Source organism: Hippocampus guttulatus, chromosome 18, assembly GCF_054856545.1.
Source record: "Hippocampus guttulatus isolate MCC_2025c chromosome 18, RoL_Hgut_1.0, whole genome shotgun sequence".
Classification (NCBI taxonomy): domain Eukaryota; kingdom Metazoa; phylum Chordata; class Actinopteri; order Syngnathiformes; family Syngnathidae; genus Hippocampus; species Hippocampus guttulatus.
In genome coordinates, this window is record NC_141278.1 from 11,529,535 (window position 1) to 11,586,494 (window position 56,960).

A 56,960-nucleotide genomic window follows, 5' to 3' on the forward strand; every position below is an offset into this window, starting at 1 on the left:
TTGACATTGACACTTGTTACTGGGCATTGATGCACAATGCAGAGCAGAGACGTGACGTAATGGGGATGGGCCCCGGTGCATTGTTTTTTTGGGGGGGGGGGGTGCCTAAACCCCTGCCAAAACACAAGCGCATGTACGCAGTACGTAAGTCCATGTCCGCTTTTCCCACCAGACTTTTTATTTTTCAAAGACTCTTAATTTTAATTGGCTGAGTCTGCTTGAAAACAGTGTCCATCCCTGTGATTGGTCGAAAGACCTTCGGTGGAGTCTGCGCAGTGGGTCGGCGCTAAAATTCGAATTTGAACAGAAGTTGTTTTATACAGCGGTACGAGTCAGGAAGGGGAGAAGCTTCGTCGGTAGATTCGCTTCCTTTTGACTTATCTTTTTGGACAGTTTATTGTCCTTGAGCGTTTAGAAATCCATTAGCCGGCAGATTATTCGCCACAATGGATCCTTTTACGGAGGTGAGTAGAAACATATTTCCTTGATCCACGGGTTAGCAAATTTATAGTGGCGATGAAATGGCTGCGATTGTGACATACAACAAATATTTAAGTGTTTATATTATGAATTACTCGCGGACTGGTAGGAAAGTGTTTCTTTATATTAGTTACTTGGCCAATATGGCACACTAACATTGCAAGGTTGAAAAGTACTGGACGTATAATGAAACAAGCGAGAACGTCTCGTTTGTCTTTTCATTTACTGACAAATCAAAACATACAAAGCATGTGAGTTTCGATACAGTTATTTTGTGACTTAAAATTTGAATGTCATTTTTCTAAGGAGATTGTATGCCTAGTTTTTTTTTAATTGAACGTCATTTTAGAATTGATTACTATTTTAATCCACAATCTTCCATCGTTTACTAAAATATATCCAAACCGTCGTCTGTTTTTTGATCAAAGAAAGACACAAAACTGTAGAATGTCCATTCGTGTCTTTATTTTATAGTCAAGTCAAGTCAACAGTATTTATAGAGCACTTTCAAACAGCCATCGCTGCATACAAAGTGCTGTACATAGAGCAATTTAACATGCACAATAAACAGTAAGACAAATCGGTAATAAAGGCGGTAGAAAGCACCAAACAGTAAAACCAAGAACAAATCTAAATCATGCTGAGTCGAATGCCAAAGAATACAAGTGAGTTTTGAGGAGGGTTTTGAAGATGGGCAGCGATAATATAGGTTGATATAGGTGAAATCAGTGATGAAAGAGACAACATACCAGAAGGCAGTCGTTATTTTAACGTGACTGCCAACTCACTGCCTAACAGGAATTTTGCATCAGATGACTGTAGGGGAAAAGAATGCTGTTCAATTAAAATTACACAGCACACGACTCAAGATGATGGCATTTCTTAGCACAAGAAATCTAGATCCCATCTTTGAAAACAACTGAAGGCAATCATGGCCTACTCATCTCCTTACTCATACTTTTTTTTCTCTGCCATTTCAAATCCATCAGCGTCATGACTTAACCACAGTGGACTCATGCTAAATGTTTTTTCCATGGAGGAGTGGTGACGGCATTTTTGTGCTCCACAGAAATGTGTCATAGCTTGTACAATTAAGGTGCTGTGCTGTAAATCAATTCAGACCATGTCAATGGCTGTTTGAGGCCAAGTGCTTGCTACAGTATTCAAATTACAGTGAGTTCTCAAACATTGTTGATTCAATGGAGTGATGACTGGCTCATAAAGTACACGGGGGTACAGAGTTAAGTTAACTTGTTGATCCCGCAATTTCAAAAAAAAAAAATCAGCGCAGGACCCAGTTTTGTACTGAGCATCGGTACCCATCCCTAGTTATCGACGCATTATATTTACTTTTGTGAAGAATTATACGCAATGTATCATGTCAACTGTTTGGTACTGTCACATGTCATTTGTGTTGAATTTGTCTTTTTGGAAATGTAAAGAAATTGTTACATGGTGACCATTTTAAAATGTTTGAATCCAATCAGAAACTGCTGGAGCGGACACGGGCTCGGAGAGAGAACCTACAGAAAAAGATGGCAGGAAGACCTAATGCAGCAGAGCGAAAGATGGAGAAAAGACCTAGAGAGCCTCTGGCTGACAAAAATGATGAGATCAGGAATACAAATATTGCTGAAGGTATGATATTGTCACATTAAGCAAATTGACAACCGCATCATAGCTTATTTATGTTTTACTTTCTCCCAGTTCCTCAGAGATCCTCAAAACCTTCTCCGTCCAAGCGCAGGTGCTCATCAGAAAATGTTGAGCCTGCAGAGGAAAAAAATACAAACACACAAACACAACCTACAATCCCTGTTCTCCCAGATCCCCCAACAGACAAGAAGCCCCCAATTGTCCCTGCATGTGCCCGACCTACATCTTCCACAGGAGTTACAGAAGCCCAACTATTTGCCCAGGCTCAGCCTGTAGCATTGAAAACTGTCCAGCCTATGTCAGAAAATATTACTGTGGCTGCTCCTCCCAAAACGGAGACGTCCGGTATCGATGAAATCGTTCCTGTTCACCCTGTTGTACTGAAGAACACGGAAGACCCAATGGACGTTTCTGCTCCTCCTGCTACTCGTATGAAGTCACGTCTACAAAAGCTTGCCGAGCAGAGGAAATGCTGGGAAGGCCCTGGTGAGGATATATTTATTCATTTTTACCAGCACTCAACATTGATTAAAATTAGGGCTGCGCGATATTGGAAAAACATGTAAGATCCGATTAAAGGTGTTAAATACAATAAAATGCCTATCCACCTTTATTTAGATGGCGCTTTCACAACAGCTGCAGATGTAACGGAACAGTTAATACAAAATAACAAAAAAAAACGGTCGTATAACACAACACATAACATAAGACATGGACAATCATGCAATCGCAACCACTATTCCTGCTTATGCGTTGTTTGAAGCAGTTCTAGATGAAAGAGGCGAGAATCAAAGTGTCCTTTCACCATTGGATCAGAGACATCACGCTCAAAATGTGCACACATCTGCGACAAGCTACGTTTGAAAGTAAACAAGAAGCTATTGCGTCCGCTCCGCTCACAGTATCTTGCATGACTCCCTCACGTTGACTACATTCAATGTGGCTCCCCATCAGGTCGCAAGCCGCGACCTCCGCACACAGCGGAGGAGGCCCACTCTGACCCCTCCCTGTCCCTACTTTGCCTCACCAACTGCATACACACACATAAATCTAAATATATGTCTAATTCTTTCTGATTGTCATTGTCTAACGAGTGTTTCACTTTTCCAGACTTGATTGTTGAAGACTCGGCACCTCTGTCTCGGCTGAGAACAAATGTTGATGTCACACCAACTTCAGGCTCCATCACGCCCTCAGAAACTCCAGTAAGGCCGAGAGAAAAACTGGCTATGCTTGCTGCCACCATTGGAACTTGGGAAGATGACTTAAGCCATGTCAACATTTCAAAAGAGAAAGCCCCGACAAAGCCGGCTCCAGCTTTTGGTTCCAAGTCAGCCGACAGAGATGCATATTTGTCTGCCGTTGACCCTGTGGTGACCAGTTCAACGGAGAGGAAGTATTCAGCACTCTCAAATCAGGCAAGTTTGCTTTAACCGTCCATGATGTGAACCGCTTTATCCTCATAAGGGTCGCGGGGGTGCTGGAGCCTATCCCAGTTCTCCCCGTGTCTGCGTGGGTTTTCTCCGGGTACTCCGGTTTCCTCCCACATTCCAAAAACATGTACGGCAGTTTAATGGAAGACTCTAAATCAGGGGTCTCCAACCTTTTTTGCCCCATGGACCGGTTTATGTCAGACAATATTTTCAGGTACCGGCATTTAAGGTGTGGCGGAAATAATACAACAAAATAATATGGTATGAGCTGCATGAAAACTGTGGTGTTTTCGAAATATAATAATAAACACAAGGAGCGTCTAATCTGGCCGCAACACTCGGATCGCTATGGTAATGTTTAATGCCTTCAAAATACGATACAACGCAAATTCAAAGTTCATGAAAATGACGACTCACCACAGCTTGATTTTCTGCAACCAGACGGTCCCATCTCGCGGTAATAGGAGACAATGAAACCTCAAGTGTGTGGTTTATGTTCAGTCTACTTCGTAATTTTGTTTTCGTCGCCTTTGCTGCAGAAACCCCCCACTTCACACAGGTAGGATGTCGGAAATAGCAACAGTGCTATTGTGGCGATCTCAGCGTATTCAGCCATAACTTGAATCCAGTTGTCTCGAACGTACTTTTAAGGCCGCCGTCATTTGCGATCTCCAGCATTTTTTTTATACTCTTTTTGCGAGCTCCAGCGTTTTGTTTTTAGCGTAATCGGTCATGTGACGGAGAAGCATGGCTTGACGTGTGTCAAGTGTGACACACACAGACGGATGTAACGGAGAATCCGGAAATTTTTCAAAATAAAACATCTTTCGTATTTCAAAATAAATAAAACGGAATTAAGGCAAGTTCTTTCTGTGCTGCCCGGTACTAAATGCCCTGCGGACCGGTACTGGTCCGCGGACCGGCGGTTGGGGACCCCTGCTCTAAATTATGCCTCGGTGTGAGTGTGAGCGAGGATGGTTGTTCGTCAATGTATGCTCTGCGATTGGCTGGCAACAAGTTCAGGGTATATTAAATGTACGCTACACAGTGATAATTTTACAGTTTGAGCCATGCGAGTCCAAGGGACTCGCTGATCAGAAAAGAATGAGTCCCATTCTGCATTTAGAGAGTCCCAAATTTCGAATTATGAAATGGACTACTTATGCAATTGCATATGATAATAACACAAACAACAACAATATACATTGATAATAGGTTTATTTCTTATAAACAAATGCTGCAAAAATGTAAGTAATTCAGGCATACAAGATTTGCTGAGAAATAGGTTCTTATTTCATCCCATGGTTCAGTCTTTGAGTTTATAAATTCTCCTCTCTTTCCTCTGCTTCCAATGATGCAAGGCTTTCTCAAAATCAATTTATTGCAAAAAACTATCCAACTTTAGCTGCTTCCTCTGTGATATCTCCGCAATAAACCTTCGCAACACTTGTTTTAACGTTACACAACTTGGCAATCGTCTGCCGATCTCGACAATCTCATCTTGCGAGAACGGAAATCTCATCACGCGAGATCAAAACAACGATGGCGGCGATTGTCAAACTGCGATCGTTGCTGGAAAAAACGATGTACCGGTACCTTAGTTTTTTTGTTGTTGTTGTTGTTGTTTTGACTGAGAAATTTCCGTGCGTAACAAAAACGCACATTATTTGGAACTGTGCGTCCTGCGGAAAAATTATGCGTCTCGGACGCGGGACGCAGAGGTAACGAGATGGCTGGCTAAATGTGCTGAGGTTTTTTTTTCTCTGGCTCAAACCATCCTACCATTGAGAGAATAGTTGGAGTCTCTCGTTTTTTTCCCCCCTCCTCTTCGCGACTGATTTCCTTTCATATCTAAGATATCGGGGCACTTAACTTCCATCCCCCCCATGTTGATTATTGCTGTCTTGCCTATGTTCCTCTGAATGGGTTGTAACTGGGAAATACATTTCCTTGTGTTTTTTTTTTTTTTTGATACATGGCCAATAAATCCGATTCTGATTCTCATCAACAGGTAGCAGCCCTCTCAGCAAGATCAACCCCCCAGAAGACTTGCACCCCTGCAACCAAATCAACACCTAATTCAGAAAAAAGGCCCCAGAAGCCCATAATACAGGCAGCGGCTGTGCCACTTGAGTCCCAAAAGAAAACTGAAACTCCTGCAACCAACTCAACACCTAATTCAGTAACAAGACCCCAGAAACCCTCAAGACAGCCAGCGGCCGAGCCAACAGAGTCCTCATCTTCACAATCAGTGCTTCATCGCTCTCTGGAAACGGACGCTGTTGGCAATTTTGCCTCCAGTCATCAGAAACCACAGCTCTGTGCCAAGTCAACAACGTCCAGCCCTGCTGGCCCTCCCGCAAAGAAAACTGTTGGTGGTCCTGGTAAAGTATAATGCTGCTTATTAGGGCTGAATGATTTTTAGGAAAAACTGAAATTGCAATTTTTATTTTACTTTTGGACATATATCGCAATTTTGATTCAAATCGCGATTTGCTTAAATTGAAGCTGCAGTTTTCAATATTCACCATGTATAACATTTTGTCAGAATTGGGGTGGGGCTTGGAACGGATTAGGGCATTTACGGTACATGGAAAATGTGTCTCTACTTACAACATTTTCTTCCAGAACCAATTAATTTAATAGGTAGAGGCACCACTGCAATTGTGTACCGGTATATTAAAAACCCCCCAAAATGTTCTAAATTCATTCATTCATTCATTCATCTTCCGAACCGCTTGATCCTCACTAGGGTCGCAGGGGGTGCTGGAGCCTATCCCAGCTGTCTCCGGGCAGTAGGCGGGGGACACCCTGAATCGGTTGCCAGCCAATCGCAATGTTCTAAATTTTCTACTAATATCCATGAATGTGAGATTAGAGTAAAATATTTTTTTCAACATTTTTGCCAGAGATTTAACTGCCCCAAACACAGGCTGAGGACTTAGCAATATTGGCTGAAATTCATATCGGAATCAATTAAATCCCTTCACAGTAATATTGAGTGTGATGGTGTAAATATCATAATGGAATTATTTCTGAATGTTTTATGAATGCGAAATGTAATTATTTCTTAAGAGTAAGTACATTTTTTCTTTTCCGACTTTCATTCTTCAAATTTTGCATTTTCGTGGAAAGTGTTGTTTTTTTCACTTTTATGTACCGTATTGGTCCGAATATAAGACGGCCTTGATTATAAGACAACCCTTTCTTTTTCAAGACTCAAGTTTGAAAGAAGACTTTTTGAACACCAAATTAATTTTTGTACAGAAAATAATTACAGTACATCTGAAACAAATGATTATAACAATATATTTGAGAGAAAAAGCACGTTATTTTGCCTCATTCAAATCTTAATATCTGAACATTTAAATCTGTAAACTGAAGTGCAATCACATTCGTAAATGAATGGCTTCTGGTTTTTGAAATGTAAATTACATCATAACTTCTCCTCAGCTGCCGGTTCACCCGGCCGATCTTCGACCCACTTTTCCCAGATTGTCGCAACGTTTCTCCATTTTCTGTTATCTCTTCTGTTATTTTCTTCTCTTTTGTTTCTTATCACAATTTTTTATTTTTCTTCTTTGTGCTACCACCATTTTTAATGTTATTCTTTGTGACAGGGGTTCGCTTTGGCCTGGGGAGTCACGTTCAGCATTCGCTTCAATGGTATCTGGCGGCATCTAGCGTCGTGAATGGGTATAATGTCTAGACCCCAAATATAAGATGACCCCCACTTTTTCAGTCTTATTTCAATGCAAAAAACACCGTCTTATATTCGGGCCAATATGGTAATTCAATCAATTCAACAAATAAAAAGTACCGGTATATAGTTCCTAGAGATACTTTTAATAATTTCCTGGGAGTAGCGAGTTGCTCTTGGCCTGAATGCAGTTGCAGCCAGATTTCCGTGAAAAGTGTACTGTCCACCTAAGCACTTTTTCTGGGCTTTCCTGACTCTAGTTAAGATTAGCGATTCACATAAGTTTTTCCAGCTTCTCGTGTTCTCTTGTGTTGCATGCTTAGCGACTCCACATCTCCCTTTAGTCGTAAATGCTACTTTGCGACGATCTGCACTGAGTTGCTCGTAGCTGCTGTTATAGATATTGGTCAAAGCAAAATATTTTGAGTTTATCATTTGCGGGTTGCCGGGAAATCATTTCGATCTAAAAACAATGAATCATTCAGCCCTTTTGCTTATTGTATAGTTGTGAAACAAATCACACTGTAGTGAACATTTTTGCACTCGTCTTCACTTTGCCGTCAACCAAGCTTGAAATGTTTTTGTTACAAAGCTCTCGTAGTTGTGTTAAAGGTGCACATTGGCACGATTGTTCGGAAGTGTTTACTAGACGCAAACCTGGACCCTTGATGCTATAATTTCCTAAATATGTAACACTGTTTTTATGTTTTATGGCCAAAAGGTGTACAGGTAAAGTCTTTGCTGGACCGATTTGGAGACAGATGCCAGGAGCGCACAAACTCCCCAGCAGGGCGAAGCATTCAGCAACCCACAGTAAATCACTTGGCGACACCAAGCAATAGTCTTGTGCAAAACAGGCTCATGGCTGCCCAAGCAGCAAAAACAACGACAGCTGATCTCACCCAGAAACAAAAACTGGTAGGTAAACACGATGTGTTATCATAATTGTCCTCCCAGGCTGATAAATCATCACAGCAGAGTTCAAATTCACAACAATTTCCTCTTTTTCAGGAGCGTGAGACTGAGCTGGCTCAGATTCGGAATCGGCCTCAGGTGAACAATATGTGGAAAATCATCGATGCGGGATCAGAAACCAAGAAAACCACGGATCTCAAGGTTTTAACCACCGTTTTTAATTCAGTGTGTCTGTGTGTGTTTGTATGTTGAAATGCCTGAATATACGAGAGTAGGCCCAAAATAACATGTCGTATTTTCCGCATTCTAAGGCGCACCAAAAAGCATTCAATTTTCTCAAAATCTGACAGTGCGCCTTATAATCAGATGCGCCTTATTTATGGATCAATATTCTGATTTCTCAGACGTAGTATTTTAAATGTTCTGTAAAGCACTTTAATACAGCTTCAGCGGTTGTGGAAGCTCTACATAAATAAAGCTATATTGTAAAATATTCCCTATAGCGTAGTTCCATCTGGTGGATGCTTAACGCAACCCCAGCCACTCGGAAATGATTTATGAACAAATAATGGATCTTTGTGCATCTATCCATGCCAGCACCTTATAGTGACAGAACAAATAAATCATCTTCTATCAGATGGCAAAAAGTATGAAATTGACAAATGTATCCTCTATCTGTGGCGATTTTGTTTGGTGGTGTGCCATGCAATTTTTTAATTATTTATTTATTCCCCCCAAAAATGTGCCTTGGCTCAATAAAGTTGGGAATCACTCCATTCAGGTACTATTCATCCGTGCACATGGTAAGTGTGGAGTAAGTAAATTTTTCATACAACAAAGTCAGTTATGCTTGAGAACAAAGCTAATTATTGCCAATATTATTATTAAAGGCTGTGCGATAGGGCTAAAATGTAATATAATATTTAATACAGTAATGATATTATTATTGGCTCAAGGAAAAACTGCAAAACTAAATTATCAGTCCAAAAGGATGTGGAATGTGTAATTTCTTTTAAAAATTTTTTTTTAAAGAATTTACTGGCAGCCATCAACATAAACAAAGTGAGGAATAAATTAAAATAACCAAATATTGTGTCAATGTGCAGAAAAATCTGGTCACCAGGAATTAAAAAAAAGGATAATTTCATATGCATCCGACTTCAGGCGCTACGAACCAAAATAAGAAAACGTCAGTGACCTTTCGTGATGGGTGAAATTCACATAAACAACTGAGATTGTCCAATTTGAGAAATGCGTCATGTCTAATTATGTGTTCCTGCATTGGCAGTCAAAATATGCAGGTATCACAATTAAAATGATAACCTTGACCTTTGAAAATAGATCCCTCCAGACACAATTTGAAGCAAAGTAGAGCAAGCTTTCAGGCATTCCTCATGCTGAATGTATTGAATAATCAAGCTCCATCATCTTAAATGAAACACGATTGGAAATAACAACCGAGCAAATATTTTCCAATTCCGTAAACCGAACTAAGCCACGTCTTTGTGAGACGGACGCATGTTACAACACATATCTAAAAAAAAAACATTTAATGATGATTGAGGCGGTGATTTGGACACTGCCTCCTATGGACACGAAAAAGGACGAATAATGTGAAGAACTAAAAAGGCTGTCATCAACATTATCATTCATTAATGCACTGAAAGTTTCTTATTTGAATTGTCGATACAGGAAAAGATACAATGAGACAATCTCTCAAATTGGACAATGTTAACTATTTATGTGAATTTGACTTTCCACAAAAGGGTGTTGTAACTCTCAAAGAAATACTTTTTTTTATGGATACTTGGGCATGCATGACATACTTTGTGTTGGTCTGATAAAATTCTCTTTGTTTTTATTTAGGAAAAACTTGACAAATCTGTGGATAGCAACATTGCCTTGTTTGAGACAAAAAATGACTCAAAACCACCTTCTATTGAGGCTGCAAAATCACCTGGAAAGGGCAGTCCTCCAGGTATGCACACTATTTTCAGATTTTGTGTGTGTTCGTGTGTGCGCGTGTGCGTGTAAAAGATGCTGTCCTGAGTGCAATCCTGCTGGAATGTTCTTGACAAAATTTTGAAAACAAGGAAATTTAAATGTATTGTCCTGGAAGTACATTTCAACAAGATGGCATCTCTGACATCGGTAAAAATTTAAAATAAATTCTTTAATTTTCAGTGATTTATTTTCAGGAATCTTTTTTTTTTAAACTGGTGGTAGTTTTTTTTTTTAGTTTTTTTTATTGATTAGAATAATATTGCGCAGAGGAGTTCAGATTTTTTTTTCTGCACACTCAATTTCCTGTCACTGATGTCATGTTTTTCTTCAGACCGCAAACTACTCAACTCAAATGTATTTAAAGAACACTTTATATATTGTTATTATTATTATTTATTATTATAGAGCAAACTAGTTAACACTAATTCCATAACTTGTTATTGTATATATCAAATGGAGAACCACTCTTTTTCGATGCTCTCCTCATGCTCAGTCATGGCCCACTCTTTTGATTTTTCTTAATTGGTCATAATTCCAAATGAGTCTATCGGCATGTTTAACACGATTGTTTTCAAATTACAGGTTGCGGGATCCTTGTTTGTCCCCCAGCCTCCACATCAAGTCCAAGGAGAACTGCTGCCCACACAGACAAGGACAAAATTGCTGAAATTTCCAAACATAAAGATCACAATGAAGACAAGGAAATAGAAATGAATGTTGACCATTCCATTAACTCGACAGTTATTAATGATCTGTTTGATGGAGTTCTGGAACAGTCCGAGGACCAGGATGATGATGATGAGGAGGAAGAAGATGCCTTGAATATGTCTTCCATGTCCCTTCTCACACCACTGGCAGAGACTGTTTCTGCTGTGGTCAAGAGTCCGGAGCGGATGATGGTATTCACAATACATCATTTATGATCATAAACATTAGAAATGTGTATGTGGATTATTTTTTATTTTTGCTCAGATCACATCTCCCATAAGGACATCAAATTCAGTCATTCATCCGTGAGAGCCTGTAATCATAGTTGAAATGATTTGATTGAAAAAATATAATTTTATCGCAACAAATGTACTATTTTCAGTCGTGGTTGAGCTACGGTTTACATCTCTCTGGAACAAATCTTTTTAGAATCGATTATTCTTTTGATAATTACTCAAGTACCGCACCAGTTAACTTTTCCCCTCCGGGAACATTTCAGCTGGCGACAAGCACGGTGCTGCAATTAGCACTTAAGTTTACCAAAATGGACATATATTAACGCTATGCCAGACCTGTGAATTGTTTCTGATTTTCCATATTTTGTGATAGAAATCATTGAGTGCCAACTCGTCACGGTCGGAACGCTGATTTTTTTAGATATTTAAAAAAAAAATCAGCACCCACCATTAGCAGCTGTGCAGCATTGAGCCACAAAGTACACATTTCATAAACAGTGATAATTTTACAGTTTGAGCCCAGCGAGTCGCAGGGACTCGCTGATCAGAAAAATATGAGTCCCATTATGCATTTAGAGAGTCCCAATTTTGGAATTCTGAAATGGTCTACTTATTCAATTGCATATGATAATAACACAAACAAAAACACTATAAATTGATAATAGGTTTAGTTCTTATAAACAAATGCTGCAAAAATTTCAATCATTCAAGCATACAAGATTATCATCGCAAAAAAACTATCCAACTTTAGCTGCTTCCTCTGTGATAGCTCCGCAATAAACTTTCGCAACACTTCGTCACTTTCGTCTGCTTTCCACGGTGTGACGGCCGATCTCGCCAATCTCGTCTCGCGAGAATGGAAATCTCGTCACGCAAGATCAAAACAACAATGGCGGCGATTATCAAACGGCGATCGTTCTGGGAAAAAAAACTTTTACCGTTGGTTTTTTTTTTTTTTGTTTTGGTTTTTTTGACTGAGATATTTCCTTGCGTCCCAAAAACGCACATTATTTGGAACTGTGTGTCTGGCGGGAAAATTATGCGTCTAGGACGCGGGACGCAGAGGTAACGAGATGGCTGCATGAATGAATGTGATGAATTTAACACAACATTGCAAAACAAAAAAGAAAAACTGCATGTCCATATTGAACAGTCGCCCAATCCGTGAAACCACTATCATCAGACAAAAACAAAAAAAACATTTAAAAAACTGCAGTGTTATCCACACTATTTGATGAGCTGCTGGCGCTTGGTGTTGAAGAGCAGCCTCCAATTTTGAAAAACTGGAGACAGGATGGCACTCATACTGTAATTAAGCGGTTTCTTAATTTCAGTGGGGCAAAACCAGAGTGTAAAAAGGGTGCTGCTATCATTATTAATCCTTGTCTGAAAGCCACCTTCTCTTCTTTTTCTGCAGACGTCAACTCCAGCTAGTTCATTCATTGTGAAGAAAAACACTCCAGACAAAGTTTGCCAACCCTCTACCTTCCAGAGACCCGATATAAGGAGTACTGCATCTGACGTGATAGATGAGAATCTCAAGTTACCTTACAGGTACGTTCAGAGTGTCCTCAGGTGATGACATCAGTGAACGGCATGCAATGAACTAGTTTTCACCGCAGCCCGAGGAATATGCTGTCACGTGATACAAGAAAGCATGCCTGATTACCCGCTTTGCCATACCGAGATGGCCTTGCTTAGCCCCTGATGGTCGCCCTTCCATTAGACTTTTTCAAGACCGGTTACAAGACAGAACCACTTTTCAGAACATTCTTGGAGGTGGTTCTTAAGCAATTGTCTGGGACCGCGTCGACACTGTCCTCTCATTGGCCAACAGCCATCTAGCAAGGAACTCCACCGCACACGTTAGTTCCTGGTTTTATGTGAAAATGCTGCCCGTCAGTCATAAAACTACAATGAAAACAAGTGTTTTACAACAATGCAATATTTACAATTTCAGATATACTGTGGGATGATTACAGTCATACCTCGGTTTTCGACCATAATCCGTTCCAGAAGGCTGTTCAAAAACCGATATTTTTGAAAACCGAAACCATGCTCTTTAAAAAAAATATATATATTGAACACGTCTGCTCACAATGGAAAGCTACACGAGTACCGTAAGTAAGGAAGGTGAGAGGAGTCAAGTGGTTTGGTCGAGAACTGATTTTTGGTCGTAATCCGAGGCATAAAAAAAACTCAAACTTTTTGGTCGAAAACCGATTTGGTCGAGAACAGAGACGTTCAAAAACCGAAGTTTGACTGTATTATATATATATATATATATTTAAAATGCGTGGTGGTAAAAAACATTTTTCAAGTGCACGGATAGTTCACCACTCGGCCCCATTCCGTTGAATGAGAGGTATCAAGACACGACAGCAAAGTGCTGCCGCTTACCGGTCCCGTCTGTTATGATAATAAAGGGTTCGTTGATTGCCCCAAAAAATAAAGATGTGCCCTCCCTTTGGCAGCAATGATTTGAACACCAGCTCAGTGATGTGTGGCTTTCTATTCAGCCTGTATATTGCTGAGCGGGCATTAAATCCACCGTGAATCCCCTGCTGAATGGAGAAAAAGTCCTTAAAAAATTGCTAAATTAGCCATCAAAAGTCCTTAAAAAGGTCCAGAAATAAAAAGCAAGTGGAAGAGTTGAAACCCTGAATAACTGTACAGTTGGCTCCTGTGCCCCACATACCTACCGCCCAAGGGCCGAAATGTGTTTGATACTCGGTGACACAGCACGATCTAGGCTCAAAAAATAACCCCGCACACAAGGTATTAAATTGCTCCATGTACAGCACTTTGTATGCAGCGATGGCTGTTTGAAAGTGCCCTATAAATACTGTTGACTTGACTTGCATGGTGAAATTTTACAGAGCGCCTTAAAAGCACACTCAGGGCTGGCATAATCTCATACTATACATCACAGGTGTCAAACTCAAGGCCCGGGGCCAGATATGGCCGGTCACATCATTTGATGTGGCCCGCGAAAGCAGCTAAAACATGTCAACTTCCATAATCCTTTCTAAAATGTCTACCAAAATTTTAATTCTCATATGTAATAAATAAGAGATATATTCTATGCATTTTCTTGTTATCAAACCCCTCATGATAGCTTGACTTTATTTGGTTTCAGTCATAACGGCCCTCCAAGTGCAACGGTAACTAAAATGTGGCCCGCGCCATAAATGAGTTTGACACCCCTGCTTTACATGCTTGCTATACAAGCAACGTGGTGCGTTCAGGTTGATACCGGCACTGAAATATTACCAGAGCAAAAAAAAGCATGGAAATAATAGCCGACAACTAAAGAACTTCAATTTCTTTTTATTTGTGTTAATTCCCAAAACTACTATGTGGACTAAAATTTGAATACATTTTGTGAACCAATACATTTTTCGACACTTTTGAACAATTGAACACGATATTTATCTTTATTTTTTTATTTTTATTGTATTTATTTACACACCACTGATTTTTCCAAATAGTCAACGACTAAAATCAGTTGTGATATTAACTGAACCATAGATTTATTACTATTATTTTTTTGGGGAACCGTTTAATCCCTAATATGTACACATCTGTTTTAGTGTTGACGCCTACAGGTCTACTCGAGTGAAGGAACACGAGAAACCCAGTGCTCAGGACGTGGTATTGAAAAAAGAGGTTTCTGACAGAGCAGAGGAACTCCGAGGCTCCAGCTTGCTTAGCGTCAAACAAAAGTTGAAGGTTTGAAAAAAAAAAGTTGAATCGCCTCAAAATATTTGGGCGAATTGTTTTGCCACGACTTATTCCCATCATTCGTCTCTCTGTAGATTCTCACAAATGAGATGAACCTGCAGCAAACGGTCATCCACCAGGCCAGCCAGGCTCTCAACTGTTGCACAGATGAAGAACACGGGAAAGGTTCCCAGGTGGAGGCCGAGGCAGAGAGACTCTTGCTGGTAGCGAGTGAGTCAATGTTTTCATTTTCGTAAAAGCACCTTACGTTATGCCAAATTTGACTGACATTCATGTCTGATGAATGCAAACACGTTTTTATATGTATAGAAGTTTTCATATTCGTCAATTTAATGGTTGTATTCATTTTGGGCGTAGGTTTATTGATCAAATCTGGACCTAGCCATGCTTAATCCAACTCTTAGACAAGTACAGTGGTACCTCTACTTACAAAATGAATATGTTCTGGAAGAAATTTCTTAACTAGAAAATTTTCTAAGTAGGGACGCGTTTTCCATGTAAATGCCCTAATCCGTTCCAAGCCCCGCAAAATTCAGAGATAAATGTTTTATGAAGCATAAAAATGCTTCACAATATTTAACAAATACATGATACAATTAGATTATTGCACAATAAAGTTGTGCATAATATAAAAAAACAGGAGGGTGCTCGGTAATAGCCAATGGCAAAGCAGCTATAAGTATAGGTGTGTTCACACGGCAACTTTTACTCCAGTGTAGCACGGGGCTGCCCCCGTGGAGCGTTCACACGTTATACCGGTGTAGCCCTGAAAACAGCTTAAACCGGAGCAAATTTAACACCGCTCAGGAGGTGATTTAAAAAATTTACTCCGAAGTAAATGCTAGTTTGCGGGGCAGCTCCGATATAAATATGGGACGTGTGAATGCTACAGGGGTAGACTCGCTTCGCGTGAGAAGAGTTGATTACATGCAGGTATTGAATGCGTTGCTTTCGTGCTCTGTTGTATTTCCGTATTTCCTGTTGAGACGTTTCGTAACTTGAAAATTTCGGATGAAGAGACGTACCACTGTTGTGGGTTTTTTTTTTTGTCGTTTTTGTATACTTTCATTTGTTACAAATACTGTACTTTATACTACACTATTGTGAATAAGGCCAGGGGAAAGTTCAGTCAGTCATAATTGGTTCTTTTAAATGACACTAAAATTGATTCACAATAAAGGGTTTATATGGCTGCATTGAACTGTGAATAGCTGCTGGTGAATCCACAGCAGAGGTGCCCAACCGTTTTAGACCGAAGATCTACTTTTCGATCAACCAACCTCCCGCGATCGACCCGTTAACGCCCATCCGCGCATGATGAGCAACAGTCATAGCGGACCCGAAGATGAACAAAACGGAAAAATGAAGTAAAAACAAGAGTTTGTGGGTTTGTTAAAAAGAAATCACTGCCTACCTTTGTCGGGACCTGACGTGAAGGCATGGCGCACTTTTTGCAGGGTGTTAACTATCGTAGCTCATGTGTCCCGTTTTAAAATGCTTCTCTCGGCCCTCCAGATTGCCATTCTCTGTCAGTGCCATCGGTGAATTAAACATGAAACGAACTCTGAATGAGAATAATCATAATAATAAAAGCGATGGCACAACAGCTCTCAACAAACAACTTACTGCTAACAACTTCCTGTGATGCAGGTCACGCGTCACCCACCGGAGGTTAAAGGTGACCTGCTTTTTTAATTTTATTTTTTAAATCCTTTTTGTTAAAGTGAGACTGCTAAGGGTGCATGCAGTATGCACTAACAAAAAAAAACGGTCAATCGCGATCGTCGTATTGGGCACCCCTGATCCACAGCATCCAGTTCATAAAAGGAAGCTAAAATTATATCGAAAGCCTGGAAAGCCCACCCACTGTTTACTCTTTCCTTACCACAAATGCTTTCCACAAAAGTACTTTTCTAATGTCACGTCCACTCTTCGCTGATTGGTTCATTCCACTGTTTCTTTGCTCAGATTTGCGCCGCCTCAGAAATGCACTTGATGCGACTGTGACCAGACTCAATCGCTAGTAAAGCGCTAAGTCTCGATTTCCAGGCTAAGAAATATAAGAGCACTTTACTCATTGTATTTAGTAAAGTATTTGTTTCCCCGCCCTAGCTGAAAAGAGGGAGGCCCTCAAGACAGAGCTGCAGCGTCTGAAGGGTGAGGGTCCAGCGGGCCAGAAAAAACCCCCGTTGGTTTCTAAGCCCACCGGCATCTCCGCCTCCAGGGGCTCCATCTGTCTTCAAGAGATACGATTGCCTCTTAAGGCAGACTTTGTTTGCGCTATTGCCAACAAGCCAGGTAAAGTTGAAGTCGATTAACAAGTGATCATAACTGTATTTTTTTTTTTAACAGACATTTTCTTGACGTAATGCCAATTATTATATCTCAGAATCAATGAAACATTCCTTCTTCATAATGATTCGGGCTGGAGCTGAAAACACAGTGGCCACTCCCCTCTCAAGCACACACAGTGGGCTCAGTGGGGATACGCTAACCTTCCCGACAAAGTTCACCCTGTAAGACGCACAAACTCACGACTCTAAATGTGAAGCATGTGACTTTTTTCATTTAAGTCTATAATGAGTTTTTTTTTAAATTCTAAATTTATTTTCACAAACTAAATTGAATGGTTGCATTGGAAAATATAACAAGCAGAGGGCTGATTGTTCCTCTTTCTCTGTACTTTCAGATCTGATGTCTCCAGTGAGTTTGCTATTGATATTGAAGTATATTGTCTTGTGAGTATTTGAAATAATTGATTGAACAATATCAGCATCTTTCACCCTGCATGTCCCCTTTTAATGAAAAAAGTAATTAAGTAAACTAAGTCGTGCCACAAAGTTCACACATTGCAACTCGAGCCTAAACGAAATGGTCCTTCTTTCTAATTTCTCCAGCCATTTCAGAACCTTCTATTTCAATAAACTTTTAAAATATTGTATTTTCTGCATTAAAAGGTGCTTCTCCAGAGTATGAGGTTCACATTCAACGAATGGCCAATTTTAAAACTATTTTCATACATAGAACAGAAGTTAAAATAGTGGCTGCGGTTGCGCTATGCATCCACTAGATGGTGCTGAACTAAAGGGGATAAAATACAACACAGCTTTATATCAGGCCTTCACAACTGCTCTAACAGTGAAAACTGGTCACATAAACCGACATGGAACATAGAAATGCAAATGGAATTACAAAACAATAAATGAAAGACAAAAGTTATAAAGAAAATTGCTAAAACAGAAAGGCACACAAACCTCATGAGCTCACATCCACAAGGGGCTGACTATCCCAAGAAGTCTTGCTTGTCTCCTTCCTTCGTTTTGTAACTACCTTTTAGAAAGGCGCAAGACCATGTTTTTGCATGTACCAACCATTCTTTTTACATCCTCAGGTTCAAAAGCGTGAAATTAGTGGTGACAAGAAGAAGAAACCCAGCAAGTCAAAGGTATGTTAATTTTTGAGGGCAAGAATATTAGCAGCGCATCAGAATTTACATAATTCTTATTTACAAGTGATGTTTGTCCAGATAAGTTGGAAGCCCCTGATTTGTGGATGTCAATATGAACCACTTATTTATCAACCCATCCCAATTTTGGTGTGTGCGTCGAAGTTTACGCTGACATAGCAGAAACGCATCTGTTGGGGGTTTTTTGGGTCATTTTTCACAAATGGCTTTGAATGTGCTTTTGGAATTTTGTTGTAAAGTTTAATTTATCTGCCTTAATTTTCAGGCCATCACCCCAAAGAGATTTCTGGCTATCACGGTAAGCTTATGAAAGTCTTTTCTTCTTTCTTTTCTGTAGCTGAGCTGATATTTTATTTTGTAACAAACAAGTATGGACTCTTGACATACCGAATAGGGTTTACAATTGGTTGTGACAAGGAGAGGAGGTCTCTTAATGCCGTATGTTTAATCTCGCTTACCCAGGCACTTTAGCACTTATAGTATACAGTACAATACAATACATGCTGATTTATATAGCGCTTTTACAACAGCGGCAGCTGTAACAAAGCGCTTAACAAAACAGTTAACATAAAGTAAAATAATAAACACAACACATAACATAAAAGTATACTCGTTTTTCCACTGCGGGTTGCCAACCTGTGGCAAGTTCACATGACTGATATCGTCCTCATTTTGGTGTTAACTCATTCAGTACCAGCCAATTCTGGACCAAGTCTGAAAAGACGTTTAAAAACGTCTTTGGGAGTGAATGAGTTAATATCTTCTTCATGTTCATTTCTCTATTTCAATATGAGAAAAGATATAATGCCCAGCCCTAATATACGTGGATATAAAATTGTTGTTGCGAGTTGTTGCGACTTTCAATCAGGAGTGTTTTGTTTTCCAAAAATTACAGTATTTATTCCAACTTTTTCTATGCTAACCTTCCTGGTTGGCAAAAAGTATGATCGCTCGTCATAAAAAATTTAATTATCAGTGACAACACACAATCTTGTTTAGAAATGGAGTATTGAAAAAAGAAAATGTACTCACGATGAGTAAAACGACCCAGAGGAAGTTAAAAATGGTCTGTACGTGTTTATTCTTTTTTTTGGGGGGGGGGACTTCTTTTTCATGCCTTGCTCAGTGCCGCATGACTAACCTCAGAACAAACGCATACTAACCAGGTTTTGTTGGAATTCATTATTTGTGTTGTGGTCACTTCTATGTTTAATGATCTTTGTTGTTAGCTTGTACAATGCATTTTTCTTTTAATCAACCGGCTCATGTTTAAATTTGTTTTTCAGAAAAGCGGTCAGACACCAGGTATGTCCAAAATCATTCTCATGCAAATTTCAACACTCGGCGTTAAAATGTGTTGGAGAACTGTCGTCATGACAATGCAAATTTTTATTTTTTATTTTAACATGACCGGAGAGCTCAACCAATATTTGAATACCGTATTTTCCGCACTATAAGGCGCTTCGGAGTATAAGGCACACTCCCCCCCCCCCCCCCCCCCCACCCCCAATTTTGCTGCTGTGGACTGCAAATTTCCCAATGTGAGACAAATAAAGGGTTATCTTCAATGAATGGCCTATTTTAAAAAAATTCATATATATGGCACACCGCATTATAAGGTGCCGAGAATAGAAGCTACGATAGTGTCTGCGGTTGTGATATGCATCCACTAGATGGAGCTACGCTTAAGGAATACAATACAATACAAAACAACTTTTTTGATATCGAGCAGGGGTGCCGATTACGTCGATCACGATCGACTGGTAGATCGCGGACTGGTCCCAAGTTGATCACGAAGGGTGTAGAGGAGAAAAAAAACAAACAAACAACCATTTGTGTGTCTTTGTGCATGTTAGTAATATATTTTTTGTGTTAATCTACACTGCACCCTAATCATCCTATCGGTCTCATTTTCCCAAAAAGTATTTAAAAAAAATAAAATGAAATAAAACAGGTAAATCTTTAACCTACGGTGGTGCGTGACCTGCGTCACCGGAAGTTGTTAGCGCTGCTCAGCAGTCTACAATTGCAGATTGTGATTAGAGCTGTTGCGCTATATCTTTTATCGTTATCATTATTCTCATTCAGAGTTTGTTTCGTGTACAATTCACAGAGGGCACGGGCAAAGAATAGGAATCTAGAGGGCCGAGGGAAGCACTTTAAAATGGTATGTGTGAGCTACGATAGTTAACGGGCTGCAAAAGTGCGTCGCATGCCTCCGTGTCAGGCTGTTGCTCATCATGGCGTGCCTGTGTATGTGCGTGCGCGGTAATGGGTCGATCGCGGGAGGTTGGTTGATCGAACAGTCAATCTTCGTTCCAAAAAGTTTGGACATCCCTGATCTAGAGCTTTCACAGCCACTGCAGCTGTAAAAAAAGTGCTTCACAGAACAATTAAAATACTACGTCCAAGAAGTCAGAATATTGATCCATATTAAAGGCGCATCGGATGGTAAAGCACACTGTTGGCTTTTGAGAACATGCAGAACATGGAATGCTTTTTGGTGCCCTGTGTAGTGCGGAAAATACGGTACTTTGAATCACTTTGAATCAATATGAAGTTATTCGGATTTTGAACACATTCTACAATATTGGGTATTTCACAAATGTCTAAATACTTTAGTTCTGTGATTTTTGAACTGCTCCTAGAATGAAGCGCATCCTAATTAAAATTGTAAATCTTTCTTCAAAGTTCTTGCAAGTCCAGGTGGCCCAAATGCTGTTCGTACCAGTAATTTTGTCCTGCTTGGATATCACCATCTCACTCTTTCTTCGATTGGGGAAAACAAGTTTCCTTTGGAGAAGGTAAAATGTTTTGCCTAACATACACTTTAATTCAGATGCCATGTTTTTTCTTGATTTCAAGTAGGTTTGCAACTCGCAATTATTTCAGCTAGGGATGTTTGATCCCACTTTTTTTTTTTTTTTTTTTGCCAAACGGATACCAGTACAAGTACTGAACTCTTGAGTAGTCACCAACTTTAAATACTGATACCACGAGTACGTTTGAAACTGTTCATAAAGTAGAAACAAAATTCAAAACATTGACCGATACCTCCACCATTTGTTCATAAACTACATATTTTTTATAGAACACACAATAAAATGTTTTCAAATCAATTAACCCTTTTATGCACCCTGTAGAGGTAAGATCGGGCTGGCCGACCCGAACGACCCGAATTTCGGGTCGGGCCTTAAAATGTCACGCTTCTCTCTCGCTGATTTTTTTTTTCTCTTTTTTTCTGCCGTCAATAGTTTCGGCCACGAGAGACCGTGGTTCGCATAAAAACAGAATTCGCCTCTTCACAACACGTACTGTACTATAGTCTTGCAATGACAATTCAAAGAACTCCTTCCTGTCTCTGTCTATTATCCACCCATCATTATTCTTTTTTGTCTCTGCTTCTCTCTCATCTAGTGCCGCGCTAGAGTCTTAAGGACGTACTGCTGCGGTGGTTTATGGTCCAATTTTCAGCCCGTCAACATGACGGACGGCCTTAAATTTTCCCTGTCCACTCTAAAAGAAAAACCGTCAATGATAGAAAATTGTCGGTTAATGTAACCTCTTCAGAAACAGAAATATAAAATATGTCAATGTTTATACAGTCTTGTTTAACTTAGATTTCGTTCCAAAACACAGGCTTTGTTATCAGAAATCACCCCTCCTCCTCCCGAGTCCTACAAATAAAATATGAAATGTCGGGTTTGCTTCGGGCTCGGGCCTGCAAATCAAGCTAAGTGATCGGGCTCGGGCCGGGTCGGGCTTAAATACCCTCGGACCGGTTCGGGTCGGGCTCGATTTTTTAGGACCGATCTTGGCTCTAGCACCCTGTCACCCGATAACATGATAAGCTGTCCACTAAATACTAAATCCACTTAATAACATTAAACAAACATTGAAAAGAAAATGCATTTGTACAACTTTTTTTCAAAGAATACAGTGAAGTGCCAAGAATGAAATTGAATACAACATTGCTTTAAGAGACGTTTAGCAATACCTCCCTTTTCCCTTAGATTTGGCAATGCCAATTTGTCACCTTTAATTGAACTGTGTGCTTGGCTCCAAAAAGCGTATTTATGATAAATATTGAAACTTGGGGTAAAAATATTCATGTGTGCACACACCGCTGGCTAGGTTCTGATATTGCTGTCAGCATAAAAAAGAAAAGTGATGTCAAACGTCTGTATTATTATAAACAGTGATCCCTCGCTGCTTCATTTATCGCGGCTTCAGTACATCACGTTTTTTTTTTCACCTTCCAAAGTACTGTTTTCAGAAAAAAAATGCAGAATGACTCAGATGTTTTGTACATGCGCATACGCATGATCGGTTCCCGGCGTGAGGTCGAGCAATGACATGATGAGTGGCTTTTTATCCCGTGAGCTGATTGGCTGCACATCTTTGCAGCGCCTTCCCTTGTGTCTCGTCACGCTGTTAACTCCCGCTCACCTGCCTCTCTCTTACTTTCTTCTGTTGTGTTTGCTATGTGTGCGGCGGGGGGTTGATTGGGCTTATACGGAAAAAAGCAGCACGTGTCTCTTTGCCTCCTCCCTATCAAGCAAGCCAAAGGTATAATACACTTTCGGTTTCTACACGTCAAAATATAACAATTACAATCAGGTCTTGCATTTAGTTTCATATACACATCTAAATAAATCACAAAATACCTTCAACAGCTAGCGAACAGTCCTTATCCTCCTGACTACCAGGGAAAAAAAATGTTGTCCAATCACATTTATTTTGAAATTCCCCAATCTATGTGAAGTCATTGAACTACTCCAAAAGAAATTTTTGAAATTCCACTACATTTTTAAACACTTGAATACAAAAAACAACCCAAACAATACTTTAACGTGTTCATAGGAGTCTTATAAATAAAATGCCAACAGCATTTCAAGACAAAATGCGTTTGATAAAAAGTATTACTTTTCCTCTTCCCATAAAAAGTGCTTGCACTGAGGGAAGCCATTTTCTTACTTTTTCCAACCGCTACAAATTTGGTATCATTGGAAAGCACTGAATGTCCTCTTTAGAGTAACAAAAGGAGTTAATGCGATTGGACGCACTGAGTGGGAGATATTTAGGTTCACAAATGTCCTCTAAAGAGGACAAATTTGAACTACTGGTAGTCAGGAGGATATAGCTCAGGTGTGGGCAATTATTTTCCCGGGGGGCCCAAATGAGAAGCAGAAAATATTGTGGAGGGCCGGGCCAAAAGTAAGAAATAGAAATAGAAAATAAAGAAGATAGCACAATGTCTTTGTTTGCCAGTAATAATGTAACATTCTCTTCCACCATCACACTCAGCACCGGTTCTCCTCAAGGATGTGTACTGAGCCCCCTGTTGTTCACGCTCTACACATTTGACTGCTCTCCGACTCTTATTAGCGGTCCAGTTTGCGGAAAGTTTTTAACATGATAACAATCAAACCATTCTAGGAAATGTTCATTTACTCGAGCCACAAGCAATTCACTCTGAGCATGGAAATTGCCAGAATCGGACTGAGTAAGAATCGCTTCCTTGTTTTTCAAAGTCTCGTAGATTTGAGTCTTTCGGACTCCAGGCGTCTCCTGAATGTTTTGTACTTTGTTACCCGCTTCGTTTAATCAGATACATATCACTTTCCCTTCCACGGTCATTACTCTCTCCCTCTTTCTTCGTCTTCCCCTCCCTCCCTGTACTCTGCAACTTGAAGTAACTGCACCACCTGGTGTTGAAATACCTGTCATTACAAGTCCAAACGAAATGAATGCAATCAAACTTTAATTGTGCACCAATCTCTGGCGGGCCGGATTAAAAAGACCAATGGGCCGGATCCGGCCCGCGGGCCGTAGTTTGCCCACCCCTGATATAGCTGCTGCTCTTCGTATGTCTTGCGTTCAAGTGTGTGTACGTGTCTGTGCAAAACCACCTTACCACAGCGCAAGTCTCGCAATCGCGATAAAATCAAAATAACGGAACTTAATTTGACAAAATAAATATTTCACAACGTGAATAAATAATGTCCATAAAACAAATCAAAAATGTCCTCTTTGCCTTGAAGTTGAAACAAAATATTATTCATTTCCATTTAAACTATTCTGATGACACAGAAAAGGCAATGCTGATGAATGTTAATTACTGTATAAGGTTTTATAATTAAAGATTAAAGTAAATACATGCGCTACTGTAGTCTTTGTTTCAAATATGGAAAGCATAATCACTGTTTACATATTTTAAACATGCCGGTGCCCACATACACTTACACAAAAATTCCTAGGGGAGGAGCCAACCCTCCTATGCGGTTTTCCACTTCTCGCGGCAGTGTCCCGGTCCCCATTCACCGCGATAAGTGAGGGATCACTGCATTTCACTCAACATACGCTTTTTGGAACCTCCCTGTACAGTTTTAAAGTGAGCTCATTGCAACACTTTTCATTGGTTTTCACCCTGTTCGTTTGCTTTTTGCCAACAGGTCCCATTCATGTCTCCTCTGGAAGGTCACATCTACCTCAGGATGCAGTGCCAAGTTGGTTCACAGGTGGAAGAGCGAGGTTTTCTGGTGAGTATAATTGCCTTGTCGGCAGTATAATTGCCTTATACAGGCCAAAGTCGGCCGGGATAGCCTCCAGTTTACCCGTGAGCCTCATGAGGCTAAGCTGTATTGAGAAAATATTGCATCTATATTTTCTGCAAATTACGCTCATGTGTATGTAACTGTGAATGCTTCCCCCAGACCATGTTTGAAGACGTTAGTGGTTTTGGAGCCTGGCACCGAAGATGGTGTGTCTTATCGGGATATTGTATCGCCTACTGGACTTACCCAGATGATGAAAAGAGAAAGGTAAATAAAGCTCAATTCACCAAAAAGCATATTCCTTTGCAAAGCAGGACTCTGCAGATTTTTGTCATTATTAGGGCCTGAGCAGCAATCGCTTCAAGGTCACTTATTGTTTCTGTAAAAAATTTATATTCTCCATCATGCATCCTATTTTGCAGGGCCTTAACGTGAATGAAAACTCACCAAACTTTGCCCATACAGTATATCCGGTTTGATAAAGAAATGTGACATTTTAAAGTTGTCATACCAACAAAAAAAAAAAGTAGCGCCCCCTACAGATGTTTTAATGGAAGCCTGTCTTGGTGCGTTTGAATTTAGTCTATGAAAATTGGGAGGCACATATAGAACCTTGGCGTACAAAAAAGGTCAGTGGCCATATCTTAGACCAGGGGAGTCAAACTCATTTTTGGTGCGAGCCAATTTGGAGTTACGTCTTCGCTCGGATTTCCCGTTACGACAGCGATACCTCAAAAATGTTGAATCATCTCATGTCAATATTAATGTACACAAATTAATGGATTACTAATTTTGAAATCACTCAAGTCAACTATAATAGTTTGTTCCGTCATTGTTCAAGTGAGTGTAAAAAGGGTGACAAAATGATTACAGAATCTCAACATTATTTATTTCACACAAAAAGTTGACATTTCGGTCCAGATTTTCGCAAGGATCATGCAAGTTGACACACATGATTTGCGTTCGCAGGCCACATAATATGATGTGGCGGGCTGAATCTGGCCCCCGGGCCATGACTTTGACACCCATGCCCTACAATGCACAGGAAGTGGGCTATGAGTATTGGGATGTCCAATTTTGGCCCATATTTGCGCTTTCACAAGGGTACTTTTGCTTCCTTGTCCTAGAGCAGTGTTTAACAACCACGGGTATGCATACCCCAACGGGTACGTGAGAACAGTGCTGGGGGTACGTGGCGACATTTAACCCTTTCATGCACCCTGTAAGCCAGGGGTAGGGAACTCCGGTTCCTCGAGAGCCATTTCCTGCCTGTTTTAGAGCTCTCCCTAATCCAACACACCTGATTCAATTGATCATGATCATTTCAGGCATCGACAGCGCTTGCTGATGAGCTGATCGTTTGAATCAGGTGTGTTGGGGTAGAGAGAGATCCAAAACAGGCAGGATACGGCTCTCGAGGAACCGGAGTTCCCTACCCCTGCTGTAACATGATAACAGGATTTGCTGTCCACTGTAGTGACCGCTGTCCTGAAAGGGGTAACGATTCCCATTAAATGTTTCCCTGCGTGTCTCGTTAAAGTTCAGATGACTGATGAAAAGAAAGTAAAAGTGCTGCAGTGGTTCTGGTTCTGGGATTGTATTAAGAAAAATAAATCTGAAAAGAGTTGTAAAAGACCCGTATGAGGATAATCGGTTCCTAAAATGGATGGATAAACGTAATTGAAAATGTAGAAAAAGCAAAGTGCACCTTAGTTAAAACTCTGTGCCTTTCCGAGTTTCCCTGAGTCCAATTTTTTTTTCTCTCATTTTGCAATGCTATCAAAATCAGTTATCGAAGCAGGAGTCATTGTTCATATATTCCCCAAATACAAAAAAAGCAAGCTACATCCTCAAAGCTCCGCCAGAGGGGTCACACTTTGACAAAAGGGCAATACATCGAAACATGCTTGACCAATTGTTTGTCAGAATCGCTCTTTTTATTTGTTTGTTTTAATTAAAACTCTTGTGGTTTTTTTCACAGAACCCCATTGGCCGTATCAATCTCGCCAACTGCATCAGTAAGAGGGTGGAACCAGTCAAACGAGAGTTTTGTGCCAGACCAAACACATTCGAGCTTGTCACAGTCAGACCGCAGAGACAAGACGACAAAGAGACGCTAGTCAGTCAATGCCAGAATTCCATGTGTGTTACCAAGTAAGTACCGATTCTCAATCATGAGTAGCAATGAAGTTGCATTGTTTTATATTAAAACTCCTAGTGGTAGTGTCCTCTTAGTAATGTTTGGGCCACAAAGATGGGAGGGAGAAATATGGGAGTCAAAAACTGTAAAATGTAAAATAATTAACTCATTCAGTACCAGCCAATTCTGGACCAAGTCTGAAAAGACGTTTAAAAACGTCTTTGGCAGTGAATGAGTTAACAATAACCAATAAGGTTTTAAGATTTCGGCAATAATATTGACCTCCATTAAGATGACACCTATTGTCCACTCACAGCGGACCCAAAGGTGTCATGATTACCGTATTTTCCGCACAATAAGGCGCTTCGGAGTATAAGGCGCACCTTGAATGAAAGGCCGATTTTAAAACTGTTTTCATATATAGGGTGACGCACCACATTATAAGGTGCATAGAATAGAAGCCTCAATAGTGGGTGCAGTTGCGTTATGCATCCACTGGATAGAGTTACACTAAAGGGAATACAATACAATACAGCTTTTGTTACATAGTGCTTCCACAACTGCTTCGGCTGTAACAAAGCACTTTACAGAACATTTAAAATACTACGTCTAAGAAATCAGAATATTGAGCCATATAGAAGATGCATCGACTTTTGAGAAAATGTTATGCTTTTGGGTGCGCCTTTATAGTGTGGGAAATCTGGTAATTTGTTGGAAAAAGTCAAAAAAATTAATTGTACGAAAAATGGAGCAATCCATCCTCTCAGAAATCATGTAATTAATCTGTTCTCAGGCTGCCAAAATATTGAGCAAAAAAGAATTCCTTTAAGAATAACTACATTTTACATACAGAAAGCAAAGTGCAATGAATATACAGCAAATAACGCATAAAATTGCAAAATGAACATAAACGGGAACATCACTTCTACCGATGATGACAATGGGAAGAAGGGGATTTTTTTTTTCCTCCTTCCTTCGGCAGGATGGAACTGATGGTTGATAATAATAATAATAATAATACATCACATTTGCAAGCGCCTTTCATAACACTCAAGGACACTGTACAACCAAGAGCAATAGTAAAACACAGATGCAGACTTTCCGGCGAGATTGGCCGATTTGTACGCCGGTTTTGTACTTCAACACAAGTTTTCTTGGAATTCCATCGTGTTTTTGGCCTTCTTTATCAAAGGCACTCTTTGGTCCCATTGTGGCTTATTTAGAGTGACAGTCACAAACGCATGCCATGCTTTGTGTAGGTGATAGATTCCTCAAAGTCAACGCCCAAGTTTTGGTTCGTAAACTGAGTGGATCATTTAGGGGGAAAAAACAACAACAACAAACGGTGGCATACAAAAACTGGAAAAAAAAATATGCTCGTTATAGACAATGCCATCTTCAGTATGAGCAGTTTAATATGATTTTACAAAACATTTAAATGTGTTCCTTACACGGACTGACGGCCACTTGTGTTGTGATGCAGAAATTGGCTGAGCGCAGACACAAAGGACGAGCGGACTTTGTGGCTGTCGAAGCTGAACCAGATTTTGGTGGATTTGCGCATGTGGCAACCAGGAGCCTGTTCCAAGCCTCTGTAAAGAAAAATGTTGAACATGTTGAATGGTTCTTGTTTTATCTTATTACATAATATGCTGCCATAATTGTCTTGTAATGTTCCTGACTAAATGTCCCCCCCAAAAAATGGAAATTCAGAAACATTTGGTGAATTTCTGTAGTTTGGCATGTCTGTCTATTGCATCCTTTTTGTCAAGTTTTACTTTATCAGCTTTAAATGTTTCCTGAACTGTTCATGTTTTCTTCAATTCTATGCACGGATTTTAAGCATGTTCTTGTTTGCGGTGTTTGTTTAATTTTTTGTCTCCTTCGGGGTGAGGGAGTTCTGGTTCATGCGACGACACTACCGATTTGGCATTGATACATAAGAGTTTCATCAGATTATAAAGTGGGCGTTGTTACTATTTGACTCCTTTTGTGATTTCCAAATCGCTGTAAAGAAAATCTGATTACTGAAAAAAGTTATTTTCCTTATGTTAAATATTAATATTGTAAATCAGATATGGATTTTTAGCAGGTTTGAAAAGAATACAAGGCCATTCTTTGGAGAGTTTATAGTGTGCAACAGACTTTATATTTGCTTCTTTACTATATTCAAAATTTCTATTGTCATTAAGTGCTTTTTTTTTAAAATTAGTACAACAATTTTTATTTTTATTTTTTTTTTAACTTTGGTTAGAATTACAGGAACCACGTCCCACCCCCATAGTGGGATAGGGTCCAGATCCCCGTTGCAGTAAATGAAATCCCTGATATAGAATTGCCCCAAACAATACATTAATACATGCATGACAGCATTTATGCCGCTTTTTTTAAAGATTTTTAAACATACTTTAAAATGCAACAAACACATTGAACACAGTGGGATGCAAAAAGTGGCACGTCGTTTAAAAAAAGTTGCTAATTTCACCAATTTTACACCAATGTATACCTACTTTGTCACATAATATACAGGATTGGAGGTGCAACCATTAATCGATGACTAATTGATTGATCGCTAATTAGTTTTGATATGCGATTCATCGTTTGGATACCTTTTTTAAATTTCACCACATTCTCGGAATTTCAGCTTTCCACCAATAGTCACCGATTTCTGTAATCCTCCATTAAAAGCACACAGTTATATTTATGTATTTTTGCATTTTACCAGTTACTGAATCAGAATTCATTTGTTCAATTTCAAATAATGCCCTGTTTTTGAATAAAGAGATGGAAATAAAAACGTGTGTTTTTAAAAAAATCTGATTCTGGTGGAAATCAAGACCTGGATGACATTAAATTTTTTGAATTTCAATGAAAAAAAGACAAAAGTGGTGGTCTTTGGTCCCAGTGGCCCTTGTACATCCCATCCTGTGGACGAGAGCCCTTTGGCTCCTTCTCTTAAATCAACAGTCTCAAACTCTGGTCTTAAACTGGACAGTGATTTTAAATGAGACTGGCAAACTGGTGCCGTTGTTAAATTCATGTCTTGTCGGCTGGATTACTGTAATGCACTTTACTTTGGAGTCAAGACAGTCCTCCATGAAGCATCTCCAGTTGGTCCAGAATGCTGCTGCTCGCCTCTTGACTGGTACTCGTAAGAGGGAGCACATAACTCCCACTCAGGCCGTTCACCGGCTCCCGATACATTTCAGAGTTCTTTTTAAGATTCGATTATGTGTGTTCATATCTTTAAATGGTCTCGCCCCACCTTACCTCTCTGAGGTCCTACACTCCTACGCACCTGCCCTGATGCCTCAGGTCTGCGTACCAGACATTAGTAGAAGTACCAAGAACTAAGCGGACGCTCAGAGGGGATCGAGCATTTTCCGTTGTTGGTCCCTTTCTTTGGAATGACATCCCACTGAACGTTCGTCAAGCCCCCTCGCTCCCAATCTTTAAAACTCATCTCAAAACTAATTTTTATTCTCTGGCTTTTGACTCGGAGTGAGACCTGATTTTTAGTTTATCTGTGTTTGTGCTTTCTTGTGTCTTTGTTATTATTTGTTATATTTGTTGTGTGAATAATTTTTGCTCCATCGACAGCACTTTGGATGCAAATGTGCTCTATGTGCAACATACCACACAGATGAATTTTTTTTCCTCTGAACCACAGGAGAGAGAGGAGCCGCTGCGGGTACCCGCGCCGCCATCAACAGAACAGTTAACATAAAATCCAACACAACACATCAGACGCAGACAGTCATGCCATCTTAACCACTCTTCTGCATACACGTTGTTTGAAGCAGTTATAGATGGAGGAGCGAATGCTTTGCCAAAAAACATTTAAGTGCTAGTTGTGTGTGTGTGTGTCTCTCGTCGTTGTACTTGTGACATTGTGAAGAGCGGCATGACTTTTTACCCAACAGAGTGAGGACATTTTGGTTGGTCCTCACTTTGATACCCTCTAAATCAACTCCTAAGGATATAAAAAGGTACCGTGTGCTTTTCCCCACAGGTCCCCAGAATGGGTCTATGTTGAGAATTTTTCGCCAGAATTTCACACGTTTTGCTCTCTGCTGCAGCTACTGTTGAAATTCACTACTGCACCAATTTCACAAACTTTTTGCTCTCTACTGCAGCCACTGTCAAAATTTGGACCAAAATGATTCCCAAACGTGAAGCATAAATGACAAATCCCCTTGCTGCTCTATGAAGAGCAACTGTCAGAAATAGTTTTTGTTTTTCAAAGACCGTTACAAATTATGTGAATGTTATTAATTTTTTTATTGTGAGGAATGTTATTGAATGTGTTCAGAATTTGTTAGAATCCTATTATTTCCATGTGCTTTGGTGAAATGTATACAATCTGAAATGTGATTAATAAGAACAATAACCAAATTAAGTAAAGCCTCAGTCCTACCCGTAACCCACCATCATATTTGTGAAACTTTAATTGTATTCAATAGAATGCGATGAAGGGATTGCATTTTTCATCTACATACATTTTATATTGTCTAGATCGGTGGTGGGCAAACTACGGCCCACGGGCCGGATCCGGCCCGTTGGTCTTTTTAATGCGGCCCGCCGAAGGTTGGTACACAATTATGGTTCGATGTAAATGATTGCATTCATTTAATTTGGACTTGTAATGACGGGCATTTCAACGCCAGGTGGCATAGTTACTTGAAGTTGCAGAGCACAGGGAGGGAGGTGGAGACGACACGGAAGCCCGCAGTAGCGCCAACTCAAGCAACTCCCGCTCGATACGACGGAATAAGTGTGTCCGGCTGTCCGCGCCGCTATTTCTATCATTGGATCCAAAACAGCGACATGCAAGAGACTCTTTATTGCAGTGAGTTTTACTGGAATTGCGAATATTTTTACGTCCTGTAGATCATGGCATCCAAACGAAGAGGAACAGGAATGGCCGCGGAAGAGAAAGTGAAGTGTATCTGATTAAACGAAGCAGGTTACAAAGTACGAAACATTCAGGAGATGTTTGGAGTCTCAAATCTACGAGACTTTGAAAAACGAGGAAGCGATTCTTGCTCAGTCCGATTCTGGCTATTTCCATGCTCAGAGTGAATTGCTTGCGGCTCGACGGACAGTCGAGTAAATACATGTTTCCTGGTATGGCTTGACTGTTATCGTGCTAAAAACTATCCACAAACTGGACCGCTAATAAGAGAGAAAGTGAATTCCATAACACTAACTATGGGCATCGAAGACTTCGAAGCGTCCCGTGGCTGGCTTCAAAAGTTCGATGCACGACATCAGCTGAGCAACGCTGTCTTGTGTGGTGATCGAGAAGAGGTCAAGTTCGAGACTGTGAGTGAGTGGAAAGAAACCACCAGGTCTTTTACTCGTGTCATTTTGTAGTAAATAGTCCTAATTTTGTTATATTTTGTCACCTACCTGTACTGTATGCTGCAGTTTTGGGGCAATATATTGTTGCACTTTGTTGCTTGTGTTGTCACACATGTATTTTGTTAACATACTTGGACGTTCATACAGGACATGTACCACAGTTGTTTCACTGTTCTCATTAAAAAAAAAAAGAAAGGTAACACTTTAATGCTTTTGTTCTGTTGATGTTTGGTATGGACTGTCAACATATAGTTTTTTTATATGAACCGTATCTTGTGCTGACCCGGCCCACCTGTCAAATTTAGAAATCAATGTGGCCCCCGAGCCAAAAAGTTTGCCCACCCCTGGTCTAGATCCAAAAGTACTGTACTTGGACAAGTAGAAAAATGTATTAGATCACAAAAGAGAGGCTAGAGACTCGTAAAAGCCACTTTTCAGCAGTTGTTGAGGCACAAATAAACATTGCACTGAGCACAATTTTAGACCGTCTGATCCTTACAATTGGCCTAAGAACATAGCACTTTAAAAATGATGTGACATTTGTATCTGTTCAATGTGTACACATAGTTCGTCCATTAGTGTCACAAACAACCTGAAACTTGACAAACAACTGCTCGCTTTGTATTGGGGAATGCTGAACTAATTTTTAGCTGTGCAAAAAAATTAGACCCAGAAAATACATTTCTAAAACAACAGCCTGGTATAGTAATGCTTACAGATAGAATGGGAGTTTATGAATAAAATTCACCACTGCAGGCGACACTGAGACCGTTTCGTTCAGGAAGACCAAATATGTCCACACGAATGACTGAAACTTATATACTGTGGAATGTGTTTCAAGTATGCCTATTCTAATCGGAATTTTAAAATGCCAGCTTAAAGGTGTTTTAGTCAACATTTCTGTATTTAGATAATATTTTCATGACTGTTTTCATTTTAATAACTTTTACATGAGCTAATACAGCTATATGAGGTATTGATAGCTAGCACCAAGGCTAGAGTAGAGTATAAATGACCAATGTTGGGGACAGGGTCATACAAATATATTTTTTCTAAGACACAAGTGAGATCATAATTTGTACAGGAACTAATTTTTTTTTTTTTAATGGCCACCGATTCCCGAAATATACTCTTGAGCCCAAGCCTCTGTTTCTGTTATCGCAACAATGCCAAATTTGGTGTCCGTGTGTACATTTTTGGGGTCAAGAAAGCCAATAAAATAGGCATCACATTTTATAAACAAACTGTTTTTTTTCCTTAGCATAGCAATTGGGGCGTAAATCAGAATGTTTCACATTGAAAAAGGTGTGAAGGAAACATTCGAATTTTCCACTCGATTTGAAACAAATCAGTTGTTATTCATACAATGTAGCATGACGACCAGTAAAGAGTAGACTTCATACATCAGTACCCACAACAGTAAATTGCATCCGACCTTGGGCTAGGTTCTTGTTACCTTCAATCCTGGCTCCGGCCTTCCTGTGTGGAGTTTTCATATTCTCCCCGTGCCTGTGTGGGTTTTCTCCGGGTACTCCGGTTTCCTCCCACATTCCAAAAACATGCATAGCAGGCTGATTGAACACCCAAAATGGTCCCGAGGTGTGAGTTTGAGCGCGGATGGTTGTTCATCAGTGTGTGCCCTGAGATTGGCGTGCCGGAAATATAGGTTATTATTTCCGAATGATTGCATTACTACATTGACAAACCACACCTTTAGCCCCTGTGACAGTTTAAGGGTATATTCGTTTCAATGGCAGCAATGTTAAATGGTGAATGCAGAAAGGAGCCAGTCCACTTCTCAAAGCGAAGTTGTAGTCTTGGAAGTAGGAAAAATTGACCAACATAAATATGTAACAGCTTTGACAGTATACCAAACAGTAATAACTGAAGCAGAACATTGCATAAACAGTACGGGTGTTTTAATTTGTTTAAATTTCTTGAATAGATAAATTAAGAACTAAAGGGGTTTGAAGTGTTATTACAGTTTTTATACTTTAGATGGTTTTAGAATGTGTGTGAATTTCTGATGATATTTGATATGAAACGTTAAAGTGAGAAGACCATGAAAGGGTTAATCAAGTTTTAAGTTGGGTTTCACTCGACAGTTGCTCAGCTCCCCCCTCTCCCCTCACCCCCCCCCCCCCCCCTCGCATCAATTAGGAAAACAATTTGAAATCAAAGCCGGAGGAGCGGGGTTAAGGGTTCACGTGATAGATTTTGGCGCGCGTATCGGACTTACCCTTCTGCACATGGACAACCGACACCAGTTGGCTTTTTGAGATGGAGAGACGACTAACAAGATCCGCCCTTGCTCGGGAGCACCAAGAACAACGTGCTGAACATTCTGATAATGCTCAGGTAAGTCATCGTTTTTCTTTGTCGTGAGGCGGACAACCGCGAATTCGAACGTCCAGTTTGTTGTCGGAACAATATGCGAACGAAGCGCCGACGGAAAATAGTTTTCGTTCGTCTGCGAGTTCTCGACCGGTTCCGGACTTGTCATTAACTGATTCAGTAGTACACGCGGTCCTTCTCAGTCCGTGTATTCTTTCCGAGGTTTCCAGCGGCAGGCTAGGTGTAGCATAGGCCGTAAATCGATTTTAATTTCAAGTTGCTTTAGGAAGGCGAATAAAACCTAATGGTCTTGACCGTGTGGATTTTATTCATGAAAATAGCGATGGATTTTTTTTTCATCAAAAAGGTTTTTCTACACGAACAAAAGATGGCGAACTAAAAAGAGAAAGCAAGTAATTTAGCAACCTTGCGCACATGGCCTGAGCTCAGGCGGTTACGGCCTTGTCGTATTGTCTTGTTCATGTGGTTTAAAAAATAAGAATTGTCGTTTACCTAGCGAATTGAAATGAGCAGACGAATGAACTAAACAGAAGACAGTGCTGTTGCTAAACTAGGCTGGTTCAGTCTAGCCAGAAACCATTTTTTTTCTCTCGAGAAAGATGTTTAATTTTATTTTATTAAATCACGAACGAATGCGGTGGACTGTGGGCCAACGCGAGCTGTGTTACTGTGTTTTTAATGCCAGTTGGTTAGCTTCACGGACCATCCGAAGCGTGTATCCGACATGAGTTTTATCATCACACGTTCATATACTACTCTACCATTTTATTTATTACTATGTTTACAATTTCTAGTAGCCAGGCATGAGTTGGAAATAAGCCATTTTGTTCCACATTAAATACCTTCTAAATTAATTTCTATGCATTTGTAAATACATGAAATATGTTGGAAGTAGTGTTCATTTTAATCAGCCATTTGGTGTCAGTTTTTAGCCCAATTTCCATCACGCTTACATTTTTAAGTCATATGTAGTTAGCCTCATTCCGTTTTATTGGGTCAAGTTTTAGTTGACTCTGAGTCAAGCATTTTCGTCTTTATTTGTATCCAACAGAACACTTTCATTCATCTACTTTTAGTGAGCAAAAACTCCATATTTTAGTCTTGTTTTAGTCAGGACAATCATTTTACCCGTGAACATTTTTTGTCAGTTAATAATATTGAACATTTCCATATTCACAGACATATTTCATGAAAGAAAAGTGAGGTTAAAGTTGTGATGAATTGTGCGTATCATATCATTTTAGTTAGAGAGGCAACGTGGGACAGAGTTGCAAACATTGGACTCTGTTATCACTGGTATGTAAATTTATATATTTTTAATAAATTTACTTCCATTTATTCCTTTCTCACTCTTGTCTTTTTGTCCGCGACAGTGTGCATGTTTTTATGTATAAGCATATTTTCTTTTTCTTTCATTTCAGTGTAAAAATATGTTTTCTAATTTCTGACTGTGAATAACTCAATAGGAAGAGGACGTGCAGCCACCGCAACCGAAGGTCCGAAAGGTGTCAAAAAGAGAAGATCAGATCCAGGGAGACGACAGGAAGCTCATGATGGTGGGTAATAAAAATCACATTAGTCGTTATAGCAGGAAGAGGGATGCCTCTATATGCTATAGCAGTGTTATTCAAACCCTGTGCCTGAGCACACCAGTGTCAATGTGCCTCGGTAAAACATCTAATTTGCATGCCTGTGAATCGCCCAGAAAGTAATCATGTAGTACCCTCCCATACCGCTCGGGAGCAGCAACAGCTAGCCAATTGCCTTGTGTTCCGACCACGAGAGACAAGCGACCTTGTGATACATGAATGCAGGATGACAGTGAAACAATAAACATGAAAGATGGAAAAATGCTTTTTTCTTTTTGTTCATTTGATTCCAATTCAAGCTGTTATAACGTCATTCTTCAATGTTAAAAACGATTATAGTAACAATATAACATGTTAATTGTTAAAATAAGCGATTTTTCCCCACATTTTCAACTCGTGGTGTGCTTGTGGATTTTTTCAATGAAAGAAGTGTGCCTTGGCTCAAAAACGTTTGAAAAACACTGCGCTATAGTGTAAATGCTTGGAATTAATTTGGAAATCTTGAATCAAATGAATCCTATTCAAATGTCAGACCTAATGTTGACCAAATGACCCACTTTTAGTCTCGCAATGGAGAAATTCCCGATTCACAGCAGCAAAGTTATGAAAGGAAGAAGTAGAACAACAAATTTTAGGAGCTGCTGGAAAGGCAGCCACTCTCGCGGCGCCATTTTGAAGTCAAAATAACAAACACAACACAACACATAGGACACAGACAGTCGTGCAATCTTCACCACTTTTCTGCATACACTTTGTTGTCTGAAGCAGCTATAGATGAAAGAGGAGAGGATCAAAGTGTCCTTTCACCAGTGGATCAGAGACGTCATGCTGAAAATGTGCACACGTCTGCTACAAGTTAAGTTTTGAAAGCAAACACGAAGCTGTAGCGTCCATTGACGAAAAGAGATTGACTCACATCTCCTGTCCCATGTAAATCCACTTCAATTCCAAGCCGCGACTCCCAGTTCCAAATCCGCATCGGCGCTCCGCGCTAACGCTCCTTTCTTCTCATCGTCGGCTCCTCAAGACTTACATCCATCCAGCCGCAGACCGTTCAACAGCACCGATCTCTCCGCTGAACAAAGCGGGGCTGTGAAAAATGCTGCCCATTACAGGCGCAAAACACAAGCGCCCCGGGACTGTCCAGCAACGACAGTCAAATGGCGCCGACATTCTTCCCAGTCAAAAACAGTGCTGGTATACCCATGCTGCCGAGAAGGCGCAACCACCGAGCACAGAGTCTCCTCCTTGATGAATGTCGTGGCCAAAAAATGCTGAAAAAAGTCCACATCAGGTCCACACGACGTAACAACAAACACAAAGTGACAAAACAAACACAAAAACAACAAAAAAAAGCAAGGCTCATGAGAGCACTTGCTGACGGCTGCCTACTCGGGCGCCATCTTGACTTCAAAGAAGAAAAAAAAAGTTTTTTTTAAGTTGCCACCATTATCAGTTACACACCATTTGGCCCCAGTTTTGCCATCCAGCCTCTGGCACCTTTAACCAGAACTCTTTTTTTCTATGGTAACAGCACAGAAAAGCACACACATACGCGCTGAATGTCAAGTTATTTGGGGGGGATGTTGCAGCAGCTTGACAAGACAGCTGCCTGTCACCATCCTCACATGTGTTCCGTTCTGATACACATCTGTCTTGTGGATTAAAAGTAGAGCTATAAAAAATCGAGCCCGACCCGAACCAGCTCGAGCCTGATCACTTAGCTTGATTTGCAGGTCCGAGCCCGAAGCAAACCCGACATTTCATATTTTATTTGTGAGGAGGAGGGGTGATTTCTGATAACAAAGCCTGTGTTTTGGAACGAAATCTAAGTTAAACAAGACTGTATAAACATTGACATCTTTTATATTTCTGTTTCTGAAGAGGTTACATTAACCGACAATTTTCTATCATTGACGGATTTTTTTTAAGAGTGGACAGGGAAAATTTAAGGCCGTCCGTCATGTTGACGGGTTGAAAATTGGGCCGTAAACCACAGCAGCAGTACATCCTTAAGAATTGAGCGCGGCACTATATGAGAGAGAAGCAGAGACACAAAAAAAGAATAATGATGGGTGGATCATAGACAGAGACAGGAAGGAGTTATTTGAATTGTCATTGCAAGAGTTTAGTACAGTACGTGTTGTGAAGAGGCGACTTCTGTGTTGTTTTTTTTTGCGAACCACGGTCTCTCGTGGCCAAAACTATTGACGGCTTCGAAAAAAATAAAAAAAAGTCAACGAGAGAGAAGCCCGACCCGAACCCGAACCAGTGATTGACGTTTTAAGGCCTGACCCGACCCGAATTTCGGGTCGGGTTGGGCTCGGCGGCCCGATCTTACCTCTAATTAAAAGTAACGAACAATAATCAAAGACAGATGTTTTCATCAGAAAGGGAGTTAGTGATATAATGCGATTGATACCGTTTTAATACCGTTTAACCACAACTGATTACAGCTGCTTATTAATTGTGGCACCGTGGTCGACTGGTTAGCATGTCGACCTCACAGTGCAGAGGGGCAGGGTTCGATTCCGGGTCCAGTCTGCCTATGTGGCGTTTGCTTATTTTTCCCACCCCATACCTGCGTGGGTTTTCTCCAGGTACTCCGGTTTCCTCCCACATTCCGAAAACATGCATGGCAGGCTAATTGAACACTCGAAATTGTCCCGATGTGTGAGTGTGAGCGCGAACAGTTGTTCGTCTATATGTGTGCCCTGCAGTTGGCTGGAAACCGGTTCGGGGTGTCCCCCGCCTACTGACCGAAGACAGCTGGGATAGGCTCGAGCTCCCCCTGCGACCCTTGTGAGGAAAAGCGGATCGGAAAATAGATGGATGTTTCGTCATTCCTTTACCTTGACAGCTCTCATTTTCTCTGAGTCCAGACAATTTGCGAACATGAGCAAAACCCTTCCATTCTAGGAGCAGGAGTGAATGTCTTCCATCCATATTTACATGCTGTAAATGTCATCCTTCGCAGATGAAGAGGTGCCACTTTCAGCTTTAGCAGCGAGATGCGATGATGAAGATGATGGAGGTGGTAACAGTGCCAACATAGACACTGAAAACACAGGTAATATTCTTTGCTTGACTTGGATCATCTGTCACTGCACCATTGCTATGTTTCTGAGATGTCAGGAATTTCATTTGAGTATACCATCTTGCAACAAGGCACCGACAGAAGGCCACAGAAGATGGAGTCAATTAAAGAAAGAAATTTTGATGCTGGTGATGACATGAGTGATGTTTCCTACAGTGAATATATCCCGGTCATGTTTTTTTGTCCGACTTGGGTCCTCTTTCGCTGTCGAATTGGCATATTTCTGAGATGCATATGGAAGCACTTTGACTCTATCAAAACATTCTTTTATAGATGCAGTGGTGTGCCAGAAGAGAGTTAAAAAGACAGTCGAGCAAAAAAAGAGAATGTTGGGAGGACATGGATTGGGTGAGTCTCTAACATTGGCACAAGTGACATTTCCATACTTTGCTATAAATTACCAAAATAATATGTCTTTCCTTTGTTTTGGTCTAAAGAAGCACAAGAACGTTAGGAAAATGTTGACATTTAATGAACATATCTTTGACAAAACATTTCATAAAGCACTTTAGATTTTCTGAGACAAATGTGCAATTGACTTTTATCGTTCAGATAGATGCATTGCAACTGATTCCACTGACTGTACAAAGACACAAAACTTTAACAAGTAATTGGTTTTGAAAAATATAGTAATGTATTATAAGATTAAACGAGATTTATAGAGAAAGGAATTTTTAAACCATTTACACATGTGCATATAAAATCTAAATTTAATCCTTGCCTACAAATTAAGGTATAAACTAAGGAGAGTGCTCTTCAATGTGTCAAGAATAAAGTACCGTATTGGCCCGAATATAAGACGGTGTTTTTTGCATTGAAATAAGATTGAAAAAGTGGGGATCGTCTTATATTCAGGGTCTAGACATTATAACCCATTCACGACGCTAGATGCCGCTAGATATCATTGAAGCGAATGGTGAATTTGACTCCTCCAGAGCCGCATGCGGCTCTTTAGCGACACCCAGTGGAGCTTTAGAAAAATGTTTGAAAATGGAAGATCTTGATAGTAGGCTAATATAGCTCAAATAGATATAGATACATGTTGCAGCTCCGAAAAAGGAGAGATGTGGTGTTGTTTTTTTAAAACGTGCACTTTATTGATGCTTTTCACAGTCTCGACAAACACAGACATGTCTGCGTCACTTCTCTCTTCTCATTTGACTCGAGAGGCGTTCAAAGACAGCCTCAGAAAAACTGAAATTAATGATCACTTCACTGACATTAAGAAAAGTGAAAATATTGCACCAAAACAAAAAAATCAAGCGAGGAAATTACAAAATAAATTCTATGGGGGCGTTTGTGAACACACAACAAAGGAATGAATAACAAACAATTCCGCGAGGAGACTCCTACATACATACAGCATGTGTTTCCTTCATTGTAAGTTTTATAGTAGGCTTTTATTTTTTTGCGGCTCCAGACATGTTTTTTTTTTTTTTTTTGGTCCTATATGGTTCTTTCAACATTTTGGGTTGCCGACCCCTGCCTCAGGCCAAAGTGAACCCCTGCCACGAAAAATAAAAATAAAAATAGCGGTAGCACGAAGAAGAAAAATAAACAATTGCGGTAAGAAGGAAAAGAGAAGAAAATAATTGAAGAGATAACAGAAAATGGAGAAACGTAGTGACAATCTGGAGAAAAGTGGGTCGAAGATTAGGTTAACCGGCAGCTGAGGAGAAGTTATGATATAATTTACATTTCAAAAACCAGAAGCCATTCATTTACGAATGTGATTGCACTTTAGATTTGAATGAGGCAAAATAACATGCTTTTCCTCTCAAATATATTGTTCTAATCATTTGTTTCAGATGTACTGTAGTTATTTTCTGTATAAAAATTAATTTGGTGTTCAAAAAGTCTTTTTTCAAACTAGGGGGTTGAAAAAGAGGGGGTCGTCTTATAATCAGGGCCGTCTTATATTCGGGCCAATACGGTATTCACATGTCATTGATAGCGTCTGCTGTGTTGGGTCTGTCTCAGTGACAGACTGAAACGGCTGTCGTCTTCTTCTCTGATCAAAACAATGTTGCCTTCAAGTCTGATCACAACAGTGTGTCCCCTAGCGGATACTCCATGATTTGCACTTCATGAAAAATATTGGGCCTGATCGAACCTCCGTGGGGGCCGGTTCTGGCCCGCGGGCCGTATATTTGATACCCCTGCTCTAAGTCCTCATTGTTTTTTTGTACATTCCAATATTTCAGCAATTACAAATGTGTATCATCAAAGCATATTCACCCAAAGTATATTATTATTATTTACAGTCGATGACACATCTGTCACACATGACCAAGAACAACCGTCAACATCAGGAAGCTCCACCATACAAAAGAGGATTGCAACTCTTACACGTGATGATGATGTTGAAGACACCACCGAGTCAGAGCATCGTTGGCAGCCCAACTTGGGAACGAACCCCAAACGGTGTTGGGTGTGCATTCAAGCTCCCAACAGTTCCCAGTCAACAATCGACAACTGGGTCTGCAGGTACCCGGGTCGCTGCGGCTTTAGGAGCCGCTTGGGGGGCCAGTTGGAGCTCGCTCAACAACAACAACAGTAGCATTGTCAGCACAACTCAAAATCTCATTATCATTACCATTATACTAACATGCCAACTTTCTCAGATGGAGAGGACAAGATTTTTCACAACAGGGGACTTTTCACTATAGAAAAATTTTATCCCAAAGACACTTCATATCGCCAGCATAGAAAGAAATTGCTAAATTTACAATCAGCATTAATTTACATCAATTTCTTGCATGTCTTTTACTTTGCTTCCTCCATCTTTCGTTTTCATTTATTTATTACTTTCATCCTGTCTTCAAGTGTTAAAGTTTTTCTTTTCTTCGCCTTGAACTGCAAAGGTCCCTTTTGGAGCCATTTTATACCAAGCAATCCAACGTTCGTAGCATGTCTGAAACTACGAGTGATGACGTTTCTAACCATGTGCTAGCAATAACAAATACCACAGGAGTCGCTGAGGTTGGATTATTTCGGGAATGCTTGTTTTCGTTGTAGTGAACCTTATTGCGAGGCTAGGGTGGAAAAAGGGATTTCGCATTACGCAACGGGGGGCTTTTCGTTGTCGGGGAGCAGAAAAGTGGGACTGGCTTTCATGCATGAAGATTTTTTCACACTAGGGGGTATTTTCGCACATGTAGGTTTCGTTGTAGAGGGAGTTTTACTATATGTAAGGTTTCCCAAATTAAATTCCAAGTATGTTTTGTTGTATAAACTTAAAAGAATAGATTTAGACGTTCCTTCCACCCATCCATCAAAACCGGTTATCCTCATGAGGGTCACGTGCATATCCTAACTGACTTTGGGCAGAAGACGGATTACACTCGGAACTGGATGCCAGCCTGTCGCCTGGCACACACAGAGACAAACCACCACTCGCATCCACATTCGCACCATCACTGAGCAGGAACTGATCCCACACAAGTCAGGCGATTATACCACTCCACCACAGGTGTCAAAGTCAAGGCTCAGGGGCCATATGTAGCCCGCCACATCATTTTATGTGGCCCGCGAAAGCAAATGAAGCATGTCAAGTTCCATGAAGCTTGCTATAGTCGGAACCAAAATTTCAAAATGTCATATGTAGTCCACAATAACGATTATTTTTTACTTCTGATTTTAAAAGTAGTTGTCCTTCAATTTGTTATGCGCTGTGTATGTACGATATGGAGGTGTTTAAATATCTATATGGTTTTCCAAAATTCATAACGGCCCTCCAAGGGAAACCATAACTACAATGTGGCCTGCGACAAAAATGAGTTTGACACCCCTGCACGACACCATCAGCGACTAGAGGTTACATATTTGACATTTGGCATTTGAATGAATTGTAAAATAATGCATTTCAATGCAAACAAGGAAAACAGGTCATGCAATGAGAGGGCACACATTATTAGATCATTTTCACCACATATGTTGCTCTGAAATCACCACAGTGGTTCAGGCTTTGATTGTAGCTTCGAAACATGAATGTCAACAGTGCCGCTGGATCATTTGCAGATAGATCACTCGTGGTTTCTCAAACACACATTCACAGTCAGACTATTTGGCCATTTAAGCAGCTATTTTTAGCTACTTGCAAAGACTACTTTTTCTGTATGCGCTTCGCAATAGAAGATTTCATCTGGTTCACAGATCCATCCATCCATTTTCTAATCTTCTTATCCTTACAACAGTCGCGGGCATGCTGGAGCCTATCCGAGCCGTCATTGGGCAGTCGTCAGACCACCCTTAACCGGTTGCCACCCAACTGGGGGGCCCACATAGACAAACAAGACTTTAAAGACGGAAACTTGGCAAAAAACATTCATTTAAAGCAGGGATGGGCAATTATTTTCCCGGGGGGGCCAAATGAGAAGCAGAAAATATTGTTTAGGGCCGGGCCAAAAGTTAGAAATCTACTCCTGATTTCAATTTTATTTCTACGTTGAAATAAGTTAATGACATTGTTTACAGAAGCTGATAAGAGTATGTATTATTTCTAGAAAATGAAAGTGCAGTTATTTGACAGAAAAATGATTTCTTCAGTGAAATTATGCAAAACAATTCTAATTGTGAAACACTTGTAACTCTTTTTCAGTAAGATGAACACTACAATGCTTTCTGATTTTAAATTTCCCATGAAGATAGCACAATGTCTTTGTATGCCAGTAATAATGTAACAGAACTCACATTTTTTTGTCCCAACTGCCAAACAATGTAGAAAAAATATAAGCAAGCATGTTTCAGTGTTTTGATTTTTTTTCTTGTTCAGGAGAGATCAATCTAGCCCAGGGGTGGGCAAACCTTTTGGCTCGGGTGCCACATTGATTTCTAAATTTGACAGGTGGACCGGGTCAGCACAAGATACGGTACATATAAAAAAATGTATATGTTGACAGTCCATACCAAACATCAACAGAACAAAAGTATTAAAGTATTATCATACTTTTTTTTTGAATGAGAACAGTGAAACAACTGTGATGAACGTCCAAGTGTGTTAACAACATACAGTACATGTGTGACAACACAAGCAACAAAGTGCAACAATATATGTTATATATTATATATATATTATATATGTAATATATGTTTTTAGCACGATAACAGTCAAACCATTTCAGGAAACGTTTATTGACTCGACTGTCCGTCGAGCCGCATACAATTCACCCTGAGCATGGAAACACCCAGAATCGGACTGAGCAAGAATCGCTTCCTTGTTTTTCAAAGTCTCGTAGATTTTAGTCTTTCAGACTCCAAGCGTCTCTTGAATGTTTCGTACTTTGTAACCCGCTTCGTTTAATCAGATGCACTTCACTTCCTGTTCCTCTTCGTTTGGATGCCATGATCTACAGAACGTAAAAATGTTCGCAATTCCAGTAAAACTCACTGCAATAAAGAGTCACTTGCATGTCGTCGTTTTGGAATCAATGATTGAAAATAGCGGCGCGGACACACTTATTCCGTCGTTTCGAGCGGAGTTACTTGATTTAGCGCTACTGCTGCGGGCTTCCGTATCGTCTCCCCCTCCCTCCCTGTGCTCTGCAACTTCAAGTAACTGCGCCACCTGGCGTTGAAATGCCTGTCATTACAAGTCCAAATGAAATGAATACAATCATTTACATGGAACCTTAATTGTGTACTGTGCCTACCATCGGCGGGCTGGATTAAAAAGACCAGCGGGCCGGAATTTGCCCAGGTTTGATTTAAAGGATATTGAACATTTGAAAATAGTGTAAAGAGCATAACACTCATGAATCATACCTTGAGTGAAATTGCTGTTCAGGTGTTTTTAAGTCAACAAAGTGTCTTTAAGGTAGATGTTAGGCATCATGTTTTAGAAGTAGTGAATCAAGGCATTTTAGATACTTCTTATTATCTTCTTATCAGTCAAGGCAGCGTTCAGATGGTAATACAACTTCAAGAATGTGTCATGTTTTGGTTTGTGACCAACAGGTGGCACTGTAGGGCTCTCCCTGCAGCTGCACACCTGTTGGTCGTTAGGTAATTATTGCTTTAAAAGGACTCCCAGCACGAGTGGTCGGGTCATCGTTTGTTTCTTTGATGCTGTCATGCTTGTTCCTGTCATGTTTTTGGTCATGTTTCTGTTATTGAGAATTTTTAGCTTCTGCCATTGTTTTTGTTTGCTACTTTGGATTCGTTTTGTTCGTAGGACTTTTTTTGGATTTAGTTTTCTGTGTTTTAGCAATACACTTCAAGTACACCCTGCTCCTCCCTCCTGCCTTCGTTTTGGGGTCCACCACCACCTCGCAACGTGACAGAATTTCTGTTTATATTCAACTAAACTGCTAATAAACCCCTTTTGTTTGTTTTTTTCTCCAGAAATGGAAACCAACAAAACAAAGGAAGCGACCCCAGACACATAAGGAGAACGCTGCAGTCAACCAATGTTAAAATTTTTTTTTGAATTTTGAAACAAGCTTGAAGATAAGAGAGATGGACAGTGAGGGAAAGAGAGAGAGGGAGAGACAAAGTGGGGGAGAAGAAGTAGGGACAGAGATGAAGGGAGAGAAAGGGATAGTTTGAAAGCGCAGTTATTTTGTAGCGTTTACGTTGGTTCATGTGTTCATGACTATAATAAATAAAGTCAAGTCGAGTCAGCTTTTATTGTCAAATATGCTCAATGTGTAACATACAACACAGATGAAATTACTTTCCTCTCTTAACCACAGTGCAAATATGTAGTGCATTGAACACACAAATGACAAATAATCCATCATTCACCATTTGGAGCTGTTTCTCTTCTTTATAGATTGAGTAACACTGGAACAGGAATGGCTCTCTGAAAATGAAGCATCAATTCTGAAGTTGATGCTCAACCACAAAAGGTTGTTCATGAAATTGCATGGCCAAGCAATGGCCAGTTAAATTGACTGGCAACTCAGAAACTGGTTTGAACTATTTATTTTCATTCTGCTTCATGTCAATGGTAAATGGGTTGTCACTTATATCAACTCAAAATGCTTTGCAATGTTTCCTCATTTATCCCACTGATGATGCAGCATCCACAGCAACTCGGGGTTCAGTAGTCTGCTGAAAGGACCCTTGGACAAGGTTGGGATGGCCGCGGATTGAACCCCCGAACTCTGGTTTGGAAGATGAGCACTCTATCCAGAAGCCATGTTGCCCCCGAGTAAAAAAATAAAGTCACAGCTAATTGATATGGCAAATACAAATTGTCTTTTGCAAATTGAATTAATATTAGGCTAAATTTGTTTTTCTAAGAAAGTAATGGCTTATCTTTTGACAGCGAAACTGGCAATAAAACAAACAGTTCCCCTGACTGAAGTAACCAATTAGCTTTTTAATCAGGAATATTTAAAATAAATGACCGTGCCCTGTTAATAGTGATAACCTGTTTAAAAATGTAACATTTCTGATTATAAATTTACATCCTTAAATGTTCAGTAAGGTGAACGACATCCTAGTTAATCTACTTCAAAATCATTAAGAACCCATGGCCAGTGTCTGGTCCTCATTTACCTGGTTAAAAACCTTTTCTTTATTTCTGGTGTTTTATTTAATCTAAGGCAGTTTATTGGATAAAGGCGCCACCCTGTGTCGAGAAAGTTTTTTTTTTAGCAGCAGGTGCGAAACCAGCAATTCCGCTCAGTCTGCCACCTTCTGGCCAGGCCAAGAACAGGAACATGACAGCGGCAGATATTGGCGTTGCCTATTTGAGGCCAAATTAAGGTGTTCTTTGATCCAAGCACAGAATTTACTGCTTTTGGGTCATTCAGTTTGTCAATCGCCCGGTTTGGAATAAGACGAACATTTTGAATGTGGCAGCGTCCCATTCATTTCTATGTATGTACGCGTATTTCGTGCCGCCATTTTGTGTTTTATTGAGAGGGTACGCATTTTGCGTACCCTAGACGTCCATTCTTGAACGAGGTCATGGCGGTTATTACCATAGCAACGATGCGCAAAGCGGGCCCCACTGTGAAAGCCCCGCGGCTCGTATTTGAGAATGTGCTGTGCACATTTTGTGTTTTTCAGCAAATTTCTAGACCAGGCAAGTCCAGCTCCGGGTCTGGAGGGCCACTGCCCCGCCTGCTTTCCAGCTCTCCCGGCCGCAACACACCTGATTCAGATGATCAGATCATCAGCCCGCTCTGAAGCAGCATGAGAACGATGCTGAGTATTTGAATTTGGACTATCTGGTAGAGCTGGAAAACAAACAGGGCAGCGGCCCTTGAGGACTGAGTTTGGACACTCCCTGCTCTATACATTCCAATCCTAGTGTCATTAAGGACGATATGGTTTGTCCTTTACGACAGTAGTTCGACATGCCGTAAAGAGCCGCTATCGGGTTACCAGAGCAACCACCGGGCTCGTGCGGGGAGAACAAATTGATGTTACGGTTCCACGTTGTCCTGTACTGTTACCCAGCGAGAAGTAAAACTTTTTCTGTTTAGCACTAATACTTGTGCGGACATTTAATTACACACCAATGATATTTTTCCAGCTCTTCTATTTTAGCATTGGACGTCTATATGGCCGAACGAGTTTCTTCACATGCATGTTTCAAGCTTGCAAGAGAAGTTAGCGGTCGAGTGTTGCGCTCGTTTTCAAGCCAACAGCCGCGATCAAGGCAGGACTTTACATGAAGCAAGTAAACTAGTCATACTTCATTATTGGGCTCACCGAAACATCCTTGCGGTGTTCAGCAAGTACTGAGAAGGACCAGGACATCACCATTTTGGACCCTGACAAAGTCAGCCGCTATGCCCTGGAGAAGCTGCTGGAGTTTGTCAACACGGGACAGATGAACCTCAGCAGGTAGGATAAAACCTACTGAAATAATCGTTAGTTGCAGCACAAACAAAAGCTAAACGTTTGCCGACGGTCACAGAACCAATTGAAGTCATCTAAAGCAAGGTCGCCCACTTGGAAGTCAAAATCAGGTAATTTCTGTGAGAATTAAAAACAGTTTGTCTCGACGCCTCTCCCTTTTGAAGGGATCAAAAGTAAGCGGTGCATCTTAAAGCCCGTCCCGTTTGTTTCATTTCAAATCCACGGTGGTGGTGTTTAGAGCCAAAACGATAAGAATTGTATCCAAATTTGTGCACTTAGCTCGACTTGAGTACTGTCACAAAATATTTGTTACTCCCCGCCACTGATAATAAATGTACTATTTATGTATGTTACTTTCAGCACCAGACAATCTGCTGTCCGCCAAGCCGCCATCTTCCTGGGAATGTCCGATGCTACAAAGTATCTGGAAGGAATTTCTCACTCGTCCAAGGCCGACGAGGCATCCCCCTCAGAATTGGACAAAGAGGCGGGCCTCTCCTCGCTCAGTCCCGGCTCTGCGGGGAGTCCTCACTCCCCGGTCTGGTGAAGTGGGTGGTTGGATGAGTGTCGGGAAGGCCAGGTCGCCGAGGAAGGCCGGATCGGCAAGGAAGGCCAGGTAGGCGAGGAAGGACAGAGAGGTGAGGAACATCAAGAAAAACAGGAAGGCCAGTAAAGTCAGGGGACCAAAGCCGCCTGTTTGAATGAAGAAGGAGGAATTCGGATTAGCAGTCCGGCATAGCCGAGCAACTCTGCCGACAATACCCTCAAACCCGCAGTCCACAGGGGGAGGCCGAGTACGGCAGTGGAATGTTTTAAATGTGAGGCCGAGGTCATGTTAACGTCACACACGGATGTCGTTTGTGTTTGCCGCAGGCGAGAAGCCCTTCAGCTGCGACGACTATAAGATCCACGTCGGGTTGGGCGCCATGCGGAGACCCGGGCGGCGTGGCGCAGGGTTTTGCGCTTCATTCGATTTTCCTCAATGTTTTGACACATGTGAACATGATCCAGACATATTCAATTCAATAGCTTTATTTTCCCTCAGGATATCATGCAATTAGAGATTCGTGATCATTTTAATATTTAGCGATTTCAAGTCTAGGCTGAGTGTTGTGAAGAACTCTGTGATTCAGTTCAGTTTTTATTCTTCAGGTTGCAATCGATCTTGATTTGATCATTGATTTTAATGCTTTGGTGTCGTTTCAGTAAGAAATAGAAAGACACAAATACCTCTACCTGTTTTTAATTCTGTACTACCGTATTTTCCACACTAAAAGACGCACTGGATTATGAGGCGCACCTTCAATGAATTGCTATTTTGTAAAATATTTTCATACATTCATACCTGTCAACTTTTCGGAGCGCCAACCTGTATAAACTACCAAAAAAATCCTTATTAAGAGCAAAAAATTCTTATATCCTAATAAAATACCAAAGCATTTTATATGTCAAAAACCCACGAAATTTTCAATGATATTTATTGTAGATCTCCATAATACAATGTCTGGTTAATGTCTAATCATCATTCTACTTAGTGGCATTACTGTGTTCGGAGTTGTATTCCTGCGTTACTTTTTTCACCAACTCTAAATGCTGACCCATCGGCTGGAAGTTACAGCATCCATTCATATTTACTTTAGAAATGAAAGCATTCGAGTAGACTAGCACCATTCTGGGCAAAAGCAAACGGAACTACCTGTTAGGGGAAAACCCCCCCTGAAATGTTCAGAATCCGTATGATTTGTGAGATACGGCCATATACGTAAGATTCACCACAAAATCCGTATGAACTATGGCTAAACCGTATGAGTTGACAGGTATGTACGTTGGACGCTTTGTATTAAAAGGCGCAATCTACAATGCCTCCACTAGATGGTGCCATGCTCCTTCCATTCAACTTGAGAGGCGTTCATGACCGCCTCTGAAAAATGTAAATTAACTATTACTGTACTTAAATGAAACTACGAAAATTGAAAATAAGGCATCAAAACAGAAAATCAAGCGAGGAAATCATAAAATAAATTCTATATCCCCCCCCCCCCACAGAATTTATTTTGTGATTACCTCGCTTGATTTTCTTCATGGTTTCATTGAAGTAATAATTTACGTTTTTTGGAGGCGGCCATGAACACCTCTCGAGTGGAATGGAAGAAGGCACGGAGATGAACAAAGACGTACAGTACCTGTATTTGTTGAGACTGTGAAAACCATTAAAGTCTGCGTTAAAAAAAAAAACACAGCTCTCCTTTTTTCAACAAATACATGTGAGTCTTTGTCCGTCTCCGTGCCTTCTCTTAATCCGTTCAACTCGAGAGGCGTTCATGACCGCCTCCGAAAAACGCGTTGTCATTTCCTTGATCATAGCGCCACGACTACTACGATCAGATGTCATCCATCCATTTTCCAAACCGCTTAATCCTCACTAGGGTCGCGGGGGGTGCTGGAGCCCATCCCAGCTGTCTTCGGGCAGTAGGCGGGAGACACCCTGAATCAGTTGCCAGCCAATCGCAGGGCACACAGAGACGAACAACCATCCACGCCCACACTCACACCTAGGGACAATTTAGAGCGTCCAATCAGCCTGCCATGCATGTTTTTGGAATGTGGGAGGAAACCAGAGCACCCGGAGAAAACCCACGCAGGCCCGGGGAGAACATGCAAACTCCACACAGGGAGGCCGGAGCTAGAATCGAACCCGGTACCTCTGCACTGTGAAGCCGACGCGCTAACCACTGGACTACCGCCCACGATCAGATGTCAGTAGTAGTTATTTATTCCTTTGTTGTGTATTCACCAATAATGAAACCACAATATAAATTCTGTAGGGGGGGGGGGCAATAGAATTAATTTTGTGATATCCTCACTTGCTTTTCAGTTTTGATGTATTATTTTCAATTTTCGTAGTTTCATTGAAGTAATCATTAGTTTACGTTTTTCGAAGGCGGTCTTGAACGCCTCTCGAGTCGAACGGAAGAAGGCACGGAGACGGACAAAGACTTACCTGTATTTTTTGAGACTGTTTTAAAAAATGAATACCACAGCTCTCCTTTTTTTTGGAGCTGCACTTATTTAATAAAGCAGCGACACAGTTCACTGAACCAACAGCAAGTTAACATTGGAAGCATGTCTCCAGGAAGGAGCTATCTTGGAGTCGACGTATTATCATAATGACCATACAAATGACGCACCGGATTTTAAGGCGCTCGGTGAGCTTTGAAGAAAATTGAAGACGTTTTGGTGCGCCCTATAGTGCGGAAAATACGGTACTTATTGTTAGGTACATGCGAACAATTTTTTTTAAACTATAGAACTGAAATCTGAAAATAAGAACGAATATGCAAATGGTGTCTAAAAATAGATGATACTTTACTACAGGGGTGACCAGCCAGTCAGAGACGAAGAGCCATTTTTTTTTACCGTGTTACTGCAAAGAGCCACATCATACACTTCCTCGCGCACGTGCATGCACACACGCACACTTTTTTGGCCCAAGATCGACTTTTGAAGCGACCAACTTCTCACGAACGACCCGATCGCGCACGTGCAAGCACACACACACACACGCACTCACGCGGGTGCCCACCAGTGCACTCGCGCACATATGCACGCACACCACGATGAGCAGCAGTCGGAACGGGCCGAAAATGAGCGAAAGCTAAAGATACAAACAAACAAATCATTTTTTTTCCCACCCATTTCCTCCTCCCACCCGTTGCGGTCGACTTGGGACCAGTTCGCTGGCTCCCGGTCGATTCTGACTGACGTATTGGGCACCCCTGCCTTAAAATCAGAGCTAATTCGCTGACTATCATAGCGCTTAGTGGCCGTTGTTTGCGCATGAGCGGTGATGCAGTCATCTGATTAGTTGCCCTCTATGTCATCAAGTAACGGGATCGATGATAGGCTGATTGTTAAGCAATTTATTCCTTACCGTGATTTTATTCAGCCCCACTCTGTTGTTGGTTCTGTTCAAACACGAAAAACAAAGAATGTAGAATGCTGTTGAAGATATTTACTGCTCACTGTGATTACAATCACCTTTAGTGCCCCTCGACCCCCACCACTTTTAGGGCCCCCTCCATAGGACATGTTTGACATCAAAAGAGTAACTGTTATCTCGAGCATCTGTGTTCCTGCCATCACGTCAAAGATCAGACCGAAGACAATCATGGGTAGTGGTGGTCTGGTCTCACCTCACCACTCCCAACTTCTTCCAGCCACACCGGGTCAGATGACATGTTCATTTCTTTGTTTCCGGGATTTGCACGGAGGCGTAACTCCCCGCCTCTCATTATCATATTGTCTCTATATATTCTCATGACTGCATTTTTTTCTACACTTCCTGATGAAATCTGAAACTCTCAGGTGCCCGAATCGATTCGTGTTGCGTTGTGATAAATCTGAAGAAAAGACGATGTGGTGTTGGGTCTTCTTCCACCTTTATAGAGAAATAAAAGAACCTGTGTCCAAGGAGGGCCAAAAGGAAATGGACAGCTCCCCTCCTCTACACTGACGTAGTACATTCTGTGCAGTTAGCGCCTTGTTTGAGTGGCATCGCCACTGCCGAGGCGTTTTCGATGCTTGTGTGAAAGCCCGGAAGCCGCATTAAACCAGCCAAAGAGCCGCATGCGGCTCGCGAGCCGCGGGTTGGCTACCTCTGCTTTCCTCCATTAAAAAAGTGAAGGGTATGTAAAATAATATTTCTGACCTATTGAGTGTTGTAATACATCTGACATAATGGTTTTTTTTCTTCAACAATATCATATCTGTCTTTACGTGTGGCGAATGTTTAGTGCGCCTTCCAGTGGTGAGATGTAGAATCACTTCAGTGGACTCCCTGAAGCCATACCGAATTTCAAGTATTCTTGCAATGCATCGATGAGTCATTATTTCTACCTCACCCGAATTTTAGGAGAAAGATTACAAGGTGGTAATGGTCATAAGATTTTGAAAGTTGATTAAAAAATGTATTTGCAGTTGTAGCTCACGAAACAACTTGACACCTGAATGAAACTAAAGAAACCTAAACCGAGTGTTTTTCAACATCCACATTTTTAACCAAGCAATATAAATTCAAATCCGTAGCACATATGCTTACCTAGCAACCGCTCACTGCCGCCTGCGGTGTTGCGATATGTCACAACACTAAAGGAGCGCAACTCGAAATACAGATTTGCCTGTATGATGTAAAAAAAAAAAGATAACCGCGACTGTTTAGAAATGTCCCGTGGCTGCTCCCTCTCCAGGCTGCACAGCGGTGAAAAGCCGTACGTGTGCGACGTATGCGGCCCGGCCTTTGCTCAGTCCAGCACGGTGACCTACCACAAGCGGCGGCACACGGACGAGAAGCCGTATCAGTGCGACATGTCCTTCTCCGTCTCGTCCTCGCTCATCGCACACGTGCGCAAGCACACGGGTAAGGAAGCGGGCCGGCGTATAAGTGCTCCCAGCTGCAATGCGAGAGCAGCTTTGTCACGTCGAAACTGAAGAAGCACATGCGGCGACTTCAACCCGGTTAGCTTCCCGCTATTCGAAGCATTGGTCAACATTCTGCCCTCACTCATTAATGCCGCTCTTTTGTTTTTCTGTCACGATACGTGGTGGTGGAGGACCCCATAAAGCAGGCAGGGAGGGGGGAGCAGGTTGTACTTGACAAATTGTATTGATAGAAACACAGAAAACCATGACCAAAAAGAATACAAACTAAAGTTTCAAACAAAAACCATGGCTGAAGCAAAAACTAAAAATACCAGAAACATGACAAAAATCAAACATGACAGGAACAAACAATGGTGACAGCAACAAACAAACAATGACCCGACACTGAGTGATCGTGCCGGGAGTCCTTGAGCAACTAATGACATAATGACCAACAGGTGTGCAGCTTCAGGCGGAACCCTACAGTGCCACCTGTTGGTCACAAACAGAACCATGACATTTTCAAGTTAAGAGCTGTCACTTAGTCGAGAAAGACTCCAAGTTGCCGATGCGGTTTCAGCTCTTCATTTTAAATTTTCAGCACACAAATACAGCCCAAATTTATTTTGAGAGCACTGGGGGAAAAAACAACAACCAGGGGAGCTGTAGTAGTCGTAGTACACAATTAACACTTACAAGCGCTTCACTAGAAACTCTACACGGCCCAGCTAGTCGGTCACGCGCTAGTAGCCGTTCCTTAGACACGGTTGACGCAGAATCATACTTACTAGTCAGGACAAATGTGTACTAGTACAGAGACCTTAAAGCTGTATATGCAATGAAATCGTGTGCGCGTGGCCCATTCCACGTTGTGACGAATGTGTTGCTTTGAAAGAGAGAAAAGCGCTCAAGTGCAAACACGAGATCTTAACGCGACGTCAAGCCTCGCGTGTTGACGGCCGGGCCCCCCCGTTGGAACATTTGAGACATGTGACGTGATAATTTTGTGCTTCTTCACCTCTTGCGCACGGAAAATGTTTGTGTGTTCTTTGCTTTAATTCGTTTTTTTTTCCCATTTGGTTTGGATGAACGTGTTGGCTTCCGTACAGAAAATACAACCGAATTTGTATTTGTAAGACTGAGTATGAAAATAAATAGAATTTAATGTTCAGTGAAGATCAAATACAGTTTCAAGGAAAAAAAAATCTATCCTTTTCAAATTCAAATTGTACAATTCAGATTCAATTATTTAATATGATTCAGATTAAAATATACAAATCCATCCATTATCCGAGCCACTTTACTTCAATTTATGTACCGGTAATTCAAATTCGGTATAAACTATTAAAAAAGTTATTCACATTTAGCTTTTGGTGTCAAATATTCCACCACACAGTGTCATATACCTAGTTTAAGAAATTTCAAGGGTTATTTTTACTGACCATTCATTGGTAATGACATGTACAAATGTTTGTTTTCCTAACACACTGTCCATCCTTGTTTTCTTACAGTTCTTACAGCCGCTGTGAGACCTAACAGCCTAACATCTTGGGCCTCAGACCAGGAAATCGATGTCACAATCAAAAGATGGCTACACCTGGCTCCTGATCGGGATGGTGACAGGAAGGAGAGCATGAGAAGAAAAGAGGGCATGGAGAGCGCAACAATTTGATGGATGGAAAAATGCCGTTCAAGAGCAAGCTGCATCCCAGTTTGGACTCTGTGTTCACTGTTAAAATAAGAAAAGTGCAGTTTTCCAGTGTATGTGCAGTTATATGTGGATTGGATTGGATTGGATAAACTTTGTCAAATGTACTGCATGTGTAACATACAGCACAGATGAAATTTCTTCCCAAATTATGACAATAAACATAAGTCGTTTTTGAGCCTTTTAAAAAAAAAATGTGGGTCAAATATGGCTCATGAAAGAAGTGGCTTAGTTAAGGTTGAATATCAGGAACCTGTTCTGGCCCAGCGTAGGGCCGGAGTAGGGCCAGAGATGGTTATACAATGTGGCTCAGGTATGGGCCTTATGTGGCCCATATTGTGGATGCCAGATGTGGGCCGTCATTCATTGAGGTATGTGGGCCGGGTGCAAGTGATGTATGTGGCCCAGAGCTGGGCCAGACCAATTTTGCTGACTGGGAAGGTGTTAAGTTTTAGGCATGAGTGTTGAAGGGTCACAGGGCCCCATTTGCGAACCTGCTGCCACATATTCGGCCAAGATGTCCGGGGCCCGGACATAATTCTTTATTTTAAGCATGACTTGTGATCATGTCTTTTAAATCCAGATTTTTAGTTTAATGGGAATTTGCCCCATGTTGACAAAGCTTTCCAAGATAATGTGCCAATGCTTTTTTTTTATTCTCCAAGCAGGCTGCTTGAGGCTATTTGTCTTTATTCTTATCTTTGAAATTGACCTTTGAGAAATGATTTTATTGCAGTACAGTGAATGATCAACAAATATTTTCAGATGGTTTGACACAAGTATACACAAGCACATAAGTGATATGAAACTTACAAGGCACGCATACACGTCTTAATACATTCTTAAAAAAATAATAATAATAAACAAAAGAGCAGGATGGACGGCTCCAATTTCACATGTTTGGTTGGAAGGCAGCATAAGATACTTTTCTCTTGCCATTCAGGATGGACCCCACTTCTCTCTCCAAAAGTCAACTCAGCTCAGCGTCGAGCCTCAATCGTCCATCCGGTGTGAATGCTTGCTTATTTATCAGTGCCCTTTATCAGTGGCTGACGGCCAATCCAGGTCTCACCCCGTCAATCCCAAAAAAAGTTATTGAGGCACAGTTCCAGCTTAAATGTGACCCGAAATTGTCCATTCGCGCAAGTGTTCGTCTTTCTGTGCCCTGTGATTGTGACTGGTGACCGGGATCAGGATGTCTCCTGCCTGAGGTCCAAAATCAAATCCTCCTCGCTTGTTTGTCTTCCCGGTCTTGGGCTTACAGTGATGCGTCTTGATTCGTCATCTTTTTTGCTTCCTGATGGTGACAGCCAAGCAAAATCTTAAACATCTCAAAGTGGAAAGTTTTCATCATCAGTTGCTGTTATCTTGCGAATGTCCCATCGAGCAAGTCTTTTAAAACGTTAGAAAAACAATGTCTCAGAAACACAATCACGGTTGGGAGGACCTACTTTTGTACTCGTAAAACGAATAGATGACCCACACCGCAGCCACAGATAGGAGCGCTCCGAGCACACCGAGCACCACGCCAACCACATCGGCACCTACTGCAACATGAAGATCCAAGTTGATT

At 40.9% G+C, this 56,960-nt stretch overlaps 3 protein-coding genes and 2 long non-coding RNA genes across 5 annotated transcripts; 4 read left to right on the top strand and 1 right to left on the bottom strand.

Moving 5' to 3' along the window:
- Positions 1–335: 335 nt before the first annotated feature.
- anln (anillin, actin binding protein) lies at positions 336–29,872 on the top strand. The gene is made up of 23 exons (XM_086136576.1): positions 336–464; positions 1,968–2,118; positions 2,188–2,622; positions 3,247–3,558; positions 5,585–5,953; positions 7,991–8,187; positions 8,281–8,385; positions 10,051–10,162; positions 10,771–11,087; positions 12,550–12,686; positions 14,726–14,864; positions 14,951–15,086; positions 16,989–17,174; positions 17,266–17,392; positions 17,566–17,614; positions 18,268–18,321; positions 18,608–18,640; positions 19,629–19,647; positions 21,034–21,146; positions 24,798–24,884; positions 25,059–25,166; positions 26,881–27,053; positions 28,523–29,872. The coding sequence occupies exons 1-23, from the start codon at positions 447–449 to the stop codon at positions 28,635–28,637; spliced, it is 3,492 nt and encodes a 1,163-aa protein (XP_085992702.1). The 5' UTR covers positions 336–446; the 3' UTR covers positions 28,638–29,872.
- A 4,811-nt stretch (positions 29,873–34,683) lies between these two features.
- On the top strand, positions 34,684–45,871 carry LOC147191223 (uncharacterized). Its single transcript, XM_086137476.1, has 7 exons — positions 34,684–34,761; positions 36,003–36,054; positions 36,225–36,314; positions 39,325–39,417; positions 39,718–39,792; positions 41,709–41,931; positions 45,787–45,871. Exons 1-7 carry the CDS (start codon positions 34,684–34,686, stop codon positions 45,869–45,871), a joined length of 696 nt encoding a protein of 231 aa, XP_085993602.1.
- A 192-nt stretch (positions 45,872–46,063) lies between these two features.
- Positions 46,064–53,869, bottom strand: LOC147191224 (uncharacterized). Its single transcript, XR_015103803.1, has 3 exons — positions 53,584–53,869; positions 48,112–48,954; positions 46,064–46,571 (listed from the first exon to the last, which is right to left on the bottom strand). It is a non-coding gene; the product is annotated as an uncharacterized LOC147191224 (long non-coding RNA).
- Positions 48,101–52,674, top strand: LOC147191225 (uncharacterized). Its single transcript, XR_015103802.1, has 2 exons — positions 48,101–48,246; positions 48,622–52,674. It is a non-coding gene; the product is annotated as an uncharacterized LOC147191225 (long non-coding RNA).
- LOC147191226 (uncharacterized) lies at positions 53,482–55,453 on the top strand. Its single transcript, XM_086137438.1, has 2 exons — positions 53,482–53,677; positions 55,191–55,453. The coding sequence occupies exons 1-2, from the start codon at positions 53,482–53,484 to the stop codon at positions 55,349–55,351; spliced, it is 357 nt and encodes a 118-aa protein (XP_085993564.1). The 3' UTR covers positions 55,352–55,453.
- Positions 55,454–56,960: the final 1,507 nt, after the last annotated feature.

What these genes read in the sequence shown, in the direction of transcription:
- anln (XM_086136576.1), top strand. An exon ending in AATCTCAAGTTACCTTACAG is followed by an intron (nt 12,687 to 14,725) that starts GTACGTTCAGAG and finishes CATCTGTTTTAG; the next exon opens with TGTTGACGCCTACAGGTCTA. An exon ending in AATTCCATGTGTGTTACCAA is followed by an intron (nt 27,054 to 28,522) that starts GTAAGTACCGAT and finishes GTTGTGATGCAG; the next exon opens with AAATTGGCTGAGCGCAGACA.
- LOC147191223 (XM_086137476.1), top strand. Translation starts at nt 34,684, where the DNA reads ATGGAGAGACGACTAACAAGATCCGCCCTTGCTCGGGAGCACCAAGAA. An exon ending in GTTGGGAGGACATGGATTGG is followed by an intron (nt 39,793 to 41,708) that starts GTGAGTCTCTAA and finishes TATTATTTACAG; the next exon opens with TCGATGACACATCTGTCACA. An exon ending in ATCGACAACTGGGTCTGCAG is followed by an intron (nt 41,932 to 45,786) that starts GTACCCGGGTCG and finishes TTTTTTCTCCAG; the next exon opens with AAATGGAAACCAACAAAACA.
- LOC147191226 (XM_086137438.1), top strand. Translation starts at nt 53,482, where the DNA reads ATGTCCCGTGGCTGCTCCCTCTCCAGGCTGCACAGCGGTGAAAAGCCG. An exon ending in ACACGTGCGCAAGCACACGG is followed by an intron (nt 53,678 to 55,190) that starts GTAAGGAAGCGG and finishes GTTTTCTTACAG; the next exon opens with TTCTTACAGCCGCTGTGAGA.